The sequence below is a fragment of the Rosa chinensis genome, chromosome 3 (assembly GCF_002994745.2).
Source record: "Rosa chinensis cultivar Old Blush chromosome 3, RchiOBHm-V2, whole genome shotgun sequence".
Taxonomy (NCBI): domain Eukaryota; kingdom Viridiplantae; phylum Streptophyta; class Magnoliopsida; order Rosales; family Rosaceae; genus Rosa; species Rosa chinensis.
The window spans coordinates 6559272-6620219 of NC_037090.1; the positions used below are offsets into that span (position 1 = coordinate 6559272).

Consider the following 60948-nt stretch of genomic DNA (forward strand, 5'->3'; position numbering starts at 1 on the left):
TTGACCAGTAATTAATGCAACATCCTTGGCTAAAGTTGCAACATGTTCAAATCCCGGGGGAGCACCCGCAGGTAAATCAACCAGATCAATCAGACTTTCCTCTTCCACCATATCATGCCAACTCTGACCACTATGTGAAGAAAGGGGGTTGGTTGGCTGGGCACTGTATGTCTTTTGCTCCATATTGGAGTTCACCTCTTCATCACACATTTCATTATCCCTGTCAACTTCATCATCTTCATCAGTAATGTGAACCGTAGGGTCCTCCAAAATAGTTCCAACAACTGGAGCAAGTTCATTAGGAATAATGTCAACCACTGCTTCAGTTTCCTTGCTTGCAAGGATGGCAAACTTATTCTTATTGATCAGAGGAGACATGTTGCCTTTACAACTTTCAAGCTTCCTGTTGACTATGGGTTCATTAATGACCAGATCAGCAATACAATCCAGTTCCTGGTCAACGGCCTCAGTGAGAACATCTTCTACAAATTTAGTAATCTGATCATTGTTTGCAACCTCAGGGGTAGTGTCCAAATTTTGCTCAGAAACCTTGTTTACAGCCATCTTGGGACGATACTCTTGACGCCCAATGTGAGAAGTTTTTTTAACAACCTTATGTTCTTGAGCATTTTGCTCATTGTTAGAGCTCTTCAAGAACCTGCATTGATCAACCATGTGGCCAACCTTCCCACAATGAGTACACACATTCTCATAGACTACTTCAATCGGAAAACAATGAGTTTCCCGCTCCACCATCAAAGAAGGTGGTAAGTCACCTGCAAGATCCACATCAATCAAGACTCGAGCAAAATACCCAAATTGCCTTTCCCTTGTGGCATTATCAATTTGCAATGGAGTTCCGACACCCCGAGCGATTTCCATAAGATGTTGTTGGTGCCAATAATCTTGACTCAACCCATAAAACCTAACCCAAATTTGGGCATGGGTTTGAGGAAAGGTATCTCCTGGTACAAAGTCCGGTTTCCACTGGGTTAGGCGAAAAATTCCATCAGGAAGAGTACAAGTACCTCCACTCCATACCCTACGGAGATCCTCTTCAGTGGCAAAATGAATGTCAAAATAGCCTTTACCGAGAGGTACAAGACGCCATGGCTTTGAGGGCTGCCAGAGAGCAGCAAGCAACCCTTTTAGGGCATCAGCCTTAAGAGGTTTAGAACCCTTACGAAGAAGAAGTCGACCAATAAGATTGGTTTTGAATTGCTTTAATTGCTCTTGATATAAAGATTCATTGATCTTGACATAAATTTTATCCCCACGAACAACCGGAGCTGGAAGTTGGCTGAGAGATATAGCAGCCTCTGTTGAGTTAGCGAGGATGGATGCAAAAGTGCGTGATTTTGGGGCTGTTGGAGGAGGCGCAGAGGCCGTGTCCAGGCCTCCCAAGAATGCCCAGGGGCAAACAGCCATCTGAAGCTTGAATACTCAAATATATAGTTTTCTCAATGCTTCCATCAGTACTGATGTCATTCGTTGCAATTGCATAGAACACGAAAAACATCCAAGAAAAATAAATTTCATCCGGTCACCATCTACACTAGCCTATGCGCACGCCGGGAATGCAACTAGAGTTCTTGTGAACATCAAATAATAGAATACGAAATTGAATCAAGAATTTCTGAAAACTGACCTGACTGTGGTAAGCTTTGTTCTGCCCGATTCTCGTTCCATTTCATCGAAGCCCGCAGACCATCACCGATGCAAGGAGAGTTTCCTTGCGTGATTCATGTTGTCCTGATAGCCCATTCGCTCAGTTCAATGGCTTTGCTGCGTCGGAGGAGAAGCCTCCACGTAAAGGAGATGTCGCCGTTGAAGGAAGGGCCGTATGAGAAGTTCCGTCTGTTGGTGCTCGTCACCGGCGTACAAGAGGTCGGATTGATGTAGGCGAGTTGACTCACTCTGATAGATGCGGAGGTGGTAGTGGTGGAGATGATAGTCAGCGAACACGATGAGGTCGGGGGTCTCAGGGAGCATGTGCAGCAGCCCCTCAATAGACCGCTTCCCCCTTCCGCACTGTCAACCCAGATGATAATCAGTGAGAGAGACCCATGATGTTTGCAGATCTGAGTCGGCGTCGGCGTCGGCGTCGGCGTGTGTGGGTGTGGGTCTTTCGGTGGGAGATCGGTTCGGTTGACGTGAAACGTTACAAGCTGGCTTAATTTCTACCAGAACTTGCATTCATTCACCAATAACGGAATATGGTCCAAATTGCTTGGAGGAAGGTGTCGCATACTGGCATGCCCAAAAATATCATACTAGCAAGGAGTACATTGCCTTATCTAAACGCAGTTGCATTTCTGAATTCCAACAGGTTGACATAGCCTCTTGAAATACTAGGTCGAGAAAGTCCCCGTAACCAAATGCTTCACAGAATCCTCTCATTTGTCTCTCTAACCGAAGAGGGTCATCAGTCTTCTCTCCGTTATTAAGCATTTCATTGAAATCCCAAATAAACATCGATGGTAACGCATCCAAATCAAGCAAATTTCTCAATAGCTGTCATGATCGATCACTATCTGAGATGCAAGCATACCCATAAAACCTTGTCAATTCCAGTGTGGATCCCCCGGAGCACCACCAATCTCCTACACACTGACATCCTCAATCCAGAACATACCTAGACACCCTGACTGTCCTTCGCACAAAACTTCTTTTGAGTGTGGAATCCCTAAGGCCAAATGCAGCATCGAAAGTTACGAAGAGTGTATTTGTTGTCTCGAAAATGATCACCTGGTCAGTTATTGACCAAGAAAATAATGCTCAACCACCCTTGAATGTAAATCCAATGGTAGAGAGAATTATTATTAAGTTGAGTTGTTTTGTTTTCCACCCTTGAATATAAATCTAAGGGTTATTGAGCATAAATTCTTTGGTCAGCAACTGACCAGGTGAACACTACTGTTTGTTGTCTTAGAGAAAAAGACGATTTGGGGACGATTTTGAGATATTAGATCCTTCAAATCCCACTTTGTCGTGGCAGATCGAAGCTTGTTTTCTAGAACCCTAGAAAGTAAACCCTAGCAGAGAACGCTAGGTGAGAAAGATAGCACACAATAATGTTTAGCAAAGAGGAATATCACAAAAAAAATTCAACATGTATAAACTGGCACACTCACTATAAGTCAGCTACACAATTTAAAATGTATACAACATATCAACTTCAAGGCCTATATAAACCTGCTTCATGTTGATGACTTGATGCACTAAAAATTTACTTATATCATTAAAAATTTCCTAGTTATGTGACTTATCATCTTCATCATGCGAATTATCCTCCAGATTTATTTTATGTGCTTTTGGGGTTGCTAATGTAGCTAACACCTATGATTACCTTCTACTAGTCCTTTAATGGCCAACTACATTATGTATTAACCAAAACTACATCCCAAATCTCTCGTCGGACTTCACTGTATATGGATTATGGGCCAACAATATCTCTGGCCAAAACAACACTTATGTTGGTACACCATTAAATAGATTACATTCTACTAGTCCTTCAATGGCCAACTACATTATGCATTACCCAAACTACATCCCAAATCTCCCGCTGGCCTTCACTCTACATGGGTTATGGGCCAATAATATCTCTAGCCAAAACAACTCTTGTGTTGGTACACTATTCGATAGAGCTCATATATATATATATATATATATATATATATATACACACACACACACAGAGTCCGTCTCAGGAACGGATTTCCAGTTTTTTTTCGCACTTTTCAATCACACATTCACATCTTCACTGTTCTGTTTTTAGGTCATAATGTATAGATCATCTTTGCAAAATTTCAGCCAAATTGATGATCGTTAAGGCATTCAAAACTGCAATCTACAACAATATACACGAACGGTTCCGATTAGACAGATTTTGTTCATTCGTGTAAATTGCAGTTTTGGTTGCCTTAACGATCATCAGTTTGGCTGAAAAATTTGCAGAAGTGATATATACATTATGACCTAAAAACTGAAAGGTTAAGATGTGAATGTGTGATCAAAAAGTAGAAAAAAACTGGAAATCCGTTCCTAAGCTTAGGAACGGACGTTCGTTCCTGAGAAAGTTCCTATATATATATATATATAGCGTCTTACTAAAATACTTTTGGGTATTCATCTTTCTAGAACACTAGAATAGAAAGCTAGGGGAGAGAGATATAGCACACAATAATGTTTAGCGAAGATGAATATCACAAAAAAATTTCAACATGTATAAACTGGCACACTCACTATAAGTCAGCTACAGTATTTAAAATGTATGCAACACATTAACTTCAAGGCCTATAAAGCTACTTCATGTTGATGGCTTGATGCACTAAAAATTTACTTCGATGTATCACCAAAAATTTCCTCGTTATGTGCCTTATCACCATCATCATGCGAATTATCCTTCTGATTTATTCTCTGTGCTTTTGGGATTGCTAATGCAGCTAACACCTACGATTATCTTCTACTAGTCCTTCAATGGCCAACTACATTATGCATTAACCAAAACTGCATCCCAAATCTCCCGCTGGACTTCACTCTACATGGGTTATGGGCCAGCAATATCTCTAGCCAAAACAACCCTTGTGTTGGTACACCATTTGATAGAGCTTAGAAACACACACACACAGATATATATATATATATATATATATATATATATATATATATATATATATATAGCATTTTACTAAAACATTTTGTGGGTATTAATCTTTCTAGAATCCTAGAAAGTAAACCTTAGCAGGGAACGCTAGGTGAGAGAGATATAGCACACAATAATATTTAGCGAAGATGAATATTACAAAAAAATTTCAACATGTATAAACTGAAACACTTACTATAACTCAACTACACCATTTAAAATGTATACAACACATCAAATTCAAGGCCTATATAAACCTACTTCATGCTGATGGCTTGATGCACTAAAAATTTACTTCGATATATCACTAAAAATTTCCTAGTTATGTGCCTTATCATCAACATCATGCGAATTGTCCTCCAAATTTATTCTCTGTGATTTTGGGGTTACTAATGCAACTAACACCTATTGCAATATCTCCGGCCAAAACAATCCTTTTTTGGTATACCATTTGATAGAGCTCATAGATATATCTCTTTGTGTGTGTGTGAGTGCTCAGAGAGGACATCGGACATCCCTACTTTAAAAATTTAGGGATTTTTACTATTTTACATTAGTATATGACCTAATTAAGTGATTTCAACAGTTGATCCTTTAGATCCCTATGCAAGATTTGTGTCTACAAAAACTGAACCAAATTCATAACCTTTTGGTCATTAAAAATTATGTAAACAAATGTAGTCCGTTAGTTAAAATTAAAATTAACATTGTTCTAATCAAATGGTTAAAAGTTTTTCGATTTGGTTAATTTTTTGTAGGATTCATGTATGTATGTAACTAGAGCATGAATTGTTTAGATTATGAAACATCATGTTAAAAATAAAAACATCCTCACATTTCAAGTTTAAGGAGGTCGTTTCTAGATCATCACATATATTTTGTGTGTGTGTGTGTATTATGTCTCTTAATTTGTGTTTCTTTATCGAGTGGATTCGGGGTAATATCTTCTTCAAACGATTTTGCTGTCATCCTTGTGGAGAAGCTACGTTATTGGTATGTGCGATATAGATTTCTGGCAGTATGAATACAACCAACATGGCACTTGATCCGAGCAAAATATGTCGCAAACAGAGTACTTCATCAAAACTCACTAGCTGTGAATGGTCAATAATATATACAGTATACTTTCATCTTCAGTCAACACACAATGGCGTCCAATCATGCCAAGATATTCCTATGATTACACGGACCATCTCACTGCCGTTCAATAAGGAATCGGTGGATTCACTCATGTGTTTACTTGCAAGGTTAGATATCGAAACACATAGATTCTACACGAAGTGGCTTACGTAAAGCTATCATATGGCACAAAATAATGTGGCTTACGTCCTCATGACCTTCATTACTGTTGCCTACTCTTCACTCTGGCCTCCTGTATACTGCCTACAAGTACTTGTTGTTTGTTCAACAGTGGTCCAAGACTGTTTGTGGTGACAGCTGCAAAGCTCCCTCTCCAGTTTTTACAACACATGGGCTCTGGCCCTCCAACCACACTAGCCCTCAGCTATCGTGCACTGGTGTAGCATATAATCCTACAACGGTATGATCGATATATATGTTCAGTTATTAATTAGCTCATTTTTTAAAGGTCTTATCTTAATTAGTTCTATGGTTTCTTGATAGATGAACAACCAACCCGCCTTGATACCTTAAAGGTCGGATTTTATTCATGGGCTGCATGAGAATTTTGGATACACGAATGAGACTTGCTTATGGCACCTATGATTACCTTCTACTAGTCCTTCAATGGCCAACTACATTCTGCATTAACCAAAACTGTATCCCAAATCTCTCGCTAGACTTCACTATACATAGGTTATGGGCCAGCAATATCTATGGCCAAAACAAACCTTCTGTTGGTACACCATTCGATAGAGCTATATATATATATATATATATATATATATATAGCGTTTTACTAAAATACTTTGTGGGTATTAATCATTCTTGGATGTAATTTATATCAGCACCAGAATCACTAAGTGCTATGATTGTTATTTCAAAATCATTATTTTAACTTTTGAATACCATTTTATTAGTTTACCTTGATTAATAACGTTACATGCAAGGTCATGACTATCTAGAGTGAGTTTTTGCTCTTCTTCATCAGAATGTACAAGAGACTCATTCATTTTGCGAATTTGATTTTCTATTTATATATATATGGTTCAAGACTTCACTACACATGGATTATGACCCAACAATATCTCCGGCCAAAACAACTCTTGTATTAGTACACCATTCGATAGAGCTCAGGTGTGTGTGTGTACTCGGTGAGAACATCCTTACTGTAAGAATTTGAGAATTTTTACTATTTTGCATTAGTATATGACCTAATTAAGTGATTTCAATAGTTGATCCTTTAGATATCTATGCAAGATTTGTGTCTTCAAAAAATCAACCAAATCCATAATTTTTTTGTTATTCAAAATTGTGTAAACAAATGTAGTTCGTTAAATAAAATTAAAAAAAAAATATTATGCTAATGAAATGGTTAAAAGTTTTCTGGCTTGGCTAATGTTTTGTAGGATTCATGTATGTATGTAACTAAAGCATGAATTGTTTAGATTATGAAACATCATGTTAAAAATAAAATCATCCTCACATTTTAAGTTTAAGGAGGTCATTTGTAGATCATCATACTTTATGTGTGTGTGTGTGTATTATCTCTCTTAATTTGTGTTTCTTTATCAAGTAGATTTCCCAGCAATATCTTCTTCAAACAATTCGGTGTTAGATGCTTAAAATCCACCTATACCGGGTCTGTAGCCTGACACCAACCATCCGTTCATGTTGGTATAAGTGGACATCGGTGTTTTGAATCCTTTCCTGTAAAAAATAGTGAGGTTTGGTGCAAAATATTTCTCCCCGAACAACTTATCTCTACTTATTTCTTGTAAGTTGTAACTAGGTTTGTATCTTTTCTCATAAGGGTAAGTCTAGATGTGGCAAACGGGCAGGCCAATCCCATTTTAAGCGGGTTTAGTCGTGCTTTGTGCCGTGCTCGGGCCGGCTCATTTATTATCGTGTCAGGCTCGTATCTGTTCTTTTACTTAAACATTAAGCTCAATTCGGCCCGTTGGCCAAACCCATATTGTGCCTGGCCATGCTCGTGTCAAGTCAGTAAACAGGCCGTGCTCATGCCTACCCATTATAAAGCACGACTTTAAAATTTTAATTTAAGTAAATAAAAATTAATTTTATTTAACTATCTAGAAAATTAAAATAAATAAAGTTCTACAGTATTATGCTTTTTTATTTTTATTCTGGACGACAATATAGTTCCCCACTCCACCTTTTGATGTCAGTGAGATTTTAACCCATGACCTCCATGGTGTTAGTTAGACTAGCTAACCAACAGACCACAGCTCACCAACTTCACAACATTACTATTAATCTTAGCTTTTTAAGATTTGTTTTATAATAATTTTTTATATTTTTTATATTCCACTATAAGAAAGAAAGAACTATATTGTTTTTTTAGTATATATATCATTATGAGATTAATCTTTATTGATAAAATGAAGATTTAGAATGATATTTTTTTCTCTTCCTTTTATAGTTGTATTATTGTGAAATTAGTCTTTATTAATAAACATATATTTAATATTTAGAAAAAAAAAATACTTATGTCAAAAGTCAAAACAAGGATATAATATTGTATTTCACTATTTTGACTACACTAATGAAATAACATTGATAAAATTGTCATGAGATTTTGAATAAAGAGGTTTAATATTTAAATTTCATCATTGTAATTTTTAACATTTTTAAAAACAAAATGAAATTTTGTGTTTGTAACAAGTCGGCCTACAATATGTCGTACTCAGACCAGGCCAATGGGCCAATATTCCTAGGGCCAGCCCGACCCATATGGCGGGCCACTAAAGGGTTTGGGCTATGCCAGACAGTTTTTAAATGTGTGCTCGGTGCCGTGCTCGTGCTTAGCGGCCCGTTTGCCACCTATAGGTAGTAAGTCTCGTCAATCAACTACCTTTATTTATCGTGTGACTCAAAAATCAAAGTCCCCAATTATTAGCTACATAATAAATTGAATGTCATTGTCACAACCAATCTGTTCACTAGTTAAAACCATCATAGATTATTAAATACTAGCCTCTTCACACATGTTCATTTGCTTCTTTTTCTTTTTCTTTTTCCTTTCAATTTTTATCTTTTGTGTAGGTATCTGTTTTGTTATTATTAATTTTTTCCTTCCCTCAAAACAGCAAGACAATTAAAAGAATCAGTTACTATGATATAAAGTTGTAATTCACATTCTCTGTCTTCTGTCTTTGTTTTTTTTTTTTTTTTTTTTCCCTATCCTTTCAATTTCTATGTATTTAAGTTACTATTTTATTTCATATTTTCTAACTTTTCAATTGAATCTTGCAAGGACATTTGAAGGTTATTGAAAGTTTAACCATAAGTTTTGTTAGCTTAATCAATACAGATAACGATGAAATTGAAATCGAGAACTTTGATTCTCACCCTAGAAGCTGCTTGAATTGCAATGCTTGAAAATGACTTTGCAGCCTAGCAATTGAAATTGCAAAACAAATGAAGCATTTCAAATATAACAACAAAAATAAATCCAAAACACCATTAATCAAATAATAAAAGGGCTTTTACTAGAGGTAATTTACATACAGTACAAACAAAAATTTCACCACACTCTCACGTGACATCACGTGCTCAACATTTCTCTACCGCTGATCGGAATCTCCGCCGGCGATTGAAGGTCGGTCAGACGGTGCAGCCGCAGAAGACGAAGAAGAAGAAGAGCATCGAGACCAAGGCTACTGACTCCACGGCTGTGACCATCGACCAGACGACGTCGTCCACCACGATCGACAGGCTCAGCTCCGGCAACCAACTCCGCGGGGTCCACCCCATCGATGACCGGAATGCTGACGTGAATCGCCACCAGGACATTTCTGAGCTTCTAGTCTCTCGACTTCGAGTAGGTTTTGTAACAGAGAAGGGGGAGGGGGGGTGGCAGCCCGGCAGGTTTGGTATTTATATAGGGAACTAGGGAAGGAAGAGGATGATGGCAAAGTTGTAATTATGAGGGTTTGAAGTGATTGACGGCTGAGATTTAGGATGGACAGCTGTGAATCACATGTATATATGCGGGTACTTGTTCTCATTAATGAGACAAATTTGCTATACTTTTTAAATGGAAAGTGGAGGGAAAATTTGAAATGCGATTAATTATGGTCAAAATATTTGAACAGAAAGAGCAATTTTCGATTATTTATTTGTGGGCTAATAATCGATCAACGATCCGTAGGATATAAGGCCCAGTTGAGTGCTCACTCATAAGTCCACGGTCCAGTTCATGAGGCATTACAAATCCCTACTTCCTATGATTCTATTACCTAATCATGGTTGTTGCCAATTGTTTTGTTGGATTTGGGCATTTCAAGTTCATTAGGGTAACTCTTATAAGCAGTGTCACATGTCATAGTCGTAGTTCTTCACCTTATGATTTGAAGATCCCTATACATGAAAATTCAATAATATTTAAAATTATTCAGTCATTCACAAGTATTATTCAATACGAATGATGAGGCAATTGCTAAATAGATTAATTTTTTTTTGTTTGACAATGTAAAATTTTATATTTTTTTGAAAGGAAAAAGAAGCAAATATGAGATTTAAGGCTCGAACCTTGGTTGGTTCAAACTTATATTTTTTATTTGCAAAAGAAGATTTGTAAAATGGATGATTTCAGTTATGAAATATGTACGATGATGGTTCGTTAATCATAGTTGTGATGGATAAAGAATCATTCTATGTCGGTTTGAATAATGAAAAACCTGAAAGATTTTTAAATTTAAAATTGAGCTAAATTAAAGCAAACTTGAAATCCAATTCTTTTGATTATTTCATACACACATTATCTCTTTCCAAATCAGCTCATTTCCAATCCTGTTCTAGATTCATATAACCTCAGATTAGATTAAACTAAAGGGGGGGAATAAAAGAAGCCCACATTCTTTCCAATTTTAAACATCCATCCATGTTGCTTCATAATTCATATTCTCCAATAATTGCCCAATCACAAAGTCGCAACCGGGGGTTTGCATCGTAATTTCCCCTTCCAAAAAAACTATATACAATTAGTGTAATTATTGAGTGTATTCGACGTCGTAGATTTTGGATATATACGAATATATACACACGACCCAAAAAGCAAAAATAAGCAAAACGCAAACCCGCCTTTAATATTGGCACGAGAGCCCCGAAATCTGAATCTCTCTCTCTCTTTCTCTCTGAGAAATTTGATCGAACACCTGGGGGGCGCTGTTTCAATAGAGACCCAAAAGCGAAGCGAAGAACGAGAGAGAGAGAGGAGCAATGTCTCTGCGGCCGAGCACAAGAACCGAGGTGCGGAAGAAATCGTACAAGTCGGGGGTGGACGCCGACGACGCGCGGCGGAGGAGGGAGGACAACTTGGTCGAGATCAGGAAGAACAAGCGCGAGGACAGTTTGCTCAAGAAGAGGAGAGAGGGCTTGGCTCTATCGCAGCAGCAATTGCTCGATGGGTCTCCCAATCCTGTCGTCGTCGAGAAAAGGGTATCTTTTGATTTCTTGCTCTTAGTCTTGTTGATTTGTGATTTGGGGGTTTAGGGATTTTGGGATTGTTTGATTCTGGGTTGTTGGAATTTGGTTGTGGGATTTGATTTTGGTGACTGGGTTTTGGTTGGGGGAAGTGAAAGGAGTGAAATTTAGTTTCGAAATTGATTTAATTTGGGTAATGCTGAATGATGCATGATATGTTTACTTGAAATTGTGCTGTGATTTTGATCTGAATGAATGTAGTTCATAACTGGAAGAAGGTTTTCATTGGTCCCACTCTCCTTTCCTTAGTACGAATAAAGAGAATGGGCTTAGTCTAGAAGTAGTTATTGTCGGGAAAGGTGTCCTTATAGTGTTATGTCTCCTAATCTTAGTTGGTTTTTAGGTTTATTATCTTGGTTTAATTCAATGTATTGCTTATAAATTACCTCCAACATGGATAATTTGTGAGCGGTTTAGTTGATTAGGAACGCAACAGAGAATGTGTATCATTGTAATTCTATATAACAAGTTATCTCGTCTGATATTAGATGGTCTTGGTCTTTAATTGATGTTTGGGTTGTTTAACAGTTGGAAAGTATACCTGCAATGGTGCAAGGAGTATGGTCTAATGATCCTGCTTTGCAATTGGAAGCAACTACTCAGTTTAGAAAGCTACTGTCAATTGGTATGAGACTAGCTCCACTTCATGAATTCGTTCGCATTCCTCTTCTGTGGCACTTTTCATCTCATGTTGTTGAAATTTTTTTCGTATTTACGTATTGTGTAGAACGCAGCCCTCCAATTGATGAGGTCATAAAAGCCGGTGCAGTCCCTCGATTTGTGGAGTTCCTTGGAAGGCAGGATATGCCTCAACTACAAGTATGAATTATTTTGTGTAGTTTCTTGTTAAAGTCAAACTATTCTTCTAAGGTGTACAAAAACTGAGGTTGACCTCCAATTTTGTGTGCAGTTTGAAGCTGCATGGGCTTTGACCAATGTTGCATCTGGAACATCTGAGCATACTCGAGTTGTTATTGAACATGGTGCAGTTCCCCTGTTTGTGCAGCTTCTAAGCTCTGGCAGTGATGATGTCAGAGAGCAGGTTCTGATTCCCTTTTAAAACTTTCATTAACATGATAGCACAGTATTAAGCATATTTTGGCAGTATATGCTTCTTTATGTTCCTATTTTCACTGGTTATACAACTTATTTCTTCCTATCACTTTGGGAAATTTTTTGTTTGTTTGGTTGGATTGGTAATTGGGTTAAATTCTTAATTTTCTTGTCTCTTGAACAGGCAGTATGGGCTCTAGGTAATGTAGCTGGAGACTCACCAAGTTGCAGGGATCTTGTTCTCTCACAGGGTGCACTAATGCCATTGCTAGCCCAGTTAAATGAAAAATCAAAGTTATCCATGCTGAGGAATGCTACATGGACTTTATCTAACTTCTGTCGTGGCAAGCCACCCACACCGTTTGATCAGGTTGGTACACATTGTAGATATTTTTAATTTTTTTATGGTTAAAACTTGCAGATGCAGTAGTGCTTTATGTTGAATGTCAGTTGATGTACTTTCCTCTCATTTTGACAGTAATAAGTGTCTTTTTTTGCTTGCCTGTTCGCATTTTTTATTTTATTTCAGGTGAAGGCCGCTTTACCAGTTCTTCAACAACTCATTTACTTGAATGATGAAGAGGTCTTGACTGATGCGTGCTGGGCCCTATCATATCTCTCAGATGGCCCAAATGACAAAATTCAGGCTGTGATTGAAGCAGGCGTCTGCCAACGACTTGTGGAGCTTCTGCTGTAAGTTTCTAAACCAATATGTGCACCTATAGTGATTTCGTATTATTTTGGCATAGTTGTTTAGCATATTCACCTTGTGCATTTCCTATTGATTACGTTTGTTTCTGCCAGCCATCCATCGGCTACGGTTCTTATACCTGCCCTTCGGACAGTGGGAAATATTGTTACAGGCGATGACTCCCAGACTCAGGTATTAATTATGATCCATCTATCCACTTTAGTTCTTAACATACTATCATCTGAAATATGCTCTTCATATAGGACAGGATATGAATGTTTTTGCTTTAATGATGGTTTGATTTTTCTTTGTTATGTATCAAGTTAGCAACAAACTGACCTTTATAAATGTTTCAGTTTGTTATTGAAAATGGAGTACTGCCTTGCCTGTCTCAACTTCTCAATCAAACTCACAAAAAAAGCATCAAGAAAGAAGCTTGTTGGACAATTTCAAATATTACAGCTGGGAACAAAGCTCAAATACAGGTAAAATTTTCCTTAGATTGCATTTCGCTTTGTGGATTTAAATGCTGTATTCCCACTTGACTACTACAGGAGACTGCTTTTAGTCTTTTACTATTATCATTATTATTTATTTAGTTTAAACTTTCTTTTTCTTTTTGTTTCTGGTGATATTGTGTCTTAAAGGCTATTATTAGTATGTGAAGAACATGTATACTTTTCTGTTGAATTTCTGTATATGGTGGATTATTACCTTTTGCTGGTTGAGTTTTCGTGATTCTCTTGCTGGACTTCTGAGTGGATTAATTACTCCTTACGTTTGTCTTCTACAAATTCTATTTAACAGGCTGTGATTGATGCCCAAATCATACTCCCACTCGTACAACTTCTCCAACATGCAGAATTCGACATAAAAAAGGAAGCTGCATGGGCCATCTCAAATGCAACTTCTGGAGGATCTCATGAACAGATTCAGTATGCTTTACCTTTACACTGGATAAGCTCTTTTTACTTTCATTTCCCTGTTCCATCACATGCGCATGTATACTCATGTTGAAAATGCTATACAACCCAATTCTATTTTCCATTTATACCAACTCTAACATAGAATGACGCCCACAATGTTTTGGATCAAACAGTGGGGTTAAACAACTGTTTTCAGCTGGTTAATAAATGGCGTATATATGCATCTCAAGTATATTATTATCATTTTCCCTGTGTAACTATTTTCCGTATGAGATATTGTCATAGTACTTGTCCTTAGGTGTGATTAACAATTTCTCAGTCTTATTGTTGAAATTTTAAAGCAATAGGTTGTTGCCATTCTAACTATTGACACTGACTAGGCCTTCCTATACATATTTTTACAATGCGCATGACAATCAATACTCTCATTTATTTCCTTTTGTATCCTTATTTACCATTTACTTTCATCTAGTTCATTATCTGATAGTATCATAGTCTAATTTGGGATATAATACATTATACGAAGGCTAGTATTTACATGCATGATTGATTTGTTTTTGCAGATTCCTGGTGACTCAGGGTTGTATTAAACCGCTCTGTGATCTGCTAATCTGCCCAGATCCAAGGATAGTAACAGTGTGCCTTGAAGGTCTTGAGAACATTCTGAAGGTGGGGGAGGCTGACAAAGAAATGGGAGCCAATAATGGGGTCAATCTTTATGCTCAAATGATTGATGAATTTGATGGATTGGAGAAGATTGAGAATCTGCAGACGCACGATAACAATGAGATTTATGAGAAGGCTGTGAAGATCTTGGAGAGATATTGGGCTGAGGAAGAAGATGAACAGAACCTCCAGCAGAATGGGGATGCAAATCAACATGGTTTTACTTTTGGGGGAAACCAGCCCACCGCTCCGCCGGGTGGGTTCAAATTTGGATAGATAGCGGTTTAGGATTCTGTTTTCTGGCAGCATAGGTTTCGTTACCTTGTTTCGATGAATTTTCAACCTCATTTTGATTTCCCTTACTGCCAAGGGCCAGGGATGACAGGCTTGTCTATGGAATTTGATAGAAAAGCTAAAGCTGCAATCGGGGTGTTTTCCATTATATTTTGCTTTCCATACTTCTAGACTTCTAGTAGGAAAAAACTGTGACTCTTGTGTTTATTTCAAATTGGCGCTAAGATGCTCGCTTCTTCATTTTTGATTTTTTTTTTTGGGCTGTGTTATCTTGTTGAGTTTCAGCTTCTACATACATTATAAATATGGTTTTGTTCTCTCTTTTCATCTGCTTGTCTTGACTCACTGAAAAGAAAACAAACCAACCAGTCATATCGGACAACATCTATTCATGGCAGTAGTGGCCGTTTGTCAGAAATGTGCAGTTCACATTGAACCTTCCCCTCCTTGACCCTGTTCACACAAACCGGTTCACATTCAACCGTCCATTTTTCGGTCTTCAAATGCAGTCCAACCGTACAGAATCATGACTACTTTCTTTACCAGGACCGCCAAAATGTACTGATTTCCTTGAAAAATGATTAAAATTTAAAACCCCGTTTGCTAATATGGATATTTTGGCGGGGTTAATTTGCAAATTTACATTTTTAGGGCTAAAACCCTTCCTTTCTGCTGCTTGCTTCTTGCAAACTCGAATCTGAAGCAGCTTTCAACAATGGATCCCAATATTAACAGCCAAGAAGAACAAGAAGATGATGACCAATATGGGGTTCTTTTATACTACAAGTACACCCAAATTCCAGACCTCGACGACCTCTTCCACTTCTACGACTCCAACTGCAACTCTCTCTCACTCCTCGGCCGCGTTCGTCTCTCTCCTCTCGGCGTCAACGTCACCGTACGTTATTAAAGATTGGAACTTTTCTCCGTTTTATGAACTGGGTCTTTCTCAATTGCTCGAAAAAGATGAAATTTTTGTCGTGATTGATTTTTGGTTTGGATTGGTTTTAGGTTGGTGGCAAGTTACGTGCATTGAACAAGCACATTGCTGCGGTTGAGTCGAATAGTTTGTTTGAAGGGACTGACTTCAAGCTTGCAGCTTGTGGCCGACCGTCGAATGACAAGGTTGCCGAGGAATGTGGGTTCACTTCTCTCTCAATCCGCATTGTCAAGGTGATTGCCAGCTTTTCGGTTTTTGATTTATAGTTAGTGGCACTATACTTCTTACTGTTTCTGATAAGTACATGTGTTGGACTCAGGAACTGGTTACTCTCAGCTGTAATCCTCTGATAAAATCGCCGGAGATTTCACATGCTGGAAAGCATCTTTCCGCAGCTGAGTTTCATTCCGTTTTGCAGAAAGCTGGTTAGTGACTTTCGGTCTGAATGTCTCATTTGCTTGGTATAACTTGTGGTTTGTTTTTTTATTTCACTTATTCGTTGGCTGCTCTTCTGATTGTTGGAAATTTTGTTGTAGAAAAAAGATGGAAAGTTATATAGATGTAATGGTATCTTGGTGTATGCTTTCCAGGGAAATTAGACAAAGAGAGCAAAGAACACAATAGAGAACTTGTTCTATTGGATGCAAGAAATCTATATGAAACAAGAATTGGGAAGTTCCACCCCCCAAATGTGGAAACTTTGGACCCGGGCATTAGGCAGTACAGTGATCTTCCCTCATGGATAGATGATAACTCTGATCAATTGCAAGGAAAATCAGTTCTTATGTAAGTGCTTATATAAACCTTTAAGGGGTTTAGTTTTATGTTATGCTGTTAGTTCTCATAGAAAAAATAGTCATCTTTTTTTATTGTGTACTCAGTCAGCATGCAGTGGACAGAACTATCTCCATGAAAGTTTATGTGTTACTTACTTGATATTTTGGTTTCCATTACCAGGTATTGCACTGGAGGAATCAGGTGTGAAATGGCATCAGCCTATATTAGGTCAAAAGGTGCTGGGTTTGAGAACGTGTTTCAGGTGTGCTCTTGTGACACAGTAGCATTTTGTTTTCTTAGACAATAAGATTTGTACTTCCTGATGATGATGCTAATAGCCTCTCTTGCTTTGTGAATTTGTTTGCAGTTATATGGTGGAATACAGCGTTATTTGGAACAGTTTCCAGATGGTGGTTTTTTCAGAGGGAAGAACTTTGTTTTTGATCACCGGTATGATTCTTTAGGCTTTTGATGCAGCTTTTATCATTACTCACGTACTCATATCCTCTCTCTTCGCCTCAGTTTAGATTATAAGAAAACAAAAGGGCAGGCATAAATGCATAAAGTTGTATATAGTACCATTAGTTTCTGGCCATTTGGTCACTCATAGACAGGAAGTTTAGCTTTTGAAGTTCAGATGGGCATGTCGTTGTATGCATTAATGGAAAAATAATAAAAATAAAGAAAAGAAAGAAAACTAGAATATAATATCTCCAGAACATTCCAAATCAGAATACTTAATTGTATTTGTACAGAGCTTGTATGATAAGCATAACGACATGATAATCCGTCAGGGTGATATGGTATTCAAAATGAAAAGGTTTGACATACTTCTTTCATTGTGCTGTAGGATTTCAGTTGGGAGTTCAGATGCAAATATTCTGGGTGCCTGTCTTCTCTGTGGCACCTCGTTTGATGACTATTCGTCACGCCTTCGTTGCACTTACTGCAGAATGCTAGTCTTAGTTTGTGATAGTTGCCAGGTATGCTCTTGTTACTTACTTTTGTCATTACAGATTGAGGGATCTAGTACTTTTAAAGACCATATAGTTATTTTCAGTGAGCCATTTCATGCGTCCCAGTAAATTTACACTATCCTTCAGGGTTCTATAACATATTGGTGTTCATCATAAAACTATGCTTTGTGTTATAAGACAATAATTCCCGAAATGATCCTTCTATCAGTCTCTCAGCAATATATTTTTCTTGGATGGCACTTTCTCTAGATATGTATGTTTTAATTTTGCCTGATCCCTGAAGTTTTCAATTTGTGTCAGCAGAGGAAGGGATCTGTATATGTTTGTGAGCTTTGCCAGAATCATCACAAGGGTGTTGGGTTGTCTTCTATTGAAAATGGCGGAATCAGTTCACTACCATCAGTTGAAACTGTCTCTTCAGATACTAAGCTCTCATGTCAGGTGCCTTGCAGACAGGGTAAGGTCCGTAATCTGAATCACTTTGAACAACCGTGTGTTCTCACAAGTATCTACACATCTTGCATTTGGATATTAACATATTGTGTGCCTGTGTGCTTAGTCATGTATATTCACAAGAATCAGCATTGTAGTGTATACACATGTATGGATTTAGGTACTTTCGAGTTTTAACTTTTTGCTTGTAATAGTCACTGTTTGCCTTGTTCTGTGCCAACATTGGCCACAGGCCCACAACTTAGCAAATACTAATTTTTAGAACTTGATTATCTAACTCCGAAAGTACTGAAGAGTTATAAGTACATGTTTTTATATGCATTTGCATTTCCCCCTATTTTCAATGTTCCTGATGTTGTAATAACTGGTATGACACAGCTACTGGGCCTCCAAGAAAATTGAGAATCTTGTGCTTACATGGGTTTCGTCAGAATGCCTCGAGTTTCAAAGGAAGAACTGCCTCACTGGCCAAGAAACTCAAAAGCATTGCTGAGCTCGTGTTTGTGGATGCACCTCATGAACTGGCATTCATATACCAACCACCCTCGGCTCTAAGAGAGTTGCCTCACAATTGTGCAACACAGCAAGGTCCTCCTCCTCCACCACCCTCGGAGCAATGCAAGAAAAAATACGCATGGCTTGTAGCACCTGATTTCCAAGAAAAGACTGAAAGTGGTAACTGGGAAATGGTAGATGGTCCATTTGATCCCCTGCAGTACCAGCAGCAAACTGCAGGGTTCGAAGAATCATTAGCGTATATCAAAACCGTGTTTGCAGAGGAGGGCCCATTTGACGGAGTGCTGGGATTTTCACAGGGAGCAGCAATGGCAGCTGCTGTAGCTTTTGCCCAACCAACACAAACTACACCATCAAAAACCGCGGAAATGCAGTTTAGGTTTGTGATTTTGTGCTCTGGCTTCGGCATCAAGCTACTAAAGCAAGAGTTCCATGAGGAGAGAATGATCAAGAAATGCCATTGTCCTTCCCTCCACATATTCGGCAAGGATCACGGCAAAGACCGACAGATCGCCACGCAAGAAAGCCGAGAACTCGCTTCCTTATTCGACGACGGTTGCTCCACGGTCATCGAACACGACTCCGGCCACATCATCCCCACTCGTCATCCCTACATTGATCAGATCAAAGACTTCCTCTCCCGTTTCCTCTAAAACCCTAGTCACCTCTAGTGTGCTCTGATCTGTAACCCTTTTGTTTCCTTGTGCCTCCTTTTTTTTTAATGAATTTGGTTTACTTTTACCCAAAAAAAGAAAGAAAAGCCACGCATCTTCGTTTGTCCTTTTGCGTGTTTGTCAAGTCTTGAGTCAGTTGCCCTACGTCTCTCGTCTTACGTGTCTTATCCGACAGCGACCCGTTCAACCTTTAAAAAGATAATAAACTAAGATAAAGGAGTGTGAAACCGATACTTAAAAAAGTAATAAAGCTAGATAAATAAGTGTGAAACCGAGATTTATTACGCGTTAATTGCATCACCATGACGCGGCTTGACCGCCAAGACCAGTGACTCCCCCGTCTCTAGAAGCAAATGGGTTACACTACTCTACTCTCACAGTCTGTGACGCTTCCAGCAGTGAACCCCCACTGACCAGTCAACCCCTCACTAATTTTAAGTATTACCGTCTGTCCCCTGCATTCGTTGGAGAGATTTTTAGGTATGACAGGGCGTGCTACGTAACCGTACGTTCAGTCAATATTATTTATACAGAAGGTGCTTTGGATATTTCATTATAATTAAATATAAATAATTTTAAAATTTAATTAAAAATTAGAGAAATACGATTGATCGGACATATCACGTCGACAGTACGTTGCCCCATTAAAGATTTTTTCCTTTCGTTTTAACTTGTTTAAGTGAAATGAGTACGGAAGGGTGACGCGTGTTCCCCCGAACAACGCGTTTTCTTGCTCCCTCTGTCCACCGCCCCGTATCTCTATATATTCCATTGTCTTCCTACCCAAGACTTCCAGGACCCCATCACCCTTCTTTACTTAAATCTACAACTCCCTCCTCTTGCACTCTCTCATTCCTTCTTTACTCTTTGATTTGATCTGAACTTGGATATCATTTCGGTTTTTTTGATGGCGGCGTCGGATAACCTAGCAGCGATGGAGCCGTGGGCGTACAGGCCGACGACGACGTTTGCGGACTCGTGGATCTCGGAGGCGTTTGCGAGGGACACGAAGGCGCTGACGATGGCGCTGCAGAAGTCGCTGGCGGACAACAGGAGCTCGGAATCTCCGGATTCCGAGTTCTTGCCGTTTTTTGATACGTTTCAGGCGGAAACGACGGCTACGCCGACTGTTTCCGGGGTTTCGGGGTCGGATCCGGAGTCGGTTGCGGCGCCCAAGCTGCGGCAGAGGAACGCGGTTCCCGTTTCGGGGGGCAAGGTGACGAAACGGAAGTCGCGCGCGTCGAAGCGGACGCAGACGACTTTCATCACGGCGGACCCGGCGAACTTCCGGCAGATGGTGCAGCAGGTGACGGGGGTGAGGTTTAACGGACAGCAGTTCTCTTCGCTGCCGACGGTTGTCAAGCCCGAGCCGCAGAGACCCGGCGGCAATCGCTTACCGGGCGGCGGGTGCTTGCCGACGCTCGACACGTCGGCGTTGTTGTTCGACCACCATCAACAGCAGCAGCAGCAGAGGCAGCAGTACCAGCAGCAGGTTGTGGGGCCCGCATCGGCAACGGGAGGAGGTGGACAGATGCGACCAATGCGCTATGGGGCGACGGTGGAGGTGGCTGAGGGTGGTGGTGGCGTCTCTGGCGGGGATTAGGCTTTGACTCTTATTCGAGCTTTCCCACTCTGGAGTCGTGGAAGGTCATGTAGTGAGAGAGAGAGAGAGAGAGAGAGAGGGGGTGATAGAGATAATGTGACCGTTGATCTTGTGACATGTGGGTCGTTTTTATCTGTTAATATAAATTATGTTTTTTTTATTTCTTTTTAGTAACTTCTTTTTATTTTATTACTATTTTGTTGAGCACTCTTGTATTTGTTGAGCTTAATGGAGTAGAATTTTGTGCATTTCATTTTGCGGTTACATTCGTCTAACTTGTTGTTCTTTAATTCTAATAGCTATTATCTTAGCTGTAGTGAAAAATATTGTCCTCTATGTGAAAAAGAAGGGAAACCCTTTTATTGTGTTTAAGCAAAAATAGGAAAAATGTCGACAAGTGAAATTAAAATATAGACTTTGGAGACCTTTCAATGTGACGTTGCAGATGACTTCAATAATGGCTGATTGAAGGGCATCATAAAAATGTGACGTTGGAGATGACTTCAATAATGGTAGATTGAAGGGCATCATAAAGTTGTATTGATCTTGAAATTTGAGTGGCTTCTTCTCTCGCAGCGTAACAAGTAAGGTTGAAAATGATAGGTGTTTCATTTGCACGGTGCTATTTTTATATATTTCAATGTTTGTAAAGAGACGAAAAATATTAGTCCTGCTATTTTTCTTAATAGAAAATTCTTCTATGCAAAGTAAAGTTGAAAATGAGAGGTGTTTCATTTGTATTGCGCTATTTTATTAATATTTCAATGTTTGTAAAAGAGACGGAAAAATGTTAGTCCTGTTATTTTTCTTAACGGAAAATTCTTCTATGCACCAGCGGTGCAAGTGAACCAGCAGATTCAGCAGATCTCAGTCGTTGATATTTATAGGTAACATTGTTTTTAAAGGTCAAAAGATATACTTAATGTTATCCAACCCTCCATGCTTGTTGGTGCAAGTGCATGTCAGTGTACTCAATACTGTCTTTTTCTTAACACCTTTGTTGTAACGCCCCAAGCCGCACCTCACCAGCTTAAGCTCGTTACAGTGCTGCGAATCTCTAGAACATAAACCGAACACTCGATTTACATCCTAGAGAACCGTTGGGCATTTTGTTTGAAAAACTTTTTATAAAATAGAGTTGAAGCTACAAATACTTTTGAGGTGAAAATTCATTTCATCCGTCTAAAGCTTAAAATTAATGTTCACACGGAAGGTATGAACTTCAAAGAACAAGAGTGTAACTAGATCTGGCACACAGCTGGCTGTTCATAAGCCACGAAATATGGAGTTCAAGAAATAGAATTTGGAATAAAGTCCAAACGATAGTTCAACGAACTTGTTCCGCACACCTAGCTCCGTCCGTTATTGTCCCGTCACCAGTGCACAATACCTGCATCCACACTGTTGTAGGGGTGAGCTTTCGTCTTAGCTGCTCAACAGGAACTCTACCCCGACTAGATTTGAAACCAATAAATAAATCTTTGGGGCCCCAGTATGAAAACATGCTTTAACCAAACATTTCAGTGAACAGCAAAACTTTTTACTAATGATTTCTGACTCGAAAATCGATGCAAGATACTTAAATAAACATGCGCGCTGAATCTTACCCGATGGCAGATCCCATAGACCTACTACACGACCTTACCTCAATTAATTTATCAACCAGGTAAGCGTAGTAAGAGCGTCCGCTACCTAGCTACACACACGAAATCAGGTCATCTTTACAATCGCTCACTGTCCGATCGGCGTAGTTAACCCTTTGGAGGTTTAGGGGATCGAACCCAGGGAAGTCAGTGCCCCCTTCGCTCTCAAGCCATCACATTTCTCATACGGTTTGGTTATTATGCTTCGCATTTTAACTTAACCAAGCCATCTCACTTAACATGTGTAACTTTAAAAATAATTTAACAAAGTAAATGCGCATATCGAGGAGAGTTATGAATCCCTACTTGGATTTCGATGCTTTTCCTCACGTACTCAGAGAGTTGCGAACCTTCCGTTCCTCGATTAACTGGAGTCCTATATTCCGACATTTTGATAATTAATTTCTCATTGAACTAATAATTAAAATCTCGACAATTAGCAAATCGTATAACCAACTTTTTCTGGTTTGACCAAGGTTTGACTAATCTTTCCTTTTTGACCATTTTGACCAATGTTGACCAATCGCAACTACATTGACAAATAGTCTCATTTACTCGACACCTTATTTTGAAATAAGAATAGCGACCAATTTCCATGCATTTCCTTACATATCTCATCACATTGTAATTCCGTCGAATTTACTATAGACACTTGACAAGATTCCATTTTCATACAAGGTGTGCCCAAATTACTAAGGACACCGAAACATAACTTGATCTTTTTCACATTGTCAGAACCAATTCAACTAAACATATACTTGCATATTTATGCTTTGTCCTTTTCACCAGAATAAGAAACATACTACAACATCCATCACCAAAATCATTCAACAACTACGATCTTAGCAAACATGGACAAAACAGCAAGCTCACAACATAACTTTCTACTTCTTATGACTATCTACCCAATTTACTCTTCTCAAACACAACATCACAGCACACATACAACATGGCAACCTAGTTTCCAGAAGCCAACTATAGAGGTAAATTCTCAGAACCTTTTACAGAACCCAACTCACCTTGTGATCAACTAGATCGAAAAGGAACCTCGAATTGCAGGTCTGCTTTCCGACAAAGAACAGAGCAAGCTGAACCCAATCTAACCAACCAACTCAGTTCATTAACATCCGATTACCTCCAAGTGCAAAACTTTGATTCAAGGTTGAGATTATACCTTTGTAAATAAGAAATCTACTTCAATCGACCCAAACTTAGTTCCCAAAACTTACTGCCGAGACGAGGATGGTGATGAACTGATGATATTCACGCCTGTACTCAACAAGCTTCTCGATTATTGACCTAGAGGTGTAGCTGAGCAAGAAACGAAGCCCAGGAAGGCCAGAGAAGTTGCTGGAGTCAAAGAACACGGCGGAGCAGAAGGTAACCCAGAAACCCAATTAGTCAAAATCATTCAAATTGAAAAACCAATAGTCTAACGTGTAGAGAACAACGAGGGAATGAGTTTTCATACCACATGCAGCTTAATTGGTCGCCGGAATTTGCAGAAACTCATCGGAAAAATTTCAAGCTTCCCACCGTCGATTCTCCCTCCACAGCCGACGATTGAACAAACGGAGACCAGAAACGTGACTGAAACGACGAGAGGAAGAGATCGGTGGCGGTGCTCCGGCAGGAGGAGCAGTGGTCAGACCCAGTAGCGGGTCATCTAGCTACCGAAACGGGTCGAGGCTTCTAGGAAAGTTTCGAATAATCTGATCCTTTGATTTGATCCCACCTCTATTTATACTTTCCTTTTTATTAATTTGGACGGCTCTGATGAAGCGGTGATAGATTGAACGGTCCAGATTGCATCGTAAAATTCCTTTTCTTTTCCAAAAGATTTTCCTTAATCCAAAACTTCCGAAAATCAAAACATATAGCTCAGGTATCCGAAAAATTCCTATGAACTCGTCGTGTCGCGTACTTTATTATCCAATCCTTAATTCAAGGATTTCACCTTGTAAAAATTTCCAAAAAAATTCTCGAGCACTTTAATCATTACTGAGATCATAAATAAATAATTTGTAACGATCTAAATCAAGCTCGATAAATTTTTCGGCGCTCAAATATGCAAAGAGTTAATATTTTGAAAATGTAGATAGTTGTCTTGGATATGAACATCTTAATCGACTGACATGATTGAAAAAGACTATACAAGCTCTCAATTTCAAAGGCTTTCAAATCATGATGATGTCCTTAAGCTACATTTATAGCTGAAAATCTTGTATAATTAATTTTTATTTTCAAAGGTCAAGAGCTTCACGCAATCAACGTCATCGTTTTTTACTTTTTCATGTTCAACAGTTTCTATACATACCGCCAAGCATAAGCAACAACCTCGTAGATGATCCCGGTGACATGGCTAGCCCCACCTATAGCATTTATTTGAAAGACCAACACCCGAGCTACCTCGCCATGGTGGAGGTCAGACTATATCCTACTGGGAGGCCACCCTCTCATGCTCTCCAAAAGGCGTTAAGAGAAGCAAATATGTGTATTATGTCCCACATCAGAAATGTAAAGTAGATTAGTAGAAGGAGAATTCCTTTAGCTATAAAAGGAAGTCCTCCTCTTCTTAGAAAGGATGGGATCCATGATCCCCATACTTGTATCACTACAAAGGCTACTTGGCCTCACTTTTAGTGGAATCTCTAAGTGGACGTAGCCTTGCCTCATGGGTAAGGTGAACTACTTGTGTCACACTTTTTCCATCATGCTTCATACTTAGTTCCCGTATTCTTACCGTAAATAGTTTCTAGATGAGACTTTTTTGAATTTGCCTAAAAACGAGCACACATTCCCACACTATATAGGATATGTCAGGTCTACTTGCAGTAAGATACAAGAGACTCTCGATGTTGCTTCTATAGAGTGTTTGATCAACTGTCTTACCAGTAAGGTCTTCACTAAGCTTGGCACTAGTACTCATGGGATTAGAGATAACACTAGCATATTACAATCCAAATTCTTAACCAAATCTTCAGCATATTTGGTTTGTGAGAGAAACATACCATCTTTTAGTTGTCGAACTTGAAGTTGAAGGAAAAAATTCAGCTCACACACATGCTCATTTCAAATTCACTTTTCATTATACAAGTGAATTAGTTCACAAACGTTTCAGATGTGGATCCAAAAACGATATCCTCTATATACACTTGAGCAATCATCATTGTTAGAATATGATCATGTGATTAAATGGCTTCACAATGAGTATGCTATGTGAGTAGATGTACCATAACATTGGTGCATCAAGACACACTTGATGACTTGAACAAGGAAATTCACGTATCTTGAAAGGGTACAGGGGCACATGTGTGCTAATAATTATAATTATGTATGCTAATAATTATAATTATAGTGAAGAGGTATAAATAATCAATAATTACATCTCTTTACTCAAGAGACACCATGGTTGAGGTCTATAAAAGAAACCTCAATCCCTTCCATTGTCATTCATTCAGAGATTTGTGTTTCCCTTGTTGTGTCTAAATCAAGGACACCATACCATTGTGATCAATAGTCTAACGACACTAATCATAATGATCATTTTCTATATTTTCCATCAGTCATATCAGAGCAGTGTTGTGATATAAGGGAAATTAAATAAATTGATTGTGACCAATAGACATTACAATTCAAACAAACACAATTCACAGCAACAATAAGAAGGAGATAGAGACCTGATGTACAACCAAGAAAGACGGATGAGTTATCATTATTTACTCATTAATCTCTAGACTTAGTTTATCATGGCCAATACATCCAAATTGGAGAATATGAAGATAAAGTGGCTCAACAATGTCAACCATCGCATATGAAAGAGAATAATCACTTATCTACTTACCTATGAGAAAACGTTTTATACGTTAAAACCGAAAAGCCTCATGTTGCATCTCGAAATTATACTAAATGGAAAGAAGATAATGCATTAGCTATTGCTATAATTCTTAACCATATGGAAGATGATTTGATTCCTCTTTGTGAAGGATATATGACTGCCAAAGAAATCATGAATGTATTAGATGAAAAGTACAGACTTAAATCTCAAACATACATTCAATTGTTGCTTGAGAAATATAACAGCACTCATATGAACGAAAATGATGGATCATATTACCAAAATGGAGGAATTAGCAAAGGACATATCCAATGCTAGTCCTCCTATTCCTGATCAAATGTAAGTTTTACACTTCTTAACAGTCTTCCCAAATCATGGGATCATGTGGTGACTTCCTTGACTTATGGCCAAAAAGAGTTATCCATGAACAATTTACTTGCTATGTTGGCTGTTGAAGAAGTGAGAATGAACAAAAGAAAAAAGGAAAATGGTAGAGGTAACCTCCTAATAGCTAAGGAGTCACAAAGACATAAAAGAAACAATCATAGTCTCTACAAGACTAGCAACAAGAAGAATCACAATTTCAAAGGCAAAAAGCATGGGTGTTACATCTGTGGAGAAATTGGTCACATTAGATCGAAATGTCTCAAACATCAAAAGACCAATGACAAGCGCCTAAGGAATTAATTCTAACAGTCTTTGCAGCACTCATAGTGGATTATGAAGAACAATGGTGTGTTGACTCCGAAGCTACAAGACATGTTTGCAAGAACAAATCATTTTTCAATAACATCAAAAAAAAAACACAAGGAGATAGAGCATCGTTTATTCATGGAAAACAATACATACATAGATGTTCTTGGAGAAGGAGATTGCAAGCTTCCGTGTAATGGCACAAATGTGATTCTCAAAAAATGTCTTGTATGCACCCACCATTAGAAGAGATCTTAATTTTGTTGCTATGCTTGAAATTAAAGGAAAGATTTTGAAGTGAGATTCAAAAATGATGTGGTCACTATTGGTAAAGATGGTCGAATAGTACTCAAGGGTACTAGAATCTATGATATGTATACAGTTATTATTAGTAATAAAAGTATTCCTTCTGAGTATATTTTTGTTTCTACTTCAAATACAACTTTATTGTGGCATTTGAGATTAGGACACATATAAATAAAAATAAATTACTCAGAACGAGCAAAATTGGAATGTTAGTTCAAGTAAATTTGAATGATTTTGAAACATGTGAATCATGTATCAAAGGAAAAATGTCTAGAAAATCATTTTCTAAACATTGGCAATCTTCTAATTTACTTGATTTTATACATTCGGATTTATGTGAGCCTATGAGAACGAAGACTCATAGAGGAATGAAATATTTTGTTACATTCATCGATGATTATTCTCGTTATGGGTATGTCTACTTCTTGAAAAATAAATCGGATGCCTTGGAAAAATTCAAGTAATTAAGAAAGAAGTAGAAACTCAATTAGCGAGACCTATAAAGTTCCTTAATAGTGATAGAGGTGGTGAATATGAAGCCTTTGATGAATTCTGCTAAGAACATGGCATAAGACACAATTATACCATGCCGTATACACCACAACATGCAAAATTGCATCATAGAAAGAAGAAATAGAACCCTAATGGAGATGACAAGATCAATGATGCATGTCCCATGCAGACTTGCCTTTTCATTTTTGTGGAAAAGCATTGTCCACTGCTTCATATTTACTAAATAGAGTAAATACTAAGGCTAAACCATTAATACCATACAAATTATGGCATGAAAGAAAACCAGATTTGTCAAACTTAAAAGTCTGGGGTTGCAAGGAAAATGTTTTGATTTCAAAACCACTTAGAGATAAGTTAAATTCTAAGACTTTGGAATGTAAATTAATTAGATATCCCGAAAATAGAATAGGATATCGCTTTTATCACTAAGATAAAGGATTGATAGAAAGCAGAGATGTTGCTTTTATAGACACCACTGATGTGATTACTCTAATTCAAAAGTCTGACTTGAAAGCAAACCAGGATGACTTTGATTATGACCAACTTGGTAATCATGACATTGTTCATGATCAAGTGGGAGATATAGATATTGATGATCATGACAATGACATGGATATAGATATGAATGATGATGATCAAAATATGATTGATATTATGTCATTTGATCCTAATAACAATGTTCAAAACAATGGGAGACTAGAAAAAAAAACCATCTAGAAGATTGAAGGATCATTATGTTTTCAATCTTGAAGAGTTAGATGAATTAGTAGAGACCCAAAAAAATTTAAAGAAGTAATAGATGGATTTAATTCACAACAATGGCAAGAAGCCATGGAAGAGGAAATAGATTCCATCAAGACAAATAAAGTTTGGGAACTAGTTGATCTGCCTATTGGAAGGAAACCCATTAGTTGTAAATGGGTACTTCGGAAAAAGTTTAAAGCTGATGGTACCTTAGATAGATACAAAGCTCGTTTAGTGGCTAAAGGTTATACACAAAAATCAGGTATAGACTTTGTTGATACATATTCTCTGGTTGCAAAGTCTCAATCCATTAGAATACCCATGGCAATTATTGCAATAATGAATTTAGAACTCTACCAACTAGATGTCAAAACAGCTTTTCTTAATGGAGATTTAAAGGAAGACATCTATATGGTTCAACCAGAAGGATTTCATGTGAAAGAACTTGAAAACAAAGTCTATAAGTTAAAGAAATCATTGCATGGACTTAAACAATCATCTAGACAATGGTATTTAAAGTTTCACCAAGCTATCCTTGAGATAGGTTATCAAATGAACATACTAGATCACTGTGTATATACTTGGAAGTGTCAAGACAAGTTTTGTCTCTTGTCTCTTTATATAGATGATATCTTGCTTGCTGGAAATTGCATGGACATGATTACTAAAAAAAATCATATCTAGATTCCAAGTTTGAGATGAAAGATATGAGAGAAGCTTCCTATGTCTTGGGAATAAAGATTACTAGGGATAGAAACTCCAAACTACTATACTTGGACCAAGAGAACTATCTGGATAAGATCTTTAAAAGATTCAATATGATAGAATGCAACTCAGTTAGTACGCCCATTAGTAAGCGAATAATTCTGACAAAAGAGATATGTCCTACACAAACAAGAAGAAATAAAATACATGAAAAATGTTCTATATGCTCAAGCCATGGGTAGCTTGATGTATGCAATGACAAGTACTAGACCAGACATTTGTCATGCTGTAGGATTAGTAAGCAAATATCAATCTAATCCTGACAAAGAACATTGACAAGCGGTTTAAAGGATTATGAGATATCTGAAAGGCACTTAAGGTATGAAACTTTGTTTTGGAATAAGTTATTTAGATTTGATTTGCTATAGTGATGCAGATTTCGCTGGAGACTTGAATGACAGAAAGTCCACAAGCGGTAACATCATTTTATTTGGTGGAACTGCTATTTCTTGGTTAAGTTAGAAATATGGATGTGTTGCAAAGTCAACCATGGAGGCATAATATATTTCTTGTAGCACATTAGTAAGTATTGCAATATGGGCCAAACGTTTTATAGATTATATGAATATAGGTATAGCTAAAAAGGTTGTTGATGTGTTTTGTGATAATAAGTCCGTCATCTTTCTGATTAAAAGTGGAGCAAATATTCCAAAGAAAAACACATTGACATAGAGTATTACAAGATATAGTGGAAATAGGTGAAGTAAAAGTCGACTACTACCCTCTGAACATATGGTGCCTGATCCTATGACCAAAGGATTAACTCTAGAAAAATTCAAAGAGCATGTTTGTAAAATGGGTTTAAAATCATCTAGATGTGATTAAGCATGTTGGTAAGTATCATTGTTATTTTAAGGACGCCTAAAAATGACAATTGATACAATTCTATATGATTGAAATTGGTCGGAAATAAGATAGAGGCATTAACTAAGAAACAAAATTATAACAAATCTTCTTGCTTGTAAAATCCACTTTGAGGCAACAAGAATGAATTTGTATAATATTCAAGTTAGTGCTCAACGAGAATGAATTTGTATAATTTTCAAGTTAGTGCAGATTATTAAGTCACCATTAATATTAGATGCAGATGGTTAAAAGTCCTAATATATGAGAATGGTGCCAACTTATTAAATGAGATAAGTTGTGGTCAGATGGAAAATGATTCAAAAGCCTACGCACATGGTAAATGAAATCATTATCTGATGGTTGGAAAGTCCAGCGTAATCAGGTATATGATACTCAAAATATCAGGATGAATAGTTAATAGTGATTGCAATTAATTAAATAAGTAACACTCAGTAAAAATATCCCAAAACATGGCAATCGTTGGAAACTTGAATGGAGATGTTGGAATATGATCGTGTGATAAAATGGCTTCACAATGAGTATGCTATGTGTGAGGAGATGTACAATAACATTGGTGCATCAAGCACTTGAACAATGAAATTCACGTATCTTGAAAATGTACAATTATATGAAACTGAATGGGTACATGTGTGCTGATAATTATAATGAAAATGTATGCTGATAATTATAATTATGCATGCTAATAATTATAATTATAGTGAAGAGGTATAAATAATCAATAGTCACATCTCTTCACTCAAGAGGCACAATGGTTGAGGTCTATAAAAGAAACTTCAATCCCTTCTATTGTCATTCATTCAGAGATTTATATTTCCCTTGTTGTGTCTAGATCAAAGACACCATACCATTGTGATCAATAGTCTAATGACACTAATCACAACGATCATTTTCTATATTTTTCATCAATCACATGATTCTTATCCCTTTTTCACAAACAAGGTTTTGTCTATAGCTCTTCTAACATATTCTTTGGTCAACAAATGAGTGCACAAATGCTCATATCATACCCTAGGAGTATGTTTCAATCCATACAAAGTTTCTTAAGTCTGTACACATGATCAAGATTGCAAGGATCTTTGAATCGCTGAGGTTGTTCTACATACACCTCCTCTTGTAAGAAACCATTAAGAAAAGCACTTATGACATCCACTTGGGACAACTTAAAACGAAGATGACATTGATATACAAATACTAACCTAACTGGGTTTGCAACACAGACACCAATCCCAGTATGCACAAAGACACACAACATCGTGAAATGCAATGTAATTAGCTGTGGCGCATTGAGTTTCCATTTCATACGTCAGAGTCTTCATCCTAAACATGACACAACTTTTAGCTTAGACTTATGACTAAAATTTTATATTAAGAATGCCAATATACGACTTAATTAATTTTGACCTATACTAACATAATTAATTCTAAGTTTCAAAGGTCAAGAACTTCATAGTAATCAACTTAATTATTTCTTATTTATCAAGAAAAACTTAATTATTTCTTATGTTTTCTTTAAAAAGGAAACAGATTAAAGTTTAGGAAAATAAAAATAAAAATAAAATAGAAGTGGTTCTGGTTGTTAAAATGACACCTACTGTATTTCAGGGGAGAGGCTTTGGGTGTTTGGGTAGTCTAGCTAAAACCCCCAACCATATCCAACTTAAACCCTAAAACCCCAAAACCCGAAAGTTGGATTGCCCTCTTCAACACACCATAAACAAAGACTCCAGCTTTTGATTCTTCAGATTAAAAGATATCTGTGAACGCAGCAAAATGCGGATTCTTATTGGAAAACTTCTGCAGAGAATTTCATACAAGCAGGTATTCCTTTATCATTTGAATTGTTTATTTGATCTGTTGGGCTGAATCTTCAACTGGGTAATGATCCATTTCTGCCCAAATCGTCCCTTTTCTGCTGAACTTCCAAATTTTTATAGCATTTGGTGAAAAGAAAAAAAAATGGTGTCTTTAATCTAACCCATATGGTTCAGTAAGTAGATATATTGAAGTGAAGCTAAAGTCTTGTACTTGAATTGGATTTACAGACTATTGGACGCCGTGCATTTTGCACCAAGAACATTGTTGACATTGGGCAGCCAACTCCTTCATCTCATCCACAGGTAGTGATTGTGCACATTGTGTTGTTCTTGGTGTCAATTATTGCGTTGTAATTGTTGTTTGGATTTGCAGTTGATGAAAGAAGGGGAGATTACGCCCGGCATATCTTTGGAGGAATACATATTGAGAAGAAAAAGGTTGTTGGATGTGCTCCCAGAGAATGGCTTGGCCATCTTTGCAGCTGCGCCGGTGAAGATGATGAATGATGTTGTTCCTTATACGTATCGGCAAGATGCTGATTACTCGTACATTACTGGCTGCCAGCAACCTGGTGGTGTGGCGGTCTTGGGTCATGAATGCGGTTTTTGCATGTTCATGCCTGAACCAACAACTCAAGTATGCTCAGCCTTGTATGATAGTATTTTATATCCTGTGCGAAGTTCTGTTTCATTTTTACTTAGTTTTAGCTGGAGTGGATTCACAGAATCATATTTGTATTCATTTGTCCTATCAGAATCCATTTGTTGTATTTTTCTCAAGAAAACTGAATACAAAGCAATTTGGGATATATGTTCACAATATTAAACACACATCAAATATGGGTTATGTTTTTTTGCTGGTCAAGGAAGGTGTTTACATGCTAATATATAATGTTATCTGAAATGTGCATGTTATTATTGTTGTCTGAGAAAGTTGTCATTTCAAAAGGTAGCTGCCATGTATCATGTTACTAATCTGTGCATATAGTTTACTCGTGGCTGCAATGTATTTTACACAGATAGATAAGCTTCCTTACCTCATTTATTTTCTCTGACCTATGTTTATGTGTAGGATGTGACTTGGCAAGGACAAACTGCAGGAATTAGTGCAGCACTAGAAGTATTTAGGGCTGATAAAGCATATCCAATGAGCAAATTACGGGAGGTCAGTTGAATACTACTGATATTTGAAGCCTACCGAAATGTGCCAATTTAAATTAAATTGGGAGTTGGGAGTTGTGCATACTTGTATACATTTCAATAGATTTGGGAGTTGAGCATTAATCATGAACTTTTTGGTAAGATCACTTAACATCAGCTACATAGAGACGTTTCCCATATCACCAACATAAATCCATACGGTGTTATCATACTCATACCAAATGCCACAAACCAGCACATACCCTTGTAAAACATGTCTAAGTGTACCAATTGTTTGTTCAGAATTGGCATGATTAGTGGTTTTATTCCCTTATACTGTCCTCTCAGCTCGTTTTCACATAGAAACATTCTGAAGTTCTTGGCTGGTGTGGTTTAACAGCTGCTTGGATCCTTCTTATGCATTTTATCATTATATGTACATTGCCTTTTCTTTTACTGACTGCAGATCCTCCCAGATTTTATGAGGAGATCGTCCAAGCTGTTCCACAATGTGCAGACGGCTGTACCAACATATATGGAATTGGATGCCTTTCAGAAAGCAGCTACCTCTGGAGAAGTGAAAGATGTTTCAGTTCTCACACATCAGTTACGGTTGATAAAGTCATCGGCGGAGCTCAAGTTAATGAGAGAGTCTGCAGCAATTGCTTGCCAGGTACTCAATTCAATCCCACTGCTAACTCTTTCATAAGCCCATATGTCCTACCACATTCTGTCTCATTGTGCAAATCTATAGCATATATGTAGGCTTCACATTGGATCCATGTTGGGTTATACAGTTGGTTCAGAATTCAGATCATACCATTTCAGTAAGAGTAGGTCTACAATTGTTAAGTGATGATCCAATTTTTACTGCATATCATAATCAGGAGGCATTCGTCTTTTTGTTTTTCATGTTATATGACTTGTTGTATAATGTTTAAAGCTGTTCCTGCAACACCATATAGTATATCATAAAAGCTTGTAGTACTGCAATATTATTGAAAAGCAAAAGCTTATAGTACTACTATATATTTGAAAAGTAGTAATACCGGATATTCCTGGCTTGTATTAATAGTAAAAAATGTATATATTGGTCTTGGACAGGCTCTGTTGCAGACCATGTTACATTCAAAGATACATCCTTATGAGGGTATGCTTTCAGCTAAGATGGAATATGAATGCAAAATGAGGGGTGCCCAGAGAATGGCGTAAGCTTTTTTCTTTTCTGGATGGTCTCATCCAAAATGTAATTTATTATATAACTCGCTATTATAGCTGAAATTTGGTTTTCTAAGATAATCATTTGATGGTTATTGTCAGTACTTTACAAATTTTTTTTTTTTTTTGTGGAGGATTCGCTAATTTCATTCTCCATTACAGGTTCAACCCTGTGGTTGGTGGAGGGCCTAATGCTAGTGTAATACATTATTCTCGAAATGATCAGAAAGTGAGTTGATTACCCAATCCAATGTCTACTTTTTCTGGTCACAATCTAGATTAGTAAAATGAAAGAATTCTATTTGTTCTTAGGGAGTCCTTTGTATACTTACAAAGATTGATATGTATTGTTGTGCAGATAAAGGAAGGAGATCTTGTCTTGATGGATGTTGGTTGCGAATTTCATGGTTATGTTAGTGATCTAACCCGCACCTGGCCACCCTGTGGAAGCTTTTCTTCAGCTCAAGTATGGATGGCTAAATGTTTCTTCACCTTTTTAATAGGATTTTAAATAATGATTTATCTGCCTTGTCTTGGTTTAGAATATCTATCAAAGCTGTTAAAAAGTTTCTTTTTAACATTTGAACTTTATGTGTTTATCTTTGGACACAATATCTCACATGAGTATGCTACTAGGAATTGAAACTCACTTAATTGGGGGCATCTCTGCTTCTTGTAAACATAGTATGGATTACCTTCGATTTTATCACTTTGTAAATCAATAATCTATCCATCTATCTTTCTTTCTTTTACATTTCTCTTAAATTGAGGCTGGGAGTTACAACTGTAGTTTCATACTGGCATGCAATCTTATGAACATATCTATGTTTTAGTATGAAAAAGTCTAGTATTATCTGTCTCCATTAGTTCACAACGTCATATGAGGCTTATCAATGAGGTCTATATTTCAGGAAGAGCTATATGATCTTATTCTGCGAACAAACAAGGAATGCGTGAAGCTTTGCAAACCTGGTGCTACCATTCGGCAAATACACAACTTTTCTGTATGATCCTTTGAAACAAATTTGTATTTGTTAATTTTCTAGTAGAGAATTTAATCTTTGCTTTATGAGCCTAATCTTACCTAATGACTTGCATGCATAGGTTGACATGCTTCAAAAAGGACTCAAGGAGATTGGGATTCTGAAGGAGGACTCTAGACGTAGTTCCCACTATCAGTTGAGCCGTTCCTACCATCAGCTGAACCCTACTTCCATAGGTTTCTCTATATCCATCCCTAGTCAGCAATTTCAGTTTTTTTATATTTGTACTAGGCATGTGTTTTGACTCTCCTTGTAATGACTAAGCAACAAAAGTACTGCCAATTTTCTGGATGATTGCCTTTCCTTTTCCTTCTCTCTTTTTTTATTAAGAATTGAAACTAAAATATCTGTTTGTTAATCTATATTCTTTAAATTTTAAACAGTTTGGAACTTTGGATCAACAGTTATTTCACATTAAAAAACTCTTCCATGTGTCAACCTTTCCTGCCACTATAGAGCTCAGCCATATCAAATTCAATATATATTGGGAGAGTCACAGATTTGAATTTAGGATCCTGCTATAATTTCCGTGTATGACTGCTCTTTGAAGATTACTGTTCAGATTTGTATCAGTAGTTATTATATATCTTAACAATGAAAATTCCAATAATTTAGTTTTTGAACTGGTTAAGCAGGATGATGTGTTAAAAAGATATTTTGTGATAAAAGTTTTTTGCCTCTTCCTTTTCTGTCCAGGTCACTATCTAGGAATGGATGTCCATGATTGTTCTAAGGTCAGCTACGACCATCCTTTGACGTCCGGTGTTGTAAGTTGGCTCCCTTAGCGAAGAACATGCATCTTTCTAGCTTATATATGTTTATTTTTTTTTCAATTTACCTGCTTTATAGTTGAAATGATGACAGTGTTGCATTAATTGTTGTGTCAGTTGTGTGTACACATACTCTGGCCAGCAAGGCTGCTTCATTGTTTTTTTTTTTTTTGACAAGATCGTTCTGGTTGTACACAGGTGATAACAATTGAACCAGGAATCTACATCCCATTGTTCTCTAATATTCCTGAGAGGTACTTTTTAGCTTAGTTTAGTTTGGAAAAAAAGAAGTTCTTTTACTAAATTTAAAATACCACGAATCAGTTTGGCAGATATTAAAAAGAAAAAAAATGCTCGATTAATCCGCAAATCACTCATAAGCCTGGCCCATGTAAAAGTTGCCGTTGCCCTTGGACAATTAGTTTTATATTGAAGAGACTAGTCATCCCAGCAAGAGTTATTTGATGCAATAAGCTGACTGCACCAATCATCATACTTATCTCCAACTTTTCATAATCTTTTGTTGTTAATTTTCAACATGAAAGATTCCTCAACACATTCTTGAATGTGAAACATTTGATGCTTATGAATATCTCCAACATAGGGAATCAATCAGTCCTACCCTTTCTTTTTAACCTTCTTGCTTTAAATGTTTTGATACACTTACTGATGTGTTGAGGATGTACTGCAGGTATCAAGGCATCGGGATAAGGATTGAGGATGAGGTCCTTATTACAGACACGGGTTGTGAGGTATCATTGAGACTAATCATATTTATTATATGACCAATTGTTTTAAATTCAGTGCAACTTCCTGGTTGCAGCTTTCAATATCACCATGCACATTCATTTTCTGTTTGTCATTGCCGCTTTGAGTAGCCATATGAATTGGATTTGTATTTCATATGGTTTAGTTAAGAGGCAAATATTAATTCACTGTCTATAATGACTGAAGCCTTATTGAGGGGACAAAGTCACCTGTCATCAATTGTTCTCCAAGCCGCTTCACACATTCTCTATCTGGTCTAGATTTTCACAATTCATTGACCTAAACAAATTTATAACAAGCACGAGGTTTCTGTGCACATCAGGTCCTAACTGGGTCAATTCCAAAAGAAGTTAAACACATTGAATCCTTGCTAAACAACTTTCATCATGGAACTGTTATGGAGAGCCACAGTAATCAGATGGTTTCATTCAGTTGATGTTCCCCTGTAAATTGAAAGCAACGACAGATGGGAATTTGCTTGCGGTTCTCCAAGACATTTATACCATATTGTAATCGATGAGGAGCCATTGGAGGCATTTTTAGTTAGTTGAGTTGATTTGTGTATTAAAGTTTGAATCTTTATAAAATATATTTGTTGCCAAAACTTCTGGCTAATTTCAAATCACTGCTTTTGCATATCATTTCCAGATTGCTGCTTTCATAATGATGATGGTAAATGTTTCTATTCAATTCAAAGTTTGATTTAGATGGGTCTTGGTTGGACGTTGATGTTTGTTTTGCCAGTTATCCGCCATCTATAAACGATCATAATTTGAGCTTGGTGTCATTAGAAGGAGAATATATTTAATAACTATTGTTCAATCAATTTTCAAGTCAAAAATCCGATCTTGGCAGATTTTCATGTCAAATCAGCTAACCAAATTTTCATGCTTGATAAATGCCCAAAAGTTTATTTTTTACAGTGGTGTGATAAAGTTTTACTGTCTGAGAGCTAACAGTAAAAAAAAAAATGATAAATAAAAAAGCTAACTTTGTCCAAAAGTTTCAGTTTTTCTATAGCCTATCAGCATATATACCTGAAATTATACTACCATCTCCGCTCCAATTGAAACAGATCTGCTAGCTATATATATATCCTCTGCTGTCTGAATCCTCCATCTCATCGCGGATCTGCTTTCACTGCCCACCCAGATCAGGTACTTTTAACTCTTTCCTAGATCACTTTTTATTGAGTTCTATGTTGTTCATGTTTGTTTTAACCATTGATTAGAATTCTAGATTTACCCTCTTGGGTTTCTTACATTCCATTCCAATGTACATGATGAAATTGTTATCATGGAATATGGTTTTCATGTTATTCTATCATCTTTCTTACATTAGTACAAATACGCTTGGTCACTTTAATGATCAGATCAGTATGTGTTTGCTTTGTTTTGCTAATGAATCTGCGTAATTTGGTGCAAAATGAAATCAGCAATGATACTGAAATTTTGTTTTGATTTGATTTGTATAGCCTCAGCTTGTGTAGATCATACAGTTTTATAGGATTGTCAGAAGCCACATTGCTCTTGTTAATTAGGAGTTGACTATTGTTTTGATTGTGATATACATTGCATTTGATTGTTCATATTATTATTGTGATTGTTGTAGTAGAATTTTATTATGTGTTGAATCTGGATATATGTTGCATTCTTTAAAAGGAAAATTTGCTAGAAGCAATAGCAGTGCTTATTTCTCTTTTGGATCTACTTGAGATTTTACAGTAGCAGATGTTTTAGTTTGTGCAGATTCAGAGACGATTAGTTGGTGCCAATGGGAACAGCTGTGGGCGCAGTCGACAACAAGGAGACAGCTCGAAGCTTAGCTGATCTGAATCCTAGTGTAGTGTTTGTCTTGGGTGGTCCAGGCAGTGGAAAGGGTACCCAATGTGCAAACATTGTTAAGCATTTTGGGTACACCCATCTCAGTGCTGGTGATCTTCTACGAGCTGAAAGGAATTCTGGTTCTGAAAATGGAACCATGATTTCGAACATGATCAAAGAAGGACAAATTGTTCCTGCGGTGGTGACGATTAAGCTTCTGGAGCGAGCAATGCTGGAGAGTGGTAATGACAAGTTTCTCATTGATGGGTTTCCTCGTAATGAAGAAAACCGTGCTGCATTTGAGGATGTGACTAAAATCGTGCCCTCATTCGTCCTGTATTTTGATTGTTCTGAAGAGGAGATGGAGAGGCGCCTTTTGAGTAGGAACCAGGGGAGAGAGGATGATAATGTTGAAACAATAAGGAAGAGGTTTAAGGTTTTTCTAGAGTCTACTAAAAAAGTTTTAGAGTACTATAACGCCCAGGGCAAGGTTCGAAAGATTGATGCTGGGAGGCCTATTGAAGAGGTTTTCCAGTCAGTGAAAGGCATTTTTGGCCCCAAAAATGAGAAGGCCGATTAGTTATTGCAATGGGGAGTTCAAGATAGAGAGATTTTATTTCTATTGATGCATTTTCCTGCAGGTACCTGATGTGTTCTGTATCAAAATCTAAATAATTCATGATTGTTGCCATTTTGTTTGGTGCTTTCATTTGATTATGTAATAGTGCATACTGTGGAGTAAAGTATTGCTCTATTGTGTATCTTTTCCAGATTGGTGATTTCATAATGATGATGTTAAATGATTCAATCTCTCTGTCTCATTTATCTTGATGTCACCTGCAATGCATAGAATTGCCTTGAATGTAGTATCTTTAATGTTCAACTAATATGATCCAACCAGACCAAACTAACTTGAGTAACTTCCCCAAACGCACAGTGAGGACATAAATGTTCAATGGATTTCACATCTGCTCAACTGAAATGTTCATTTAAATGGGTCTGGTTTGGACATTGTCACATTGACACGTTTAGGTAAACAAGAACCAACTAGAATACTGTTATTCCTTTTTGATGAAATTGTTGCACGCAGATCGGAGCATTGTATGTTTCGGCTATTTATAATCTTGTGTTTTTATATGTATGTGTGACTACATGCCGTTTAGATATTTCTCGTCCTTGTAGAAGTGAGGAACCCTAATCACCAAACAATCCGTGAACGATGAAAACATCAGCTTGGTGTGAGTTTTGACTCACAATCTTCATGGGGGTATTATAGGTTCATGAATCCAACATGATTGAATTCAGCAGATCAATACCAAGTGGAAAATGTATTTTATCAATCACTTTTTGTAAACCCAAATTTTCTCCCCAAAGATTTGTAGTTGGCTACACGAAACTATGAAAATTTAACCAACATGAGGGGTATCCTAGACTACATGGTATGAAATCCAAACCGAACAACAATATCTTAACATTAACCATCAGAAAATGCTAAAAGATAGTCCTTTGCTGAAGTTAACAAAACGTCATTGTCTGATAAATACAAGGGTTAAGCTAGCTCACTTTGAAAGGAAACCCTACCAAAATCATGTCTCTGGGCTGTGGCAATGTTTTCTACCTCTATTGTTGAACAAATGTTCATATGTTCCTTCGGGGATATTTGATACAGATTTCGACCAAAATTATGTATATGACATGTACAAAACTCATTTCTATGATCTTAAGAGATATCAAAATTTAAAATAAATAAAGCATTAAATGTCAACTAGTTATTTATTTTATTTTTTTTAACGAGATATGAGGTATTAAGTCAGTCTGGTTAAGTTAGCGAATTAGTAATACACATACCGAACCAATATTAAAACTGAGATCTACGAGGGTATTACAACAAACATAGACTAATCTTCCACCACAGATGTACGAACCCGAATGTCCCTCAACATGAGGGTAATCCTAGACTTTATGGCATGAACTCCAAACCGTACAACAACATCTTAATCTTAACCCCCTAAGAAAATGCTAAAAGATAGTGACTATCTGATAGTCTTTGCTTTGGCTTGTGTTAACAAACGTCCTTGTCTAATAAATACAAGGGGCAAGCGAGCTTATTTCGGAAGGAAACTATTGGTATAGTATGTATATGACAAACGTTTTTCTACATCTATTGTTGAACAAATTTGTTCATTAGGAGACATTCGGATACGTAATTCGACTAAAATTATGTATATGACATGTACAAAGCTCATTTCCGATGATTTTAACAGATATCGACCTTGAAAACAGCAAAACACTCATCCAGCAACAATGAATCCACATTTTCCCTTCTGGTATAGCCTTAGAGCAGATGCACCCATGTACTTATTGGGTGACTAATTAGGCAATTGTTAGCAAATGGGCAATGCACCAATGAAAAATTGCCCGACTAATTGCTGGGGCCTACGTGGGGACCAGCTGCCTAGGCAATTGGATGACCAATTCTTGCCCAACCGTTTGCCCGACTGATAGGGGCGGGCTCCACATCTTGCACAAATGTCATCGCTTGTAGACACAAATTTGGGAGATGGTTCTTTATTCACAATCGTTGGATCTCAATCCGATGGCTGTAATTAACTACCAATGGTAATCTTTCTTTTTTTCACCTAAAAATTAATTCAAAAGTTTAAAAAAAAATCTCAAATGTATTTCAAAAAATTCTGTAAGTACTCATTCTATTTCGTGATGGTCATAGAAATTTTTTTCCTGATGATAACTACATGTATATTTTTTTATTGTGAACGATATCTGTGCTTGATATAAAATTTAATTTGTTAAAAAAGATTTATTCATTAATTTTTTATAGTAATATTGTATGATTAATCTCATTATTAATTATTCAAATTATAAGTTTAACATTATTGAGAGTTAATAAATTATTCAAATTTGAAGTGTGACATGGTCAGTTACATGGTCAGTTACGTGGTCAGTTACATGGTCAGTTACGTGACCAGTTACAGTTACTTGGTCAGTGACATAGTCAGTTACATGGTCAATTGACCAGTTACGTGGTCAGTTACGTGACCAGTTACAGTTACTTGGTCAGTGACATGGTCAGTTACATGGTCAGTTACGTGACCAGTTACATGACTACTTAATTAACATATGCATTAATTTTTTATTAAATTAACATTGTATGATTATTCTAATTGTTAATTGTTTAGTTAATTAAATTATAAGTTTAATGAATTATTCAAATTTGAAGTGTGAATAGTGGATTGGCAGGCAAATTACCTTTCATTGGTGCATTGTATAAGCTGAAGGCAATTACCAATTTGAGATGAATAGTGGATTGGTAGTACCAATTTGGTTAGCAAATCAGCAATTGCCCTTAGTTCATGGGTGCATTTGCTCTTATAGAACTTCATAACTGGTAGAGTGTTTCGAAAGAAACCTCCAAACTATATAAATTATGAGGTGGGCCTGTCTGCCGATACTTGGCATGCAAAAATTTATTAGGTGATGGACTTATTGATGTAGGGGTGACCGTCTGCATTTTCCCCATCTCTCTCATCTCTCTGTAATCTGGACTTCTGGACATATCAAATAGATGTCAACTCCCATTAATAGGTCACCGTTCCCAACTATATACTACGTGGAGCACTACTATTCGTTCTGAGCTTAACCCTGCTCTTCCCAACTTAACGCCATTACTCCTCCCAACCGTCTTGGACACATACCTCTAACCCCTCCCTACCCCTACTATTCAAGAAAACTACAATCTTCTGCCAAAAGAAATATCTCAAATAATTGCCAAACTGTTACTGCTCTTACATGACTTTAATTGAGCAACGCGGTTCAATTCTCATTTAATTATAGAGAAAATTGTCCATACGGTATCTGAATTTTTTCTCTTTATAATTTTTGGTACCTGAACTTTAAAAAATATCACTACAGTATCTGAGGTTTTTTGCCCGACCGAAAATTGGTACATATGTCCGTTACCTCAGTTACGGAACTTGCCAACTGTCAATTTTGATCTTAAAATGACAAGTTTACCCTTTATTTATTTTTTTTTTTTGTGAACCTTTTTTCCTCAGTTCTTTTTCCTTAATTCCTCTGGTTTTTTTTTTTTTTTTATAGTTTTTGTCCATTTACTCAATTTCTAGGGGATTTTTTTCCCACTTATCCCATTAAGTTTTTTTAATTCTCTCTTACCCAATACACTCTAAGGGAGTTTTCCCTAATACCCCCTTAAGATTTTTTGTTTGTTTTTAATTTTTTTTAATACCATTTTACCCCTCACCCCTTTGTTACTTAGAGAGAGAGATAGAGAAAATGGAAGAGAGAGAAACCATAGGAGACTTCGCCGGAGCCCGTCACCAGCCGCCGGAATCCGGTCACCAGTCGCCGGATTCCTGTCACAGGCTGCCACCCACCGGAATTTACTGAAAATCTCACCGGAAAGTTTTTTTTCCCCCAATAGACGTCTATTGCCCCCCAATGGACGACTATCAGCCATATATTGCCCCTCAATATACGTCTATTGCCCCCCCCCCCAATAGACGTCTATTGCTCTCCAATAGAACTTTCGGTCGCCGGAATTGAAACTAATTTCCTTAAATTTAGACAAATAAAATGTTGATTAAAGAAAAAAAACGATGAGATAATATCGATTGAAAATATCTATTGCCCCCCAATAGACGTCTATTGCCCCTAATAGACATTTAATATACCTCTATTGCCCCAATAGAACTTTCTTTTTAAGCCAATAACAAAAAAAATCATGCTTCTAAATTTTTTTTTTTTTTAACCAAGCTTCTGATACAACATTCAATAACAAAAAACCAAATGTCCAAAATCGAATCCTAATTCAAAACTCTGTCAAATCCAATCTATCCATAAATGAATAAGCCTTAGAATCCAATAACAGTCTGATCCTAAAATCAAAAACGAAATAGTGATTTGGGCACCTAGAGAATTGATTTACGCTCCTGGATGCACTCCCGCAAGTACCCGGCGGCGATCATCTGCTCTGTGATGTTGAGGAGGTCAATCACCGTATCGGAGGGGATGAGATCGAGCTCCCGGAGGCTACCAGTGGACCTGTAGCTGAAGGTGTTTGATGAATCGCCGCAGCGGATGAGGACTTGGGAGTGGAACCGCCGTCATCGTTGGCGGAGAAGTCGTTGACTTCGAATTCGGCACTGTGATCTGCTGAGAAGTGGTGGCTGGAGGAGGCGAAGGAGCCTGGTCAACATCCCCAATCTCTTATTCATTTCCTTTAGGTTCAGCATTCTTCCGATCTGGATTAGGACCAGCCAGTCGTCGAGGTCGACTCCGATCTGGACCGAGTCGTCGAGGTCGATTCCTCTGGTGACGACGCTGTGGTGGGTGGCCCGAGTCTGGAGGAGAGAGGTAGATTGCCTGGGTCGAGCACCAGAGCTGGAGATGGCCTGGGTCGTGTGCCTGAGCCGGAGGTCAGTAGGAAGGGAGGGAGAGAGATATCGGGACTAGCTAGAGAGAGATTGATATTGAGTGGTAGTGGTTGTAATTATTTAATTGACTTGAGGGTAAAATGGTCATTTTGTGTGAAATTGTGTATGTGAGAAAAAAAATCTGTTGTTGGGGTAAGTGGGAAAAGTTTGGCTCATTTTGGTGCTTTTGGGCAAAAACCCTTTTTTTTTCCTAAAAATATATAGAGAACTAGCTCATTGACAGAATCAACTCTTCGTTGATGTACGGTAAGGCGTCGATGATCTTGGGCGTTGGTTAAGGGGTTGAGGCTTCTCCACCTCTGCAATTGAGAAGGAAGAGAGTGAAATAGGGTTCTCCACCTCCAACGCCTTTGGTTCCATCTCCACCTCCGCTGTCTCCACCACCACCAGAATTCCATCACTTTCTTCATTCCAATCCATATCGTAGCCAATTCTAATCAAATGTGTGTCCCAACAACTAACAGGACCTAATTCAATTGTATTGTAACCAAGAACAAAAAAATCGATCTTGATTGATTCCTTGAAATTATACATAAAACCCTTTCGCGGATAAGGAGAAGTTGGTGCGACGGGGACATGGTAGTCCTGATGGTGGCAGTTGGTGACCGTAGAGGTCGGGATTATACCGATCATAGAGACTAAAGGATTCCGCCGCTAGTTGGTGTCGGGGTCCGATTGCCCCACTCACCAAGCCAAATCTCTCTCTCTCTCTCTCTCTCTCTCTCTCTCTCTTTCTCGCTCTGTTCTTCGTTCTTCCTCTTTCCAGATCAAAGATCCAAGATGCAATTTGAAGAAACAAAAACAACCCAGAACTGAAATCAATCAAAACCCAAAAATCAAAACACACCACCACATTTCTATTAAATCAATACACAAAAACAAAAGTAATCCCCGTTCCAATTTCATAAAATTTCCAAAAAATCAAATCTAAAAGTCTTTGAATTTTTGTTCTCGCTCTCTGCATACGATCATCGTGAGCTACTGCTTCCCTTAATTATATATAATCAGGCAATATATATATTTTAGTTGAGATATGAGTTTAAGTTTAATTTTCGTGTTTAATAATAGTGTATTTACAAATTGTCCTACATATCTTAGATTCATTATGAATTTTCTTTCTAAAAAAAGAGAGAACATGAGCTACCATTAGATTGATTGCCCTCACCAAAGTATCGTTAAATTTGTGAAGTCAAAATTGGGCAGATGATATTAATAATCCTTGAAATAAAAAAGTAAGAAATTGTTTAAGGAAAACCTAATTTGTGTTTAGCCCAAACTCTAGGTTACTTGACCTAGTGGTAATAGGATTTAATTAGAAGGAACTAGAATCCTAATCAATGTAGAATTACTTTCCTTGTATGATTGAGATTCTATGCATTGTAATCCTCTATATAAAGAGGCCCCTATTATCAATGAGAATACACAGCAATTATCTCTCAATTTCTGATTGCCTACCACACGTTATCAGCACGAAACACTAACCCTGAAACCTAATATTCGTAGCCTTCAAACCCCAGAAACCTCCGCCACCCACCTTGAAGCTCTCACCCCCAGAACCCAGAACCGGCGACGAAGACCCCTGAACCGGCCGGAAAATATTCGAACAGGCCCCCGGAAATACCCATATCCCCTCTGCCCGGTTCGGAGCTTTCCTCCCTGCCTATTGCTACCCATGATTGCTCCTCCTGGTGACCATGACGCCACACACATCAACTTCCATGGCTCTAACGCCATAATGGGCGATGTAGTCACACACTTTGCTTCTAATAGTGCTACGGACGCTCAGGCCCAACCAAAATCCTCATTGGTTGCTTCTAAGGCCCCTCGCTCTTTCTGCAAAGCCTGTTCCTTCGGGAAATTAGGACCGAGACCGTCCTACGCAAAGGATCCCAAAATACTCATTCCGTTCTTACAGAGAATCCAAGGGGATATCTGTGGACCAATTCAACCATCATGCAGACCTTTTAAATACTTTATGGTATTGGTTGATGCGTCGACACGCTGGTCACATGTTGCGTTATTGTCCACTCGAAATGCTGCTTATGCTAAACTCCTCGCCCAGATTATCTGTCTATGGGCTCACTACCCTGACCACCCTATTAAGTCGATTCGACTTGATAATGCTGGGGAGTTTACATCGAAAACATTCGATGACTATTACATGTCACTTGGGATTGATGTAGAGCATCTAGTTCCCCATGTTCATACCCAAAATGGTCTCGCAGAAGCCGCTATCAAACCACTACAGCTGATAGCACGGACATTGGTTATGCGCACCAATCTCCCTGTTTCTGCTTGGGGATATGCAATATTGCATGCAGCGACACTCATTCGTCTACGACCCACTGCAACCCAATCCTACTCTGCGTTACAGCTAGTGACTGGATACGAACCTGATATCTCGCATTTACGCATTTTTGGGTGTACCATCTATGTGCCTATTACGCCGCCACAACGTACTAAGATGGGTCCACAACGACGAATGGGCATCTATGTTGGATTTGAATCTCCAACCATTGTCCGCTATCTTGAATCCTTGACAGGCGATCTCTTTACCTCTAGATTTGCGGATTGTCACTTTGATGAGACAGTCTTCCCATCGTTAGGGGAGATAAGAACACAGATGTTCAACAGGAACGACAGGAATTGTCGTGGTCTGTCCCCACTATGTCTCATCATGATCCCCGTACCGCACAGTCCAAACTTGAAGTGCGAAGAATAATCGAGCTCCAGAACGTAGCAGACACTCTGCCTGATGCGTTTTCTGATGTTGCCAAAGTGGCAAAATCACACATACCTGCTGCAAACGTGCCTGCAAGGATCGATGTCCCAAATACTGGACATCACGCCCCCCTGTGACACCAGGAGATGGCGCCATTGCCCAACATGGCAATGATGTGGCATCTATGGCCGCAGGTCCCGCAAGAAAGGGCGGTAGACCAATTGGTTCGAAGGATACTCGCCCTAGAAAGAAGGCGAATGAGGCACAGATAAATCCTTTGATCATCGATACTCAAAATCCGTCCCATGAGAATGTTCCGGATTATGGTTATGTCCATGAGACATCATTGGGGGACGCCTCAATGTCAGAACCTATCCCTGAGAACGTAGAGATCTCTGTTAATTACACTAGTGTAGATGGGACGTGGGAAAGAAACTCCATCATCATTGATGATGTATTCGCGTATTCAGTGGCGCGTGAGATTATTGAGACCGATGACATCGAACCACGCTCCGTTGATGAATGCCAACGTAGAGCCGATTGGCCAAAGTGGAAAAATGCGATCCAGACAGAATTTGATTCTCTAGCGAAAAGAAAGGTATTCGGACCGGTTGTGCCAATACCGCCCAACACCAAACCAGTTGGTCACAAATGGGTATTCGTTAGAAAGCGTAATGAGAAAAACGAGATTGTAAGATACAAAGCTTGCCTGGTGGCGCAAGGTTTCTCACAACGCCCTGGAATCGACTACGAGGAGGCTTATTCTCCCGTAATGGACGTCATTACGTTCCGCTACCTTGTCAGTTTGGTAGTTTCCGAAAAAACTGAATATGCAGCTTATGGATGTGGTTACTGCGTATCTATATGGAGATCTAGATACAGAGATATACATGAAGATTCCAGATGGAATTCAGTTACCCAAATCAAGTGGCTCTAAACCACGGAGCGCGTTTGCGATTAGATTGAAACGCTCACTATATGGATTAAAACAATCCAGACGGATGTGGTATAACCGTCTAAGTGACTACTTGATTGGAAATGGATATGTCAACAATGAACTATGCCCATGTGTGTTCATAAAAAGGACAAGTTCCGAATTTGCAATAGTAGCGGTTTATGTCGATGACATGAACATAATTGGCACCCTTAAAGAGTTAAGGGAAACCGCTGAACACTTGAAATCCGAGTTTGAGATGAAAGATCTTAGGAAAACACGGTTTTGCCTCGGTTTAGAACTCGAGCACCGTAGAGATGGTAATCTGATTCATCAATCAGCTTATATCCAAAAGATGCTTAGGCATTTCAACACTGATAAGATTAAGCCTTCAAGCACCCCAATGGTCGTCCGTAGTCTTGATCCAAAGAATGATCCATTCAGTCCAAAAGATGACGACGAAGAAGTGCTAGAGGCAGAAGTGCCATATCTAAGTGCAATAGGCGCATTGTTGTACTTAGCACAATGCACAAGACCGGATATCTCATTCGCAGTGAACTTGCTAGCTAGATATAGCTCTGCGCCAACACGACGCCATTGGACTGGTGTTAAAGATATCTTTCGATACCTAAGTGGTACGATTGATATGGGCTTGTTCTATCCCTATAGAGAGATGATGGATTCAGACCCATCAAGTGCTAGGGACGCTACACATGGTGGATTGCGTTCCCTATCCCCAACCCAAAACGATATAAGTGTTTTGGAAGGTTTTGCTGATGTTGGGTACCTCTCTGACCCACACAAAGGTCGCTCCCAAATTGATTATGTTTTCACCATGGGAAATACCGCGATATCTTGGAGGTCTACAAAGCAGACCTTAGTCGCTACCTCTTCGAATCATGCAGAGATTATTGCTCTTCACGAAGCAGTCTGTGAATGTATATGGCTTCGATCCATAGTTACGTATGTTCGAAGCAATTGTGGTTTGAAGTCTACCACAGATGAGCCAACGAGCATATATGAGGATAATGCTGCTTGCATTGAACAAATGAAGCAAGGCTACATCAAAGGCGACAACACCAAGCATATATCGCCTAAATTCTTCTACAATCAGCAACAACAGAAGCTCCTCAAGATCAAAGTGAACCAGGTCCAATCTGAGGACAATGTGGCAGACTTGTTTACTAAGACATTGCCCAAATCCACGTTCGAGAAACATGTGGCAAGAATTGGCTTGCGGAAATTATCTGAACTCCCATGATCGTAGTCATCAGGGGGAGGCGCAGACATCAGGGGGAGATGTCTACATGTTCGTCTCCAATCGTGAAGGGTGTGTTGTGCTCTTTTTCCCCTTCGACCGAGGTTATTTTTGTCCCACTGGGTTTTTGTTACTCGGCAAGGTTTTTAACGAGGCAACGAGAGAAGCACCGCGTTTGGACAACACAAGAGAGAGTGTTTAAGGAAAACCTAATTTGTGTTTAGCCCAAACTCTAGGTTACTTGACCTAGTGGTAATAAGATTTAATTAGAAGGATCTAGAATCCTAATCAATGTAGAATTAATTTCCTTGTATGATTGAGATTCTATGCATTGTAATCCTCTATATAAAGAGGCCCATATTATCAATGAGAATATACAGCAATTATCTCTTAATTTCTGATTCCCTACAACAGAAATAAAATTAAAAAAAAGTCTTTATCTGGGTAAAGTACTCTGCCCTATCTATGCCGCAATCTAAAAAAAAAAGGTCACGTCTTTAAACACAACCAAATGGCTTATTAGCAATTGTTGTGATACAGGAGGGCAACAGTAGAGTGGCTTTTTTGATAATTTGGAGAACCGACAAGGGCAAAGTTCTAACTCCTCAACTATATGAATCCCACCTCTCTAAACACAGGTCTCATCCTCACCTTTGTTCACACACTCAAGCACATTTCAAAAACCAAACATCACAAAAAGGGCTCCAAAGTTTTCACAAGAATGTCTCTTATAACTGACGAGGTGAGAGCCAAGGCTGATGAGTTCTACCAAGGTGATGCTATCTGCCAGGAGAAGTCAAAGTTCTTGCTCACAGAGAAGGGTCTCCCCAATGGGCTTCTGCCCATGAAGGACATGGTGGAATGTGGCTACATCAAAGAGACTGGCTTTGTTTGGCTCAAGCAGAAGAAGAGCACCACCCACAAGTTTGAGAAGGTTGGGAGGCTGGCGAGCTATGCAACTGAGATCACAGCCACTGTTGTGAAAGGCAAGATCAGTAAGCTGACTGGAGTCAAGACCAAGGAGCTCTTGGTCTGGGTGTCACTCAGTGACATCTATTTGGATGACCCCCCAACTGGAAAGATCACCTTCAAGTCTCCTACAGGGCTATTCAGGACATTTCCTGCCTCGGCTTTCGAGCTTGATGGACCTGATGGTGGCAAGGCAATGGAGGTCAATGAGGAGGAGGTCAAGGACGTCCCCGGAGCTGTGGAGGTCTAGGCTGATTGCTATAGATTTCAAGGTGTATGATCTGTAAGAGCACTACTACCAGAGCCAAGAAGAAGGCTTTGCTTTATTTCTAGGTCTATTTTGACCATATGTAATTCAAGTACTTTTACTAGTGCCACCCTTCGTATGAAATAAAATTTACATTTCCCTAAACGGGCTCTTTGTTCTATGATTCTATCAGTTTTTAATATCTATCTGGTTCTGTGTTGTCACTGTTGTGAGAAAATACTAGTCTTTTTCTGGATTTGGTGTCTTGGTCTTAAAATGTTATGCCTTTGAATTGGTTTGTCATCAGCATGCACGTTCTTTACATGAAGAGGGGTTAAAACTGTGCTTCAAATTGATGAAGGGAGGTGCTTTCCTTCCAGTTTCAACCCAGAAAATGATAAAGAGAGGTGCTTTCTTGGTTCTATTATTTCCTATTCACTTTGTCAGGACCTAATTTGGTTTTTGATGCTGGACCCTTCAAACTTAAAAGGAGGTTTATTGAATTTAAAATTTAAATGGTCTAGAAACTAGTCAAACTACAAAGCCTAATTGCTCCAACTCTGATAGGCCAAAGACGGACATAGTTCACATTGAACAACAAAGTAAACTACGTACTGCAAATATTGAGATTTATAGATCTCCTGCTTATGGGTCCCTAGTAATGTTGAAAGTGATTGCTATTAACCATGAAGTACAAGCTCCTCGTAATCTTTGGATTTTGGACCACAACCAGAAGGGAAACAAGAAAAAGGAAAATTGAAGATGCAAATAGTATCCTCAATGGGTAGATTACCAATCTACGGATTTACCCTACGAGAATTGTATCCGGTTAAAAGAATAGATTAAAATCTGATAACCATTTAAATGCAAATTCAAGGGATTTCTGTTAGAATCAAATGAACTTGTCACATATTATTATAATGTAAATGATGATTAGCTTAATATCAATCCTAGTTTAACATGGATATAAATTGTAAATCAATACTAGTAACTTAATGAAGCAGTGTATCAATTCATTAAGGATAGTAATCCATTGCTTAGTCTACAAGAAATGCTACAAGATTGTGATACATTAGGATTCTAATTATGAGACTTGTCCCTTAAGAATTACCTTAATGGAAGGAATCTAAGGGTTAACTATCCTATATAAATTGATGAACTTGGTCCCTGTTACAACCACCTTTTTGCATATGTTCTGTCCATTGAGAAGCAAGTTGGTAAGTAACAGAAGGCCATCTTCAAGTGATCATTGTTGTGCAGCTGCAGAGATGGAATCCATGCCAGTAATTGCTGAAGGTAAGTCTTGATTCTTGTGTGATTGTTGTCGAGCTTGTATGCATATGATTGTGAGCATGAATATGGTTTTACAATTGGTATCAGAGCATAGGCTCACAAATATGTTTTTTAGTTTTGCTTGACATGAAAATCGATATAAGGGTTTTGCAAAACAACCAAACAAATATATATATATATATATATATATATATATATATATATATATATACAGATCCTATCCAGAGCGGAGCTCCGCTTTGAAAATTAACGTGTGAAGTTCGAGTTTTGGGTCACTTTTCGGTCGCACATCCACATCTCGACCGTTCAGTTGTTAGGTACTAGTGTATAGATCATCTCTGCAAATTTTCAGCCAAATTGATGATCGTTAAGGCATTGATAACTTCCTTAAAGCTAGTACGGTTCAGGTTGACAGATTCAGTCCGTCCATTGGTTTAAGCGAGTTAGATACCTTAACGATCATCAATTTTGCTGAAAATTTGCAAAGATGATCTATACACTAGTACCTAAAAACTGAACGGTCGAGATGTGGATATGCGACCGAAAAGTGACCCAAAACTCGAACTTCACACGTTAATTTCAAAGCGGAGCTCCGCTCTGGATAGGATCTATATATATATATATATATATATATATATATCTTTGCTTTACGAGTTAACAAGCCTTCAACTCTAGGCCCAGTCACAGCATGCGGACTATCCAAGCCCAAACCCAACCAAAAACTCAAGAACAAGTGATCGTTGTATCACAACGGTTAGTTTTTATCAAGAACGAGGTCTGGGATTGGATTCGGAAACGCGCAAGATGTTTTCACCTCGGGAGGGGTTCAAAAACCCGATTGCTATGAATTAAGAAGCCAATAGAGTCGATTGCTGCATCTGGATAACGAATTCACTCTTCCGCTGAAAATTTTAGCAGCAAATTTGGGAAAAAGCAAAATCATGTTTTTCTGTAAAATTGTTTTCGATTCTTTCCAGCCCCATCATCAATCACATCTTCATTAATTAAAATCACCAATCAATTTGAAAATAAATTAATTTAATCTGGAGTTCCTTCTTCTTTTTTCTGAACGGGAAATCTGAAGTTCCTTAAGTTCTTCAAAACCACACGAATTTCTTTTCGTGTCGATCTCATCCTTTTCTTTGCTTTTAGTCGTCTTTGGTCCTGTAGGATTTTTTGTTATCGCTACATTGGCTATGCGTTTTGGTTAATGACTTCAGTCCTTTAATTATTTGGAATCTGCTTGCTTCGTCTTCTCTATTTAATATTCTAGCTTGAATTGTTTGGCCATGAGATCTCTTCATCCTTGTGATGAATTTACTTCGTGGGAGTTGAAAATCTAAGATCATGAGTACTTGTGTGTTTTACTGTTTTGTAGAGGCAATTAGTTTGAAATATTATCTCTCACCCTACTTGGGTCTCAATCTAAAAAAAACTACAAAAAGTCATTCCATGGTTAGTGCGCAGCCATGGTAGTAAAGAGAAATAGAAAGAAAAAAAAAGTAAAAAGAAGAAACTTGACGTAGATGATAAACACTGACGATCAGAAATCTCAATTTTTTTTTCTAGAGTTAAAGGCAAGTTAACTAGGGTCTAGATGAAAAACCAAAAATTTGTGGGAGAGTGATGTGTCAATTGTCAAGACCGTTAGATTAGATAGAGAGTCCAGATTTTATGAAATTGAAGTAAATTTACTTCCTCCTCACTTTAGAGGAGCCAGATCCAACCAGGATAATGCAGAACCATATAAAGTTTCTGTCTTTGAGTACTTGCCAGCCTACTACAAGATTCTTTCTCAGTTTCTCTATCACACTTCAAAATATTATTATTGTTTTAGGGAATCAGAAACTGAGAGAAATTTGCTGTGTATTCTCATTGATAATAGGGGTCTCTTTATATAGAGGATTACAATGCATAGAGTTAGAATCATACAAGGAAAGAGAATCTCTAGATTCTTCTAATTGAACCCTATTACCACTAGGTCAAGTAACCTAGAGTTTGGATTAAACACAAATAGAGATATCCTTAAACACTCCCCCTTGTGTTGTCCAAACGCGATGCTTCTCCCGTTGCCTAGTTAAAAACCTTGCCGAGTAACAAAAACCCAGTGGGACAAAAATAACCTCTGTCGAAGGGGAAAAAGAGCACAACACACCCTTCACGATTCGAGACGAACATGTAGACATCTCCCCGTGATGTCTGTACCTCCCCCTGATGACTACGATCATAGGAGTTCAGATAATTTCCGCAAGCCAATTCTTGCCACATGTTTCTCGAACGTGGATTTGAGCAATGACTTAGTAAACAAGTCTACCGCATTGTCCTCAGATCGAACCTGGTTTACTTTGATCTTGAGGAACTTCTGTTGTTGCTGATTGTAGAAAAATTTGGGCGATATATGCTTGGTGTTGTCGCCTTTGATGTAGCCTTGCTTCATTTGTTCAATACAAGCAGCATTATCCTCATAAATGCTCGTTGGCTCATCTGTGTTAGACTTCAAACCACAATTGCTTCGAACATGCGTAACTATGGATCGAAGCCATATACATTCATGAACTGCTTCGTGAAGAGCAATAACCTCTGCATGATTCGAAGAGGTAGCGACTAAGGTCTGCTTTGTAGACCTCCAAGATATCGCGGTCTTTCCCATGGTGAAAACATAACCAGTTTGGGAGCGACCTTTGTGTGGATCAGAGAGATACCCAGCATCAGAAAAACCTTCCAATATCATTTTGGGTTTGGGAGCGGGAACGCAGTTCACCATGTGTAGCGTCCCTGGTACTTGATGGGTCCGAATCCATCATCTCTCTGTAGGGATAGAACAAGCCTATATCAATCATACCACTTAGGTATCGAAAGATATCTTTAACACCAGTCCAATGGAGTCGTGTTGGCGCAGAGCTATATCTAGCTAGCAAGTTCACAGCGAATGAGATATCCGGTCTTGTGCATTATGCTAAGTACAACAATGCGCCTATTGCACTTAGATAAGGCGCTTCTGCCTCTAGCACTTCTTCGTCGTCATCTTTTGGATGAAATGGATCATTCTTTGGATCAAGACTACGGACGACCATTGGGGTGCTTGAAGGCTTAATCTTATCAGTGTTGAAACGCCTAAGCATCTTTTGGGTATAAGCTGATTGATGAACCAGGCTACCATCTCTACGGTGCTCAAGTTCTAAACCGAGGCAAAACCGTGTTTTCCCAAGATCTTTCATCTCAAACTCGGATTTCAAGTGTTCAGCGGTTTCCCTTAACTCTTTAAGGGTGCCAATTATGTTCATATCATCAACATAAACCGCTACTATTGCAAATCCGAAACTTGTTCTTTTTATGAACACACATGAGCATAGTTCATTGTTGACATATCCCTTCCCAATCAAGTAGTCACTTAGACGGTTATACTACATCCGTCCGGATTGTTTCAATCCATATAGTGAGTGTTTCAATCTAATCGTAAACGCGCTCCGTGGTCTAGAGCCACTTGATTTGGGTAACTGAATTCCATCTGGAATCTTCATGTATATTTCCGTATATAGATACGCAGTAACCACATCTATAAGTTGCATGTTCAATTTTTCGAAAACTACCAAACTGACAAGGTAGCAGAACGTAATGACATCCATTACGGGAGAATAGGTCTCCTCGTAGTCGATTCCAGGGCGTTGTGAGAAGCCTTGCGCCACAAGGCGAACTTTATATCTTACAATCTCATTTTCTCATTACGCTTTCTAACGAATACCCATTTGTGACCAACTAGTTTGGTGTTGGGCGGTATTGGTACAATTTTTCCAAATACCTTTCTTTTCGCTAGTGAATCAAGTTATGCCTGGATAGCATCTTTCCATTTTGGCCAATCAGCTCTATGTTGGCATTCATCAACGGAGCATGGTTCGATGTCATCGGTCTCAATAATCTCACGCGCCACTGAATAAGCAAATACATCATCAATGATGATGGAGTTTCTTTCCCACGTCCCATGTACACTAGTGTAATTTACAGTGATCTCTACGTTCTCATGGATAGGTTCTGACATTGACGCGTCCCCCAATGATGTCTCTTGGACATAACCATAATCCGGAACATTCTCATGGGACGGATTTTGAGTATCGATGATCAAAGGATTTATTTGTGCCTCATTCGCTTTCTTTCTAGGGCGAGTATCCTTCGAACCAATTGGTCTACCGCACTTCCTTGCGGGACCTGCGGGCATAGATGCCACATCATTGCCATGTTGGGCAATGGCGCCATCCCCTGATGTCACAGGAGTGGCGTGATGTCCAGTATTTGGGACATCGATCCTTGCAGGCACGTTTGCAGCAGGTATGTGTGATCTCGTCACTTTGGCAACATCAGAAAACGCATCAGGCAAAGTGTCTGCTACGTTCTGGAGCTCAATTATTCTTCACACTTCAAGTTCGAATTGTGCGGTACGGGGATCGAGATGAGACATAGTGGGGACAGACCACGACAATTCCTGTCATTCTTGTTGAACATCTGTGTTCTTATCTCCCCCTAACGATGGGAAGACTGTCTCATCAAAGTGACAATCCGCAAATCTAGCGGTAAAGAGATCGCCTGTCAAGGGTTCAAGATAGCGGACAATAGTTGGAGATTCAAAGCCAACATAGATGCCCATTCTTCGTTGTGGACCCATCTTACTACGTTGTGGCGGCGTAATAGGCACATAGATGGTACACCCAAAAATGCATAAATGAGAGATATCAGGCTCGTATCCAGTCACTAGCTGTAACGCAGAGTAAGATTGGGTTGCAGTGGGTCGTAGACGAATGTGTGCCACTGCATGCAATATTGCATATCCCCAAGCAGAAACAGGGAGATTGGTGTGCATAACCAATGTCCGCGCTATCATTTGTAGTCGTTTGATAGCGGCTTCTGCAAGACCATTTTGGGTATGAACATGGGAAACTGGATGTTCTACATCAATCCCCAGTGACATGCAATAGTCATCGAACGTTTTCGATGTAAACTCCCCAGCATTATCAAGTCGAATTGACTTAATATGATGGTCAGGGTAGTGAGCCCGTAGACGGATAATCTGGGCGAGGAGTTTAGCATAAGCAGCATTTCGAGTGGACAATAGCGCGACATGTGACCAGCGTGTCGACGCATCAACCAATACCATAAAGTATTTAAAAGGTCCGCATGATGGTTAAATTGGTCCACAGATATCCCCTTGGATTCTCTGTAAGAACGGAATGAGTATTTTTGGATCCTTTGCGTAGGACGGTCTCGGTCTTGATTTCCCGAAGGAACAGGCTTTGCAAAATGAGCGAGGGGCCTTAGAAGCAACCAATGAGGATTTTGGTTGGGCATGAGCGTCTGTAGGGCTATTAGAAGCAAAATGTGTGACTACATCTCCCATTATGGCGTTAGAGCTATGAAAATTGGTTTGTGTGGCGTCATGGCCACCAGGAGGAGCAACCATGGCGTCATGCTCATGGTTGGCGCCATTTATGGTGTCATCACTAGGAACAGGGGCGGCCTTTCGGCGGCCCAAGACAGCAGCAGCCCCAGAAGCTGCAATTTTCGCTGTCTTGCTAAATCCTGGAATCAATTTTTGATTCTTACTTCTTCTCACTCTGAAAAAGGGATGCCCGTGTGAAGTCTTAAGTATACGGACCATTATATCACGACCAGGATGTCCTAGTCGGTCATGCCAAAGCCAATATGTGTCTGAATCCAAGAGATCTTCTCTTATGACATTATTGGATTCAATTGGTCGAATTGTAGTGACATAAAGTCCACTAGATTGACACATAAACTTCTCTAAGATGCGCTTCCGTCCGCAATCATTAGAGGTAATGCAAAGGAATTCTATTCCGTTCTCATTATGCCTTTCCGCATGGAATCTGTTGGCTCTAAGATCTTTAAAGCTTAATAAGGTTCGATTTGCCTTAGGAGCGTAGAGAGCTTCAGTGACTTTAATCAAGGTGCCATTGGGCAAAAGGAATTGGGCCATTCCATGTCCTTGAACTAAACTTGATGGCCCAGCCATCGTAGTCACAGATGAATATGTAGGCAACATCTCTAAGAATAATTGCCTATGTTGTAGAATGGTGTGCGTAGTCGCACTATCCGCAAGACATTGAAGTTCATCCATTCCTAAAAGAAAAGCTCGTAATTAAAAAGGAGTCATAAAGAAAAGAACTCAACTTTTATTAATAAGCCAAACGGAATTACGTCATCATTTCTCTTAACCAAAGAAAATCTAATCCAATAAACTAGTTAATGCAAAACAATGGTAGTCGTCTAACTTCTTTCGGTAATTCCAATGTAAATGTGACCAGGTGAGTAGAGAGATGTCGGTGGAGCAAAGCTCGCTTAAGTACCACTTATCGCAAAACCTTTCTAGACATCACTTTTACATTGAGTACGCCTACTTTGAAGAAAAACTAATATCATTGGCATCTACTACAAAAGTAATATGGCAATTGCCTACATCTCTTGGAAAATAAAAAGACTTGATCAAAATTGCCAGTTTCTGGGTCTTGATCCTTGTAGTCTTCTACCCTTAGATCGAGATCTCCATCTTGATATTCTTGTTCCATGTAATTTGCCTCCCTTGCTTCACGATATGTCTTGTATGCGTTGGCAACGTTCTGGGATGCAGTACACTACCTTACCCAATTTCCACTTGATCAACATCGAAGACAAACATCTTTATGGTCAAGCTCCCTTGATCGAGATGCTTTTGGTGCATGTGTTGGACGACTATTGTTCTTGGTGGCGTCACCACCATAGCCGGAGGCTCCGCCTCTCTCTCTCTCTTCACACGTTGACCTCAACGGTTCCGTGCTCGCCTCTCTTGGCGATTTCCTTCCTCTTTAGGGCGAGAATATGGACCAGAGCGTCCAGAATTGTCCCCACTCTTAGGGTTTCGCTCCTTGCGTCCTCCTTTGGGGGCGCGACTATAGTTAGACTCCGGAATAGACTTAGTTCCCACGGGTCTAGCATTATAGTTCTTCACAAATTATCCCCACTCTTAGGGTTTCGCTCCTTGCGTCCTCCTTTGGGGGCGCGACTATAGTTAGACTCCGGAATAGACTTAGTTCCCACGGGTCTAGCATTATAGTTCTTCACAAGTATGTTGTCGTGCTTTTCAGCTACGTTCATGGCTCCAATAAGCTCATGAAACCTCGTGATACGTCATGCTTTCACATCAATCCGATAATTCTTTGAAATCATCAGGGCAGAGACGGGGGAAGGTAGAGAGAGTCTTCTCGATCAACATCGTATCAGTTATGGTTTGGCCACAAAACTCCATCAGAGACTTGATACGAAGAGCTTCCGAGTTATAATCAAGCACAGACTTGAAATCACAGAAGCGGAGGCTATGCCATCGCACTTCTAAATCAGGAAGCAGGGAGTCACGAACGTTGCCAAATCGCTGCTCAAGTTCAACCCATAGCTTTCTTGGGTCTTCCTCATTGAGGTATTCACTTTGGAGCGCGTCATTCATGTGCCTTGTCATGAGAATGATGGCTTTAGCTTGATTTGCTTCAAAAGCAGTAGCTTGCTTAATGGAGAGCACGTTCTGACTAGGCTCTTGGATGGCTTCCAGAAGTCCATCATCCTTAAGATGTTGGCGCACATCTCGGACCCACCTATGGTATCCTGCGCCAGTTGTCTCTAGTGGAACAAAGTTCAACTTGTTCAGGTAATTCATCCTGAAAAACAACACAAGATTATGGTTAGTTTCGGAGCGAAAAAGGGCTACCACGAAAAGCTATTAAATTTCTGAACGTAGTCGCTTCCAAGAAATTAGGGATTTTCTGAGCGTAGTCGCTTCCAAGAAAATCTGATTCGAAGAGGGGTTTTGGATTAGATTGAAACAACGATGTATGTGGTCGATCGTTTTCTTCTCAACAAACTCTAAGTTTGGAGGACTCTATAAACTCCAAGCTTGGAGTGAGCACGAACCCCCACAGTTCGGCTTTTGGTCTCCCCTATAAAGAAGAAAGGGGGTAGAAGAAGGGATGTTGGAAGTCCCTCAGAAAAGAAGAAGAAAAAAAAAAAAAGGATAAATTTTAGTTTAGTACCCTGTGGTTTGGGGGTAACATCATATCAGTCCCTGCTCTTTTAATTTGATCAGCAACACCCCTGTGCTTTCAATTTCAATCAACCGTGCCCAAATTTTACTGTTCCGTCCAATTTGAACATTAACTTTGACTGGATTGACAAAGTAAAATTTGGACGGAACAGTAAAAATTGGGCACGGCTGATTGAAATTGAAAGCACAAGGGTGTTGCTGATCAAATTGAAAGAGCAGGGACTGACATGATGTTACCCTCAAACCACATGGTACTAAACTGAAATTAATAAATAAATAAAAACTTCAAAAACAGGAACTTTTAGAAAAAATTACCTTAAAAAGTGGCCGGAAAACTTGACCGAAAAGTTGGCATGAAAAATGTCGCCGGAAAGTGACAGGAAAAGTGGCCTGAAAAGTGTTGACCGGCGTTGACCGGGGGTGCTGACGTGGCAGTCTGGATGATGATGTGGCAGGCTGACTATGCCTGCGTGTATGCTGACGTGGCAGGGGATTCTGCGGCTCGGCGGCTAGGCTGATTCACGTGGGCTCGACTGCGGGCTTCAGCAGTTGGGCTTGGGTTGCACAAGTTTCCTTTTTTTTTTTTTTTTTTTTCTTTTCTACCGATTTAGGTTAGGTGGACGCCGGTGGCTGGTTCACCTGAATTTTGGCCGGTTCCGGTGGTGATTTTTCAGATTCTGGATTCTGGGGACGAGGTGCAGCTACTGACAAAAGGTGGCTGTGAAGGGTGGACGGGAAGATCTCGAACCGCACAGGAGATCTTTGGATTTTTCTTGGGAGGACGGTTTGAACACTTCCGGTGGCCGGTTCAGGTTGATTCCGGCAGGTTTTGGGGGTGGTGCAGCCGGTTCTGGGTTCCTGGGATTGAGAGCTTCAATGTAGGCAGCGGCGGTTTCTGATATTTGAAGGTTACGAATTTAGGGTTTTAGGGTTAGGGCTCATACAAGGAAATAGAATCTCTAGATTCTTCTAATTGAACCCTATTACCACTAGGTCAAGTAACCTAGAGTTTGGATTAAACACAAATAGAGATATCCTTAAACAATTATTACCATCACATTCTTTCTCACAAAAAACAAAACAAAAATGACTATCATATTTCCCAAGAAACTAAAATGCCTCAACAAACTTAGATCACTTAAACAGCTACAGTCCAAAAAATTGTTCACACAAAGCACAAAAAGCAAATTCTC

The 60948-nt window shown here is 38.7% G+C and overlaps 7 protein-coding genes and 1 non-coding gene across 11 annotated transcripts in view; 7 read left to right on the top strand and 1 right to left on the bottom strand.

The window, feature by feature from the left end:
• Positions 1 to 1428, bottom strand: part of LOC112194014 — a 1581-nt gene extending 153 nt beyond the window's left edge. Inside the window, exon 1 of the mRNA XM_024334280.1 lies at positions 1 to 1428. This exon is cut by the window's left edge and continues 153 nt beyond it. Coding sequence (XP_024190048.1) covers positions 1 to 1428 — 1428 coding nt within the window.
• Positions 1429 to 10839: 9411 nt separating this feature from the next.
• Positions 10840 to 15142, top strand: LOC112195422 (importin subunit alpha-4). Its single transcript, XM_024335861.2, has 10 exons — positions 10840 to 11227; positions 11801 to 11897; positions 12000 to 12091; positions 12183 to 12314; positions 12510 to 12695; positions 12855 to 13018; positions 13130 to 13208; positions 13373 to 13501; positions 13824 to 13951; positions 14506 to 15142. The coding sequence occupies exons 1-10, from the start codon at positions 11009 to 11011 to the stop codon at positions 14882 to 14884; spliced, it is 1605 nt and encodes a 534-aa protein (XP_024191629.1). The 5' UTR covers positions 10840 to 11008; the 3' UTR covers positions 14885 to 15142.
• A 141-nt stretch (positions 15143 to 15283) lies between these two features.
• Positions 15284 to 19346, top strand: LOC112195421 (rhodanese-like domain-containing protein 6). Of its 2 annotated transcripts, none has more exons than XM_040516063.1 (9): positions 15284 to 15800; positions 15914 to 16075; positions 16162 to 16267; positions 16433 to 16628; positions 16800 to 16881; positions 16987 to 17069; positions 17470 to 17602; positions 17897 to 18053; positions 18428 to 19346. In XM_040516063.1, the coding sequence occupies exons 1-9, from the start codon at positions 15618 to 15620 to the stop codon at positions 19216 to 19218; spliced, it is 1893 nt and encodes a 630-aa protein (XP_040371997.1). In that variant the 5' UTR covers positions 15284 to 15617; the 3' UTR covers positions 19219 to 19346. The 2 variants fall into 2 exon arrangements, with proteins under 2 accessions (XP_040371997.1, XP_040371998.1); XM_040516064.1 differs by having other exon boundaries at positions 17900 to 18053.
• A 670-nt stretch (positions 19347 to 20016) lies between these two features.
• On the top strand, positions 20017 to 21106 carry LOC112195423 (calmodulin-binding protein 25). The gene has a single exon (XM_024335862.2). The coding sequence runs from the start codon at positions 20147 to 20149 to the stop codon at positions 20840 to 20842; it is 696 nt and encodes a 231-aa protein (XP_024191630.1). The 5' UTR covers positions 20017 to 20146; the 3' UTR covers positions 20843 to 21106.
• Positions 21107 to 31799: 10693 nt separating this feature from the next.
• Positions 31800 to 37586, top strand: LOC112193203 (intermediate cleaving peptidase 55, mitochondrial). Its single transcript, XM_024333275.2, has 14 exons — positions 31800 to 32029; positions 32254 to 32328; positions 32399 to 32662; positions 33098 to 33190; positions 33632 to 33838; positions 34270 to 34373; positions 34546 to 34612; positions 34742 to 34849; positions 35295 to 35387; positions 35488 to 35602; positions 36123 to 36193; positions 36395 to 36450; positions 36888 to 36948; positions 37287 to 37586. The coding sequence occupies exons 1-14, from the start codon at positions 31982 to 31984 to the stop codon at positions 37398 to 37400; spliced, it is 1476 nt and encodes a 491-aa protein (XP_024189043.1). The 5' UTR covers positions 31800 to 31981; the 3' UTR covers positions 37401 to 37586.
• LOC112195612 lies at positions 37099 to 37210 on the top strand. The gene has a single exon (XR_002934666.1). It is a non-coding gene; the product is annotated as a small nucleolar RNA U19 (small nucleolar RNA).
• Positions 37587 to 37963: 377 nt separating the features above from the next.
• LOC112193204 (UMP-CMP kinase 3) lies at positions 37964 to 39608 on the top strand. Of its 3 annotated transcripts, none has more exons than XM_024333276.2 (2): positions 37964 to 38121; positions 38704 to 39608. In XM_024333276.2, the coding sequence occupies exon 2, from the start codon at positions 38738 to 38740 to the stop codon at positions 39365 to 39367; it is 630 nt and encodes a 209-aa protein (XP_024189044.1). In that variant the 5' UTR covers positions 37964 to 38121; positions 38704 to 38737; the 3' UTR covers positions 39368 to 39608. The 3 variants fall into 3 exon arrangements, with proteins under 3 accessions (XP_024189044.1, XP_024189045.1, XP_024189046.1); XM_024333277.2 differs by having other exon boundaries at positions 37966 to 38121; positions 38713 to 39608; XM_024333278.2 differs by having other exon boundaries at positions 37999 to 38121; positions 38695 to 39608.
• Positions 39609 to 49807: 10199 nt separating this feature from the next.
• On the top strand, positions 49808 to 50610 carry LOC112192865. Its single transcript, XM_024332769.2, has one exon. The coding sequence runs from the start codon at positions 49894 to 49896 to the stop codon at positions 50389 to 50391; it is 498 nt and encodes a 165-aa protein (XP_024188537.1). The 5' UTR covers positions 49808 to 49893; the 3' UTR covers positions 50392 to 50610.
• Positions 50611 to 60948: the final 10338 nt, after the last annotated feature.

Bases quoted from the DNA above. Each gene is read 5' to 3' on its own strand.
- LOC112195422 (XM_024335861.2), top strand. From the start codon at position 11,009: ATGTCTCTGCGGCCGAGCACAAGAACCGAGGTGCGGAAGAAATCGTAC. The intron at 11,228-11,800 runs GTATCTTTTGAT...GTTGTTTAACAG, and splicing joins CTGTCGTCGTCGAGAAAAGG to TTGGAAAGTATACCTGCAAT. The intron at 12,696-12,854 runs GTTGGTACACAT...ATTTTATTTCAG, and splicing joins CACCCACACCGTTTGATCAG to GTGAAGGCCGCTTTACCAGT.
- LOC112195421 (XM_040516063.1), top strand. From the start codon at position 15,618: ATGGATCCCAATATTAACAGCCAAGAAGAACAAGAAGATGATGACCAA. The intron at 15,801-15,913 runs GTACGTTATTAA...GATTGGTTTTAG, and splicing joins CTCTCGGCGTCAACGTCACC to GTTGGTGGCAAGTTACGTGC. The intron at 17,603-17,896 runs GTATGCTCTTGT...AATTTGTGTCAG, and splicing joins TAGTTTGTGATAGTTGCCAG to CAGAGGAAGGGATCTGTATA.
- LOC112195423 (XM_024335862.2), top strand. From the start codon at position 20,147: ATGGCGGCGTCGGATAACCTAGCAGCGATGGAGCCGTGGGCGTACAGG.
- LOC112193203 (XM_024333275.2), top strand. From the start codon at position 31,982: ATGCGGATTCTTATTGGAAAACTTCTGCAGAGAATTTCATACAAGCAG. The intron at 32,030-32,253 runs GTATTCCTTTAT...TTGGATTTACAG, and splicing joins AGAGAATTTCATACAAGCAG to ACTATTGGACGCCGTGCATT. The intron at 36,451-36,887 runs GTACTTTTTAGC...GATGTACTGCAG, and splicing joins TTCTCTAATATTCCTGAGAG to GTATCAAGGCATCGGGATAA.
- LOC112193204 (XM_024333276.2), top strand. From the start codon at position 38,738: ATGGGAACAGCTGTGGGCGCAGTCGACAACAAGGAGACAGCTCGAAGC.
- LOC112192865 (XM_024332769.2), top strand. From the start codon at position 49,894: ATGTCTCTTATAACTGACGAGGTGAGAGCCAAGGCTGATGAGTTCTAC.